We start from the raw sequence: 69,484 nt of genomic DNA, 5'->3' as shown, positions 1-69,484 counted from the left end.
GTCTCTCGGGGCTCAAAGAAGCCACAGCTACAGAACTGGAAGTCTAATTCTGTGTGTGTCCTTGGGAAGTGCTTTCCCGTAAGGTCAAACAATAGCAACTGCTCAGTCAACACCACGAATCGCGTTGCGGTACCAGCCTTTATCCCCTTTCAGAATTCTGTTCTAGAGAAAAAAAGGGCAAAATAATATTAGAATGTTGAGGGATTGCACAGTTCCATGGGAGAAGGTGCCCCCTGTGTTGCAATGCCTGTGTGTGCCTGCACGGGGGTGCGCACAAGGATATTGCCTTGGCCCTGCTGGGTCACAGTCATCACACCTGACAGAAAGGCTTCACAGCTCCCCAGTACCCAAAGGTTTTGGGAAAACAGACAACAAAGGTGAGGAGCCAGACTCCACCGATGCCCTCGGTGAGGGGAAGGCCACAGCGGCACCCCGTGATTGCACCATCAAAGGCCAACATCAGGCGTCCCTGGGACTAGCCTTTAGCCGCAACACTGGAGGAAACCAGGCTTTGCTGGCTCCACGGCTTGTGCCGTGAGTTGCGGCTCCCGCAGCAGTGTCACTGCACTGGGGACCTGGGCTGTCCTGGGTAGATGAGCACGGCTTTGTACTCCTCCGCTCCCTCACCCCCACCTCCGGGGCAGGCTCGGCAGACACTTGCCCCGCTTCCCCACTGACCTGCTGAGACACTTTCCCTCTCAGCACCTCTGTTTCCTCTTCTTCAAAATGCCCACTATGACCTCTGTGAGACACTTGGATGTCCACAGATGAAGCGTGCTACGGCACGCCTGTGCGTTCTCTCTATTTTAAACTCTAGGTAACATAGGGCCGTGGGTTTTTTCTTTTGGTTATTCACCTTTACGAGTAAAAATGGAAATCAATGAGCCACTCTGAAAAACAAACAAAAAAAAAAACCAAAAAAAAAACCAAAAAGGAGAAAACTCTTTGGATCAGTTTTCTCTTTCGAAGATAATTATGGGAAGGAAAGCAGTTTGAAACAATGGACGGCAAAGTGTAATGCTTAAAACTACAGGGCAGGGCATACTTGTCCACCCCACGGTTCACTGCTGCAATATTCCTCTTCTCTTCCGTTTTCTAAGTCATGTACAAAACATGCTTCCAAAATCAATTCTTTGGCTCTGAACCGCTGCCCCGTGCAGCAGGACGCCTGTCAGAGCCAAGCGTCACTAACGGAGGATTCCTCAGGGGATCCGGATGGGAAAATGAGTGCAGACTGCAACAGGTCCGGAGCGAGAAGGCAGCAGCCCCCCCAGGCTCCGCCCACTTTCCATTGGGGGTGGAGCTTTGGTCTCTGTGTTGGTTGTTGGGGACGGATTGTTGGTCTTTGTGTTGGTTGTTGGGGACGGATTGTTGGTCTTTGTGTTGGTTGCTGGGGACAGAGCGTTGTTCTCTGTGTTGGTTGTTGGGGACGGAGTGTTGGTCAGTTGGAGCCAGCAGCCACCAGAGGCGGCAGGAGGGAGCTGTGCTGGCACGGAGTGGCGCTGGGACGAGGCAGGGTTTGGCCAAACAGCGCTGTCCTGGCACCAGCGCCCTATTTCCCATCCTCGCTATCGCCGGCTGGGCCACATCCTCTGTGCACGGCGAGGGTGCTGCTGTCCCGGGCAGGATGGGCCAGGCCAACTGCTGCAGTGGCTCCAGGTGGGCTCCCCCTGCGGCCTGGGGACACGCGGGCACGGCCGGACCCCGCAGCAGTGGCCTTTCTCATGCCCGCTCTTCTCTGCTCTGCAGGGAGGCTCTCAGCGACAACGAGGCAGCGCTGAGCGCGGACGTGCGGCTGACTCAGGGCCGCAAGAGGAGTGAGAGGCGCCTTCTCCTCCTCCCGGAGGAACTGGTGGTGGCCAAGTTGCAGTAAGACCCTCAGAGCCCACCTGCTTTTCCCCCAGCCCTTGCCTGGCGACCAGGACAGGGACACCCTGGCACCCACCCCGGGCCCCGGCACCTCGGTGCTGGAGGCACCGGTGCCCGTCCCAAGGGCAGGTGGGGGACAGGGCTCTGCCTGTGGGGACCCCAAGGAGGCCACCTCCACCTCACTGCCCACGTCTCCCCTCCGCAGACGTGGCACCACCCTGCGCCCACAGCTCCGCGTGGCCCTGCACGAGCTGTGGGTGCTCAGCAGCCCAGAAAGGGCAGCGGGACACCAAGAAGAGGAAGGCAGCCATGAGGGCAGGACCTCCCTCATCCTCGCCTGGCCCACTGGCTCCTGCGTTGCCGACTTTGGGTGAGTCGTGGTGCCACGTCCCATGGCCGGGCAGGAGAGGTTCCCAGCTGTGCCCACGCCACCCTGTGAGTGGCCTCTGCCCCCCGTGCAGAGCCTGGCCAGGGGACAGGCAGCACGCCGGCAGGGAGGGATGGGGGCATTGCCACCTCCTGCATCCCCTGGCCACCTTTTGGTCCCCAGAAGGGAAGGGCAAAAGCATCTGTGTGGGCAGGGTGGCAGGACAGAGGGAGCCAGGGCTTGGGCAGCACCTCTGCCCCGCCCCGCGGGGCTCCATCCTGCCCCTGTGCCCTTCCCCACGGGGTAGGGGTGTGCAGGCACCCACCTCTGCCCACGGGCTGGGGGCTGCGGGGCCTGACACTGTGTCTCCTCTCTTTCTGCAGCTCCTGGGCCCTGAAGGAGCAGTGGGTGGACACGCTGCTTGGGTAAGCCGGGGGGATGCTCCCAGCTGGCCGGGGGAACACAGCTCCCCAGCTCTCCAGACAAGGGAGAAGAGGCGGCCTGGGGCTCACCCAGCTCTTTCCCTGTGCCTTCCCGCTCCACAGGACACCAGAAGGGCACAAGAGACCTCGAGTCACCCATGTGCCGTCACTCAGACTCCTGGAGAAGGAGCTAAGCCGCCGCTGTGCCGTGAGTGTCTCTCTGCTCCGGGCTCTGTCCCCGAGCAGTGGTCCTCCAGCCGAGCAGCTGAGGCATCGCCGCTCATCTTCTTCCCCTCCTTCTCTCTTGCCCAGTGGAGGACGTTCAGCGCCAGGAGCCTGGAGAGGCTGGTGGAGCGGCAGGCAAGGGTGAGGATGGCTGCCTTTCACCCGCCTCTGGCTGTGCTGGGGTGCCAGGGATGTGGAGCGAGGCGGGGGAGCTTGTGCCGGGGGGAGGGAGAGAGCATCCCACGGTGCCTCTTGGGCAGTGGAGGGGGTCGGGGAGCCACTAGGAACACTGGCATGGCCTCGCCGGTGGCACTGGTGCTAAGCGCTGCCGCCTTCTTGCAGACTGATGCCAAGCAAGGGCCTCCCGCGGCCGAATCGAGCAACGGAGAGGGACTTTGCCGCTCACCAGGTGAGTTTTGGAACAAAAGGCCACCTCCTGCAAGCAGCTGATCTGTGTTCACTTGTCCCTGGAGCGTCACCGTGCAGGTTGGGCAGCCCGAGGGAGGACATCGCCTGGATGAGCAAGGACACTCACTGGGCAGCGGCTGCCGGATCTGGCTCTGGGGGGACACGAAGCCTCTGCTGCTGCCCTGGTGGCACGCCGGCTCTCGGGAGCTTCCCAGCCACTGAACCGGAGCCACGGCTGCAGCTGCTGGCTCCCTGCCCGTCCTGCCGCACTGCTCAGCACTGGGCGGCAGGCCGGGCAGGCTCCAGGACCGCTGGCCTGGCAGTCTCCACTGATGGGCTCTGGCTCTCTTTTGCTTTGCGGCAGGAGGGAGCAGCAGCAGCAGCAGCAGGAGGGGGCTGCCCTGGCCCTTAGCTCTGCGGCAGAGCGCGGCCGTTGCCCAGGCACCAGGGCAGGCGGGCTCCAGCTGTGGCAAGGCGCTCTTTGGGCAGCCCCTGGCAGCCCTCGGTGGGGAGGATGGCGCGCTGCCCCAGCCCATGCAGGTAAGCCAGCCTGCACAGGGCTTGCCCAGCCCTCCCTCCGCATTTTCCGTAGAGGTGGTGGGTGTCCCGGGGCTCCAGGGACAGGGGACTGGGCTCTGCACCCACAGCAAGGAGCCAGCCCTGGGGCAGTGCTCTGGCCACTGCTGCTGGAAAGCAGCTCCTCAGCCAAGCAACTGTCCTCCCACCTCACCTGCAGGAGCTGCTGTCTGCCCTTTGGCAGGAAGGACCATCAACAGTGGGGATATTTCGCCTGTCTGCCAGCGGGACAGCAGTTCGGGAGCTGCGGGAGGCTCTGGACCGTGGCAGAGATGTCGACCTGGCCAGCCAGCCTGCGCTGCTGCTCGCTGTCATCCTGAAGGTGAGTGCTCCTGAGCTGCAGCTGGAGGAGCTCCTGGCCGGCCTGGAGCATTCAAAGGCTCACCTGGAGCCCTTGGTCTTGCAGGACTTCCTGCGAAACATTCCTGGCAGGCTCCTTGTGAACAGCATGTACGAGGACTGGATGGGAGCCATGCAGAAGACCAGCAGGGAGGAGAAGATGGAAGAGCTGAAAGCGTAAGTGTGGGCAGCAGCCTGCCTGTTGAGCAAGCAGGAGCCCTGACCGCTGGCTGAGAGCACCTGCAAGGCTACGCAAGGTGACCACTGGCTCCCGCCCACCTTGGGCAAGGCTGAGGGATGGCTGTGGGCAACATGCGCCTTGTCTACCTTGTGCTCCTCTTCCCTCAGGGTGGCCGAGAAATTGCCTGTGGCCAATCTGCTCCTTCTGAAGCGGCTGCTGGCTCTCCTACAGCACATCAGCCGCAATGAAGCCAGTAGCAAGATGAGCTGCAGCAACCTGGCTGTCTGTGTTGGGCCCAGCCTGCTGGGCCCACTTGATGAGGGCCTCCTTTCGCTGGAGGCCATGCTGAAGGTCACTGAGAAGGTACTGGCGCTGTAGTGAGCTGCAGCCTTGGCGGTCCCTCTGAGGTGGGATCTCTGGATTCCTCCTCCGTTGGGCAGATGCTGCTGGGGTGGCTGCCTGCAAGAGCAGCCCCACAGCCACCGCCTTCTGCGCACAGGCAAGGCGCAGGAGTGGCAAAGGCTGCTTGGTCCATTTCCAGCAGCTGGCTTGACAACAGGGCTTTGATGTGTGCAGGTGAAGGTGCTGGTGCAGTTTCTGGTGGAGAACTGTGGCGAAATCTTTGGGGAGGAGACAAGTGGCCCCCCCTGCCCAGCAGCCGAGGAGTCGCTGGCCACCAGGCAGAGATCTGGAGGTAAGAGGCAGTGGGACTGAGGGGTGTCACAGGCTGGGATGCTTGGGATGACAGAACCGGCAGCATCCTTTCTGGCGGGGCTGGGCATCCTGTGTGGTCCTCTCAGACCCGCTTGTCTCATGGCCTCTGCCCCTGCCTCTTGGGGCACAAACACTTTGCTCAGCAAGGTGAGCTGAGGCCTGCAGGCCGGGCACGGGGGGGTAGAAACAGAAGCGCTGGAGGGCTGCCGGTGGGTTTTGCTGGAGCTGGGTTTTACCTCCAAGAAGTCACCTGGCTGCAAGGGCTTTTTCTTTCTAGAGCTGCATTTGGAAGAGCCAAGTGTTTGTGCAGACACAGAGGATACCGAGCACTGGGCAGAAGCCTTGCTGCAGACATGCCCCTCTCTGCTCAGTGTCCTCGAAAAAGCTGGGGGAGAGACAGTGGTGGAGCCTGCAACGGGAGAGGTATGTCAGCCCCGCAGCCACGGTGACAGCCTGTCTTCTGCTGTAGGAGGGCAGTCTCTGAGGAGGCCACGTCGCTGCTGTGCCTCTGCCCGGCAGCAGAGCCGGGCTGCGTGTGGCTTATGCCTCCAGCCCCCCCAGGCTGATACATAGGAAGGGGAAGTGGCAAGGTGGTTCTCAAATGCACTAGGCATCTGCTTGAGCAAACAAAAGACCCACAAAATAGCTACAAAAAGACAGAGGGGGTCAGAGGGGCTTTGCCGGGGCCCTACTTCATTGTCTCGATGTCAGAGCCTCAGCCGGTCTATTTTGCAGGGGCGCAGATGACTCTGCGCAATGTGGCCGATGCAAACCAGCGCCCAAGGGAGCTCCTCTGGACAGCTAAGAGGCAAAATGGCCAACAGTCGCTTCCCGCTCCAGGTTGTCCCGTGCCACCTCCCAACTGCAACATTTCTCTTGTAGGCACCTCCAGCTTTGCCTCCAACCACCATCAAGAGTGCAGCAGGCCCCCTGGGGTGTCCAGTCAAGCTGGCCAGCCTTTCAGAGGACAGAAGGTAAAATGGGCTCGCTTTGGGTCAAATCAGAGGGTACTCCGCTGGAGGGTGGCTTTCCCCCTAACTAATACCACTGCGGGATGGAAAGGTCTGCAGGCTCTCTCCAGAGCAAGGAAGGCAGAAGGCTAAGGAGAAGAGAGGCCTGGGGAGAGGACACTAAAAGCTGCACGGAAAAGAGGAGGACGACGATAGAAAAACTGTTGCGGGCTGGACCAGCCAAAAGACGCACGAAGGTGCGGAAGATCAGGAGGTCCAGGTGTGTACCAGGCGCTGCTGCCCATCTTTCTCAGCTCTCAGCACTGCTCTGCGTCAGTGCAACTCGCTGGCAAGGGTGGGCGAGGGATGGTGCTGGGCAGGGTTTGGAACGAGTTCCGTGGTGGCAGCTCAGGGGCTCCCCAGGGAGCCCTGCTGCGTGGCACAGGGGCACTACGCATCTCTGCTCCCACGCAGGTCTCTAGGGGCATTCCCCATGGGGACAAGGCGCCACAGACAACCCCTAGCCGATGGCAGCAACGGCTCTCTCTTCTGGGCCACAAAGGGTTCCTGCTGAATGCTGTTCCCCACAGAACGGGGAGCAGAGTCCTGCCTCTTCCTGCCCTCAGGGACTTAGCAGAGCTTTCTGACTCTCTCTTTGCAGGTGGAGATTCATTTCCAGCAGCTGAACCGCTCTGCCTGTTGGGCCTCCGCAACTGTTGTTTCCAATAAAATGTTCTTTTCTCTCTTCCGCCTGTGCCTGCCATGGGAGTTTCTGCTGTGGGGACCTCTTGTTTGGGCATGAATCCGCGGGGAGGAGTTTGGGACGGCCCCTTCTCCCAGCGCCCTGCCCAGTGGGCATTAGGGCTGCCTTGAGGTGCTTTAGGTGTGAAACCACGTCACAATATCACACAGAAGGCTGCCACCGGAAGGGACCCATGGAGATCATCTGGTCCAACATCTGCTCAAACAGGTTGCACAGCCGCAGCATGGCTGCTCTGCTACAGACAGAGCCGGGACCTTGGGTCCTGGTCCCGTTGACTCTGCTGCTTCCTACCATATGACTAGAGTGGGACAACCTCCCAAAGCCTGTCTACTTCTCAGAGGCAAATCCCCTTACAAAAAGCAGTCTGAGGTCTTCAACTAACTCATGGCCACACCACGCCACAGAACTCTAGACACTTGTGGAGCGGCTGTCTCCTAGTCCTCAGAGGGAAAGAGGACGAGAGCCACCAGAGCCACTTCCTCCCGAGCCACCAGAAGCTCTCCTGAAATGCCAGGGGGGTCCGTCAGAGCAGTGGTCTTCCATTTTTGGCCGGCAGACCGGGGGCATCCAAAGTCCGTTAAAGCTAAGAAAACCAGCCTCTTACCCGTGGGCTTCAATTTGCCATCAAGGAGGCCGAGCAGCTCCCCAAAGCCTTTTCAAGACTGGCAAATCAAGAAAGCTGGAAAATTGCTCCCTCGACATTCTGCACCAAAATTCTCATTTCACCTCCCTCTCTGGGGAACGAGATAGGACAGCACCATGAGCCAAGGCGCCGTGGCTGCAGGCAAAACCCCCAGCCTTCTCACTCAAGCTGCTCATCAGATGAATAACCTGGATGAGTCTCCCTTCATGGTGAGTCTCTCGGGGCTCAAAGAAGCCACAGCTACAGAACTGGAAGTCTAATTCTGTGTGTGTCCTTGGGAAGTGCTTTCCCGTAAGGTCAAACAATAGCAACTGCTGAGTCAACACCACGAATCGCGTTGCGGTACCAGCCTTTATCCCCTTTCAGAATTCTGTTCTAGAGAAAAAAAGGGCAAAATAATATTAGAATGTTGAGGGATTGCACAGTTCCATGGGAGAAGGTGCCCCCTGTGTTGCAATGCCTGTGTGTGCCTGCACGGGGGTGCGCACAAGGATATTGCCTTGGCCCTGCTGGGTCACAGTCATCACACCTGACAGAAAGGCTTCACAGCTCCCCAGTACCCAAAGGTTTTGGGAAAACAGACAACAAAGGTGAGGAGCCAGACTCCACCGATGCCCTCGGTGAGGGGAAGGCCACAGCGGCACCCCGTGATTGCACCATCAAAGGCCAACATCAGGCGTCCCTGGGACTAGCCTTTAGCCGCAACACCGGAGGAAACCAGGCTTTGCTGGCTCCACGGCTTGTGCCGTGAGTTGCGGCTCCCGCAGCAGTGTCACTGCACTGGGGACCTGGGCTGTCCTGGGTAGATGAGCACGGCTTTGTTCTCCTCCGCTCCCTCACCCCCACCTCCGGGGCAGGCTCGGCAGACACTTGCCCCGCTTCCCCACTGACCTGCTGAGACACTTTCCCTCTCAGCACCTCTGTTTCCTCTTCTTCAAAATGCCCACTATGACCTCTGTGAGACACTTGGATGTCCACAGATGAAGCGTGCTACGGCACGCCTGTGCGTTCTCTCTATTTTAAACTCTAGGTAACATAGGGCCGTGGGTTTTTTCTTTTGGTTATTCACCTTTACGAGTAAAAATGGAAATCAATGAGCCACTCTGAAAAACAAACAAAAAAAACCCCCCAAAAAAACCACAAAAAGGAGAAAACTCTTTGGATCAGCTTTCTCTTTCGAAGATAATTATGGGAAGGAAAGCAGTTTGAAACAATGGACGGCAAAGTGTAATGCTTAAAACTACAGGGCAGGGCATACTTGTCCACCCCACGGTTCACTGCTGCAATATTCCTCTTCTCTTCCGTTTTCTAAGTCATGTACAAAACATGCTTCCAAAATCAATTCTTTGGCTCCGAACCGCTGCCCCGTGCAGCAGGACGCCTGTCAGAGCCAAGCGTCACTAACGGAGGATTCCTCAGGGGATCCGGATGGGAAAATGAGTGCAGACTGCAACAGGTCCGGAGCGAGAAGGCAGCAGCCCCCCCAGGCTCCGCCCACTTTCCATTGGGGGTGGAGCTTTGGTCTCTGTGTTGGTTGTTATGGACGGATTGTTGGTCTTTGTGTTGGTTGCTGGGGACAGAGCGTTGTTCTCTGTGTTGGTTGTTGGGGACGGAGTGTTGGTCAGTTGGAGCCAGCAGCCACCAGAGGCGGCAGGAGGGAGCTGTGCTGGCACGGAGTGGCGCTGGGACGAGGCAGGGTTTGGCCAAACAGCGCTGTCCTGGCACCAGCGCCCTATTTCCCATCCTCGCTATCGCCGGCTGGGCCACATCCTCTGTGCACGGCGAGGGTGCTGCTGTCCCGGGCAGGATGGGCCAGGCCAACTGCTGCAGTGGCTCCAGGTGGGCTCCCCCTGCGGCCTGGGGACACGCGGGCACGGCCGGACCCCGCAGCAGTGGCCTTTCTCATGCCCGCTCTTCTCTGCTCTGCAGGGAGGCTCTCAGCGACGACGAGGCAGCGCTGAGCGCGGACGTGCGGCTGACCCAGGGCCGCAAGAGGAGTGAGAGGCGCCTTCTCCTCCTCCCGGAGGAACTGGTGGTGGCCAAGTTGCAGTAAGACCCTCAGAGCCCACCTGCTTTTCCCCCAGCCCTTGCCTGGCGACCAGGACAGGGACACCCTGGCACCCACCCCGGGCCCCGGCACCTCGGTGCTGGAGGCACCGGTGCCCGTCCCAAGGGCAGGTGGGGGACAGGGCTCTGCCTGTGGGGACCCCAAGGAGGCCACCTCCACCTCACTGCCCACGTCTCCCCTCTGCAGACGTGGCACCACCCTGCGCCCACAGCTCCGCGTGGCCCTGCACGAGCTGTGGGTGCTCAGCAGCCCAGAAAGGGCAGCGGGACACCAAGAAGAGGAAGGCAGCCATGAGGGCAGGACCTCCCTCATCCTCGCCTGGCCCACTGGCTCCTGCGTTGCCGACTTTGGGTGAGTCGTGGTGCCACGTCCCATGGCCGGGCAGGAGAGGTTCCCAGCTGTGCCCACGCCACCCTGTGAGTGGCCTCTGCCCCCCGTGCAGAGCCTGGCCAGGGGACAGGCAGCACGCCGGCAGGGAGGGATGGGGGCATTGCCACCTCCTGCATCCCCTGGCCACCTTTTGGTCCCCAGAAGGGAAGGGCAAAAGCATCTGTGTGGGCAGGGTGGCAGGACAGAGGGAGCCAGGGCTTGGGCAGCACCTCTGCCCCGCCCCGCGGGGCTCCATCCTGCCCCTGTGCCCTTCCCCACGGGGTAGGGGTGTGCAGGCACCCACCTCTGCCCATGGGCTGGGGGCTGCGGGGCCTGACACTGTGTCTCCTCTCTTTCTGCAGCTCCTGGGCCCTGAAGGAGCAGTGGGTGGACACGCTGCTTGGGTAAGCCGGGGGGATGCTCCCAGCTGGCCGGGGGATCACAGCTCCCCAGCTCTCCAGACAAGGGAGAAGAGGCGGCCTGGGGCTCACCCAGCTCTTTCCCTGTGCCTTCCCGCTCCACAGGACACCAGAAGGGCACAAGAGACCTCGAGTCACCCATGTGCCGTCACTCAGACTCCTGGAGAAGGAGCTAAGCCGCCGCTGTGCTGTGAGTGTCTCTCTGCTCCGGGCTCTGTCCCCGAGCAGTGGTCCTCCAGCCGAGCAGCTGAGGCATCGCCGCTCATCTTCTTCCCCTCCTTCTCTCTTGCCCAGTGGAGGACGTTCAGCGCCAGGAGCCTGGAGAGGCTGGTGGAGCGGCAGGCAAGGGTGAGGATGGCTGCCTTTCACCCGCCTCTGGCTGTGCCGGGGTGCCAGGGATGTGGAGCGAGGCGGGGGAGCTTGTGCTGGGGGGAGGGAGAGAGCATCCCACGGTGCCTCTTGGGCAGTGGAGGGGGTCGGGGAGCCACTAGGAACACTGGCATGGCCTCGCCGGTGGCACTGGTGCTAAGCGCTGCCGCCTTCTTGCAGACTGATGCCAAGCAAGGGCCTCCCGCGGCCGAATCGAGCAACGGAGAGGGACTTTGCCGCTCACCAGGTGAGTTTTGGAACAAAAGGCCACCTCCTGCAAGCAGCTGATCTGTGTTCACTTGTCCCTGGAGCGTCACCGTGCAGGTTGGGCAGCCCAAGGGAGGACATCGCCTGGATGAGCAAGGACACTCACTGGGCAGCGGCTGCCGGATCTGGCTCTGGGGGGACACGAAGCCTCTGCTGCTGCCCTGGTGGCACGCCGGCTCTCGGGAGCTTCCCAGCCACTGAACCGGAGCCACGGCTGCAGCTGCTGGCTCCCTGCCCGTCCTGCCGCACTGCTCAGCACTGGGCGGCAGGCCGGGCAGGCTCCGGGACCGCTGGCCTGGCAGTCTCCACTGATGGGCTCTGGCTCTCTTTTGCTTTGCAGCAGGAGGGAGCAGCAGCAGCAGCAGCAGGAGGGGGCTGCCCTGGCCCTTAGCTCTGCGGCAGAGCGCGGCCGTTGCCCAGGCACCAGGGCAGGCAGGCTCCAGCTGTGGCAAGGCGCTCTTTGGGCAGCCCCTGGCAGCCCTCGGTGGGGAGGATGGCGCGCTGCCCCAGCCCATGCAGGTAAGCCAGCCTGCACAGGGCTTGCCCAGCCCTCCCTCCGCATTTTCCGTAGAGGTGGTGGGTGTCCCGGGGCTCCAGGGACAGGGGACTGGGCTCTGCACCCACAGCAAGGAGCCAGCCCTGGGGCAGTGCTCTGGCCACCGCTGCTGGAAAGCAGCTCCTCAGCCAAGCAACTGTCCTCCCACCTCACCTGCAGGAGCTGCTGTCTGCCCTTTGGCAGGAAGGACCATCAACAGTGGGGATATTTCGCCTGTCTGCCAGCGGGACAGCAGTTCGGGAGCTGCGGGAGGCTCTGGACCGTGGCAGAGATGTCGACCTGGCCAGCCAGCCTGCGCTGCTGCTCGCTGTCATCCTGAAGGTGAGTGCTCCTGAGCTGCAGCTGGAGGAGCTCCTGGCCGGCCTGGAGCATTCAAAGGCTCACCTGGAGCCCTTGGTCTTGCAGGACTTCCTGCGAAACATTCCTGGCAGGCTCCTTGTGAACAGCATGTACGAGGACTGGATGGGAGCCATGCAGAAGACCAGCAGGGAGGAGAAGATGGAAGAGCTGAAAGCGTAAGTGTGGGCAGCAGCCTGCCTGTTGAGCAAGCAGGAGCCCTGACCGCTGGCTGAGAGCACCTGCAAGGCTACGCAACGTGACCACTGGCTCCCGCCCACCTTGGGCAAGGCTGAGGGATGGCTGTGGGCAGCATGCGCCTTGTCTACCTTGTGCTCCTCTTCCCTCAGGGTGGCCGAGAAATTGCCTGTGGCCAATCTGCTCCTTCTGAAGCGGCTGCTGGCTCTCCTACAGCACATCGGCCGCAATGAAGCCAGTAGCAAGATGAGCTGCAGCAACCTGGCTGTCTGTGTTGGGCCCAGCCTGCTGGGCCCACTTGATGAGGGCCTCCTTTCGCTGGAGGCCATGCTGAAGGTCACTGAGAAGGTACTGGCGCTGTAGTGAGCTGCAGCCTTGGCGGTCCCTCTGAGGTGGGATCTCTGGATTCCTCCTCCGTTGGGCAGATGCTGCTGGGGTGGCTGCCTGCAAGAGCAGCCCCACAGCCACCGCCTTCTGCGCACAGGCAAGGCGCAGGAGTGGCAAAGGCTGCTTGGTCCATTTCCAGCAGCTGGCTTGACAACAGGGCTTTGATGTGTGCAGGTGAAGGTGCTGGTGCAGTTTCTGGTGGAGAACTGTGGCGAAATCTTTGGGGAGGAGACAAGTGGCCCCCCCTGCCCAGCAGCCGAGGAGTCGCTGGCCACCAGGCAGAGATCTGGAGGTAAGAGGCAGTGGGACTGAGGGGTGTCACAGGCTGGGATGCTTGGGATGACAGAACCGGCAGCATCCTTTCTGGCGGGGCTGGGCATCCTGTGTGGTCCTCTCAGACCCGCTTGTCTCATGGCCTCTGCCCCTGCCTCTTGGGGCACAAACACTTTGCTCAGCAAGGTGAGCTGAGGCCTGCAGGCCGGGCACGGGGGGGTAGAAACAGAAGCGCTGGAGGGCTGCCGGTGGGTTTTGCTGGAGCTGGGTTTTACCTCCAAGAAGTCACCTGGCTGCAAGGGCTTTTTCTTTCTAGAGCTGCATTTGGAAGAGCCAAGTGTTTGTGCAGACACAGAGGATACCGAGCACTGGGCAGAAGCCTTGCTGCAGACATGCCCCTCTCTGCTCAGTGTCCTCGAAAAAGCTGGGGGAGAGACAGTGGTGGAGTCTGCAACGGGAGAGGTATGTCAGCCCCGCAGCCACGGTGACAGCCTGTCTTCTGCTGTAGGAGGGCAGTCTCTGAGGAGGCCACGTCGCTGCTGTGCCTCTGCCCGGCAGCAGAGCCGGGCTGCGTGTGGCTTATGCCTCCAGCCCCCCCAGGCTGATACATAGGAAGGGGAAGTGGCAAGGTGGTTCTCAAATGCACTAGGCATCTGCTTGAGCAAACAAAAGGCCCACAAAATAGCTACAAAAAGACAGAGGGGGTCAGAGGGGCTTTGCCGGGGCCCTACTTCATTGTCTCGATGTCAGAGCCTCAGCCGGTCTATTTTGCAGGGGCGCAGATGACTCTGCGCAATGTGGCCGATGCAAACCAGCCCAAGGGAGCTCCTCTGGACAGCTAAGGGGGCAGTCTGGCCAACAGTCGCTTCCCGCTCCAGGTTGTCCCTTGCCACCTCCCAACTGCAACATTTCTCTTGTAGGCACCTCCAGCTTTGCCTCCGACTGCGGCGAATGAAGAGACGGGACGCAGCTTGATGCAAGCAAGTTGTCCCTTTATTAGTGATTTTCTTACAATTATATACCTTTCTACCTCCTACATATTACACACTGATTGGTTAAATCTTAAGCGTAAAAAACACTGATTGGTTGATATTTAAGGCACACCGTTAGAACAATAGGAACTTACTAGTTTATCTTGACCTAGCAATAATTTCTATTCCAAGGTTAGGGAGTTTCTTTCTACACGGCTTTCTTGATTACATATCGGCGCCATCCGTTCCCTTATCTGGCTACTTGTTTCTCTGTCCGTCTGGTTGCCTCCTCAGCTGTGACGGCTCAGGGGTCTGCAGTTAGCTTGTTCCTTTGTTCCCAGGGCTTGTGCCCTACAAGTTCTAACAAGTCTCTATTCATCAGGCTATCAGTACTTGGACTCTTGTCCTTGAGGACTTGTCCTACATCCAACCACCATCAACAGTGGGGATATTTCGCCTGTCTGCCAGCGGGACAGCAGTTCGGGAGCTGTGGGAGGCTCTGGACCGTGGCAGAGATGTCGACCTGGCCAGCCAGCCTGCGCTGCTGCTCGCTGTCATCCTGAAGGTGAGTGCTCCTGAGCTGCAGCTGGAGGAGCTCCTGGCCGGCCTGGAGCATTCAAAGGCTCACCTGGAGCCCTTGGTCTTGCAGGACTTCCTGCGAAACATTCCTGGCAGGCTCCTTGTGAACAGCATGTACGAGGACTGGATGGGAGCCATGCAGAAGACCAGCAGGGAGGAGAAGATGGAAGAGCTGAAAGCGTAAGTGTGGGCAGCAGCCTGCCTGTTGAGCAAGCAGGAGCCCTGACCGCTGGCTGAGAGCACCTGCAAGGCTACGCAAGGTGACCACTGGCTCCCGCCCACCTTGGGCAAGGCTGAGGGATGGCTGTGGGCAGCATGCGCCTTGTCTACCTTGTGCTCCTCTTCCCTCAGGGTGGCCGAGAAATTGCCTGTGGCCAATCTGCTCCTTCTGAAGCGGCTGCTGGCTCTCCTACAGCACATCGGCCGCAATGAAGCCAGTAGCAAGATGAGCTGCAGCAACCTGGCTGTCTGTGTTGGGCCCAGCCTGCTGGGCCCACTTGATGAGGGCCTCCTTTCGCTGGAGGCCATGCTGAAGGTCACTGAGAAGGTACTGGCGCTGTAGTGAGCTGCAGCCTTGGCGGTCCCTCTGAGGTGGGATCTCTGGATTCCTCCTCCGTTGGGCAGATGCTGCTGGGGTGGCTGCCTGCAAGAGCAGCCCCACAGCCACCGCCTTCTGCGCACAGGCAAGGCGCAGGAGTGGCAAAGGCTGCTTGGTCCATTTCCAGCAGCTGGCTTGACAACAGGGCTTTGATGCGTGCAGGTGAAGGTGCTGGTGCAGTTTCTGGTGGAGAACTGTGGCGAAATCTTTGGGGAGGAGACAAGTGGCCCCCCCTGCCCAGCAGCCGAGGAGTCGCTGGCCACCAGGCAGAGATCTGGAGGTAAGAGGCAGTGGGACTGAGGGGTGTCACAGGCTGGGATGCTTGGGATGACAGAACCGGCAGCATCCTTTCTGGCGGGGCTGGGCATCCTGTGTGGTCCTCTCAGACCCGCTTGTCTCATGGCCTCTGCCCCTGCCTCTTGGGGCACAAACACTTTGCTCAGCAAGGTGAGCTGAGGCCTGCAGGCCGGGCACGGGGGGGTAGAAACAGAAGCGCTGGAGGGCTGCCGGTGGGTTTTGCTGGAGCTGGGTTTTACCTCCAAGAAGTCACCTGGCTGCAAGGGCTTTTTCTTTCTAGAGCTGCATTTGGAAGAGCCAAGTGTTTGTGCAGACACAGAGGATACCGAGCACTGGGCAGAAGCCTTGCTGCAGACATGCCCCTCTCTGCTCAGTGTCCTCGAAAAAGCTGGGGGAGAGACAGTGGTGGAGTCTGCAACGGGAGAGGTATGTCAGCCCCGCAGCCACGGTGACAGCCTGTCTTCTGCTGTAGGAGGGCAGTCTCTGAGGAGGCCACGTCGCTGCTGTGCCTCTGCCCGGCAGCAGAGCCGGGCTGCGTGTGGCTTATGCCTCCAGCCCCCCCAGGCTGATACATAGGAAGGGGAAGTGGCAAGGTGGTTCTCAAATGCACTAGGCATCTGCTTGAGCAAACAAAAGGCCCACAAAATAGCTACAAAAAGACAGAGGGGGTCAGAGGGGCTTTGCCGGGGCCCTACTTCATTGTCTCGATGTCAGAGCCTCAGCCGGTCTATTTTGCAGGGGCGCAGATGACTCTGCGCAATGTGGCCGATGCAAACCAGCCCAAGGGAGCTCCTCTGGACAGCTAAGGGGGCAGTCTGGCCAACAGTCGCTTCCCGCTCCAGGTTGTCCCTTGCCACCTCCCAACTGCAACATTTCTCTTGTAGGCACCTCCAGCTTTGCCTCCAACTGCGGCGAATGAAGAGACGGGACGCAGCTTGATGCAAGCAAGTTGTCCCTTTATTAGTGATTTTCTTACAATTATATACCTTTCTACCTCCTACATATTACACACTGATTGGTTAAATCTTAAGCGTAAAAAACACTGATTGGTTGATATTTAAGGCACACCGTTAGAACAATAGGAACTTACTAGTTTATCTTGACCTAGCAATAATTTCTATTCCAAGGTTAGGGAGTTTCTTTCTACGCGGCTTTCTTGATTACATATCGGCGCCATCCGTTCCCTTATCTGGCTACTTGTTTCTCTGTCCGTCTGGTTGCCTCCTCAGCTGTGACGGCTCAGGGGTCTGCAGTTAGCTTGTTCCTTTGTTCCCAGGGCTTGTGCCCTACAAGTTCTAACAAGTCTCTATTCATCAGGCTATCAGTACTTGGACTCTTGTCCTTGAGGACTTGTCCTACATCCAACCACCATCAACAGTGGGGATATTTCGCCTGTCTGCCAGCGGGACAGCAGTTCGGGAGCTGTGGGAGGCTCTGGACCGTGGCAGAGATGTCGACCTGGCCAGCCAGCCTGCGCTGCTGCTCGCTGTCATCCTGAAGGTGAGTGCTCCTGAGCTGCAGCTGGAGGAGCTCCTGGCCGGCCTGGAGCATTCAAAGGCTCACCTGGAGCCCTTGGTCTTGCAGGACTTCCTGCGAAACATTCCTGGCAGGCTCCTTGTGAACAGCATGTACGAGGACTGGATGGGAGCCATGCAGAAGACCAGCAGGGAGGAGAAGATGGAAGAGCTGAAAGCGTAAGTGTGGGCAGCAGCCTGCCTGTTGAGCAAGCAGGAGCCCTGACCGCTGGCTGAGAGCACCTGCAAGGCTACGCAACGTGACCACTGGCTCCCGCCCACCTTGGGCAAGGCTGAGGGATGGCTGTGGGCAGCATGCGCCTTGTCTACCTTGTGCTCCTCTTCCCTCAGGGTGGCCGAGAAGTTGCCTGTGGCCAATCTGCTCCTTCTGAAGCGGCTGCTGGCTCTCCTACAGCACATCGGCCGCAATGAAGCCAGTAGCAAGATGAGCTGCAGCAACCTGGCTGTCTGTGTTGGGCCCAGCCTGCTGGGCCCACTTGATGAGGGCCTCCTTTCGCTGGAGGCCATGCTGAAGGTCACTGAGAAGGTACTGGCGCTGTAGTGAGCTGCAGCCTTGGCGGTCCCTCTGAGGTGGGATCTCTGGATTCCTCCTCCGTTGGGCAGATGCTGCTGGGGTGGCTGCCTGCAAGAGCAGCCCCACAGCCACCGCCTTCTGCGCACAGGCAAGGCGCAGGAGTGGCAAAGGCTGCTTGGTCCATTTCCAGCAGCTGGCTTGACAACAGGGCTTTGATGCGTGCAGGTGAAGGTGCTGGTGCAGTTTCTGGTGGAGAACTGTGGCGAAATCTTTGGGGAGGAGACAAGTGGCCCCCCCTGCCCAGCAGCCGAGGAGTCGCTGGCCACCAGGCAGAGATCTGGAGGTAAGAGGCAGTGGGACTGAGGGGTGTCACAGGCTGGGATGCTTGGGATGACAGAACCGGCAGCATCCTTTCTGGCGGGGCTGGGCATCCTGTGTGGTCCTCTCAGACCCGCTTGTCTCATGGCCTCTGCCCCTGCCTCTTGGGGCACAAACACTTTGCTCAGCAAGGTGAGCTGAGGCCTGCAGGCCGGGCACGGGGGGGTAGAAACAGAAGCGCTGGAGGGCTGCCGGTGGGTTTTGCTGGAGCTGGGTTTTACCTCCAAGAAGTCACCTGGCTGCAAGGGCTTTTTCTTTCTAGAGCTGCATTTGGAAGAGCCAAGTGTTTGTGCAGACACAGAGGATACCGAGCACTGGGCAGAAGCCTTGCAGCAGACATGCCCCTCTCTGCTCAGTGTCCTCGAAAAAGCTGGGGGAGAGACAGTGGTGGAGTCTGCAACGGGAGAGGTATGTCAGCCCCGCAGCAACGGTGACAGCCTGTCTTCTGCTGTAGGAGGGCAGTCTCTGAGGAGGCCACGTCGCTGCTGTGCCTCTGCCCGGCAGCAGAGCCGGGCTGCGTGTGGCTTATGCCTCCAGCCCCCCCAGGCTGATACATAGGAAGGGGAAGTGGCAAGGTGGTTCTCAAATGCACTAGGCATCTGCTTGAGCAAACAAAAGGCCCACAAAATAGCTACAAAAAGACAGAGGGGGTCAGAGGGGCTTTGCCGGGGCCCTACTTCATTGTCTCGATGTCAGAGCCTCAGCCGGTCTATTTTGCAGGGGCGCAGATGACTCTGCACAATGTGGCCGATGCAAACCAGCCCAAGGGAGCTCCTCTGGACAGCTAAGGGGGCAGTCTGGCCAACAGTCGCTTCCCGCTCCAGGTTGTCCCGTGCCACCTCCCAACTGCAACATTTCTCTTGTAGGCACCTCCAGCTTTGCCTCCAACCACCATCAAGAGTGCAGCAGGCCCCCTGGGGTGTCCAGTCAAGCTGGCCAGCCTTTCAGAGGACAGAAGGTAAAATGGGCTCGCTTTGGGTCAAATCAGAGGGTACTCCGCTGGAGGGTGGCTTTCCCCCTAACTAATACCACTGTGGGATGGAAAGGTCTGCAGGCTCTCTCCAGAGCAAGGAAGGCAGAAGGCTAAGGAGAAGAGAGGCCTGGGGAGAGGACACTAAAAGCTGCACGGAAAAGAGGAGGACGAAGATAGAAAAACTGTTGCGGGCTGGACCAGCCAAAAGACGCACGAAGGTGCGGAAGATCAGGAGGTCCAGGTGTGTACCAGGCACTGCTGCCCATCTTTCTCAGCTCTCAGCACTGCTCTGCGTCAGTGCAACTCGCTGGCAAGGGTGGGTGAGGGATGGTGCTGGGCAGGGTTTGGAACGAGCTCCGTGGTGGCAGCCCAGGGGCTCCCCAGGGAGCCCTGCTGCGTGGCACAGGGGCACTACGCATCTCTGCTCCCACGCAGGTCTCTAGGGGCATTCCCCATGGGGACAAGGCGCCACAGACAACCCCTAGCCGATGGCAGCAACGGCTCTCTCTTCTGGGCCACAAAGGGCTCCTGCTGAATGCTGTTCCCCACAGAACGGGGAGCAGAGTCCTGCCTCTTCCTGCCCTCAGGGACTTAGCAGAGCTTTCTGACTCTCTCTTTGCAGGTGGAGATTCATTTCCAGCAGCTGAACCGCTCTGCCTGTTGGGCCTCCGCAACTGTTGTTTCCAATAAAATGTTCTTTTCTCTCTTCCGCCTGTGCCTGCCATGGGAGTTTCTGCTGTGGGGACCTCTTGTTTGGGCATGAATCCGCGGGGAGGAGTTTGGGACGGCCCCTTCTCCCAGCGCCCTGCCCAGTGGGCATTAGGGCTGCCTTGAGGTGCTTTAGGTGTGAAACCACGTCACAATATCACACAGAAGGCTGCCACCGGAAGGGACCCATGGAGATCATCTGGTCCAACATCTGCTCAAACAGGTTGCACAGCCGCAGCATGGCTGCTCTGCTACAGACAGAGCCGGGACCTTGGGTCCTGGTCCCGTTGACTCTGCTGCTTCCTACCATATGACTAGAGTGGGACAACCTCCCAAAGCCTGTCTACTTCTCAGAGGCAAATCCCCTTACAAAAAGCAGTCTGAGGTCTTCAACTAACTCATGGCCACTCCACGCCACAGAACTCTAGACACGTGTGGAGCGGCTGTCTCCTAGTCCTCAGAGGGAAAGAGGACGAGAGCCACCAGAGCCACTTCCTCCCGAGCCACCAGAAGCTCTTCTGAAATGCCAGGGGGGTCCGTCAGAGCAGTGGTCTTCCATTTTTGGCCGGCAGACCGGGGGCATCCAAAGTCCGTTAAAGCTAAGAAAACCAGCCTCTTACCCGTGGGCTTCAATTTGCCATCAAGGAGGCCGAGCAGCTCCCCAAAGCCTTTTCAAGACTGGCAAATCAAGAAAGCTGGAAAATTGCTCCCTCAACATTCTGCACCAAAATTCTCATTTCACCTCCCTCTCTGGGGAACGAGATAGGACAGCACCATGAGCCAAGGCGCCGTGGCTGCAGGCAAAACCCCCAGCCTTCTCACTCAAGCTGCTCATCAGATGAATAACCTGGATGAGTCTCCCTTCATGGTGAGTCTCTCGGGGCTCAAAGAAGCCACAGCTACAGAACTGGAAGTCTAATTCTGTGTGTGTCCTTGGGAAGTGCTTTCCCGTAAGGTCAAACAATAACAACTGCCGAGTCAACACCACGAATCGCGTTGCGGTACCAGCCTTTATCCCCTTTCAGAATTCTGTTCTAGAGAAAAAAAGGGCAAAATAATATTAGAATGTTGAGGGATTGCACAGTTCCATGGGAGAAGGTGCCCCCTGTGTTGCAATGCCTGTGTGTGCCTGCACGGGGGTGCGCACAAGGATATTGCCTTGGCCCTGCTGGGTCACAGTCATCACACCTGACAGAAAGGCTTCACAGCTCCCCAGTGCCCAAAGGTTTTGGGAAAACAGACAACAAAGGTGAGGAGCCAGACTCCACCGATGCCCTCGGTGAGGGGAAGGCCACAGCGGCACCCCATGATTGCACCATCAAAGGCCAACATCAGGCGTCCCTGGGACTAGCCTTTAGCCGCAACACCGGAGGAAACCAGGCTTTGCTGGCTCCACGGCTTGTGCCGTGAGTTGCGGCTCCCGCAGCAGTGTCACTGCACTGGGGACCTGGGCTGTCCTGGGTAGATGAGCACGGCTTTGTTCTCCTCCGCTCCCTCACCCCCACCTCCGGGGCAGGCTCGGCAGACACTTGCCCCGCTTCCCCACTGACCTGCTGAGACACTTTCCCTCTCAGCACCTCTGTTTCCTCTTCTTCAAAATGCCCACTATGACCTCTGTGAGACACTTGGATGTCCACAGATGAAGCGTGCTACGGCACGCCTGTGCGTTCTCTCTATTTTAAACTCTAGGTAACATAGGGCCGTGGGTTTTTTCTTTTGGTTATTCACCTTTACGAGTAAAAATGGAAATCAATGAGCCACTCTGAAAAACAAACAAAAAAAACCCCCCAAAAAAACCACAAAAAGGAGAAAACTCTTTGGATCAGCTTTCTCTTTCGAAGATAATTATGGGAAGGAAAGCAGTTTGAAACAATGGACGGCAAAGTGTAATGCTTAAAACTACAGGGCAGGGCATACTTGTCCACCCCACGGTTCACTGCTGCAATATTCCTCTTCTCTTCCGTTTTCTAAGTCATGTACAAAACATGCTTCCAAAATCAATTCTTTGGCTCCGAACCGCTGCCCCGTGCAGCAGGACGCCTGTCAGAGCCAAGCGTCACTAACGGAGGATTCCTCAGGGGATCCGGATGGGAAAATGAGTGCAGACTGCAACAGGTCCGGAGCGAGAAGGCAGCAGCCCCCCCAGGCTCCGCCCACTTTCCATTGGGGGTGGAGCTTTGGTCTCTGTGTTGGTTGTTATGGACGGATTTTGGTCTTTGTGTTGGTTGCTGGGGACAGAGCGTTGTTCTCTGTGTTGGTTGTTGGGGACGGAGTGTTGGTCAGTTGGAGCCAGCAGCCACCAGAGGCGGCAGGAGGGAGCTGTGCTGGCACGGAGTGGCGCTGGGACGAGGCAGGGTTTGGCCAAACAGCGCTGTCCTGGCACCAGCGCCCTATTTCCCATCCTCGCTATCGCCGGCTGGGCCACATCCTCTGTGCACGGCGAGGGTGCTGCTGTCCCGGGCAGGATGGGCCAGGCCAACTGCTGCAGTGGCTCCAGGTGGGCTCCCCCTGCGGCCTGGGGACATGCGGGCACGGCCGGACCCCACAGCAGTGGCTTTCTCATGCCCGCTCTTCTCTGCTCTGCAGGGAGGCTCTCAGCGACGACGAGGCAGCGCTGAGCGCGGACGTGCGGCTGACTCAGGGCCGCAAGAGGAGTGAGAGGCGCCTTCTCCTCCTCCCGGAGGAACTGGTGGTGGCCAAGTTGCAGTAAGACCCTCAGAGCCCACCTGCTTTTCCCCCAGCCCTTGCCTGGCGACCAGGACAGGGACACCCTGGCACCCACCCCGGGCCCCGGCACCTCGGTGCTGGAGGCACCGGTGCCCGTCCCAAGGGCAGGTGGGGGACAGGGCTCTGCCTGTGGGGATCCCAAGGAGGCCACCTCCACCTCACTGCCCACGTCTCCCCTCCGCAGACGTGGCACCACCCTGCGCCCACAGCTCCGCGTGGCCCTGCACGAGCTGTGGGTGCTCAGCAGCCCAGAAAGGGCAGCGGGACACCAAGAAGAGGAAGGCAGCCATGAGGGCAGGACCTCCCTCATCCTCGCCTGGCCCACTGGCTCCTGCGTTGCCGACTTTGGGTGAGTCGTGGTGCCACGTCCCATGGCCGGGCAGGAGAGGTTCCCAGCTGTGCCCACGCCACCCTGTGAGTGGCCTCTGCCCCCCGTGCAGAGCCTGGCCAGGGGACAGGCAGCACGCCGGCAGGGAGGGATGGGGGCATTGCCACCTCCTGCATCCCCTGGCCACCTTTTGGTCCCCAGAAGGGAAGGGCAAAAGCATCTGTGTGGGCAGGGTGGCAGGACAGAGGGAGCCAGGGCTTGGGCAGCACCTCTGCCCCGCCCCGCGGGGCTCCATCCTGCCCCTGTGCCCTTCCCCACGGGGTAGGGGTGTGCAGGCACCCACCTCTGCCCACGGGCTGGGGGCTGCGGGGCCTGACACTGTGTCTCCTCTCTTTCTGCAGCTCCTGGGCCCTGAAGGAGCAGTGGGTGGACACGTTGCTTGGGTAAGCCGGGGGGATGCTCCCAGCTGGCCGGGGGAACACAGCTCCCCAGCTCTCCAGACAAGGGAGAAGAGGCGGCCTGGGGCTCACCCAGCTCTTTCCCTGTGCCTTCCCGCTCCACAGGACACCAGAAGGGCACAAGAGACCTCGAGTCACCCATGTGCCGTCACTCAGACTCCTGGAGAAGGAGCTAAGCCGCCGCTGTGCCGTGAGTGTCTCTCTGCTCCGGGCTCTGTCCCCGAGCAGTGGTCCTCCAGCCGAGCAGCTGAGGCATCGCCGCTCACCTTCTTCCCCTCCTTCTCTCTTGCCCAGTGGAGGACGTTCAGCGCCAGGAGCCTGGAGAGGCTGGTGGAGCGGCAGGCAAGGGTGAGGATGGCTGCCTTTCACCCGCCTCTGGCTGTGCCGGGGTGCCAGGGATGTGGAGCGAGGCGGGGGAGCTTGTGCTGGGGGGAGGGAGAGAGCATCCCACGGTGCCTCTTGGGCAGTGGAGGGGGTCGGGGAGCCACTAGGAACACTGGCATGGCCTCGCCGGTGGCACTGGTGCTAAGCGCTGCCGCCTTCTTGCAGACTGATGCCAAGCAAGGGCCTCCTGCGGCCGAATCGAGCAAGGGAGAGGGACTTTGCCGCTCACCAGGTGAGTTTTGGAACAAAAGGCCACCTCCTGCAAGCAGCTGATCTGTGTTCACTTGTCCCTGGAGCGTCACCGTGCAGGTTGGGCAGCCCGAGGGAGGACATCGCCTGGATGAGCAAGGACACCCACTGGGCAGCGGCTGCTGGATCTGGCTCTGGGGGGACACGAAGCCTCTGCTGCTGCCCTGGTGGCACGCCGGCTCTCGGGAGCTTCCCAGCCACTGAACCGGAGCCACGGCTGCAGCTGCTGGCTCCCTGCCCGTCCTGCCGCACTGCTCAGCACTGGGCGGCAGGCCGGGCAGGCTCCGGGACCGCTGGCCTGGCAGTCTCCACTGATGGGCTCTGGCTCTCTTTTGCTTTGCAGCAGGACTGAGCAGCAGCAGCAGCAGCAGCAGCAGGAGGGGGCTGCCCTGGCCCTTAGCTCTGCGGCAGAGCGCGGCCGTTGCCCAGGCACCAGGGCAGGCGGGCTCCAGCTGTGGCAAGGCGCTCTTTGGGCAGCCCCTGGCAGCCCTCGGTGGGGAGGATGGCGCGCTGCCCCAGCCCATGCAGGTAAGCCAGCCTGCACAGGGCTTGCCCAGCCCTCCCTCCGCATTTTCCGTAGAGGTGGTGGGTGTCCCGCGGCTAACGGGCAAAATGGCTAACTGTCACGTCCCGCTCCAGGTTGTCCCTTGCCACCTCCCAACTGCAACATTTCCCTTGTAGGCACCTCCAGCTTTGCCTCCAACCACCATCAAGAGTGCAGCAGGCCCCCTGGGGTGTCCAGTCAAGCTGGCCAGCCTTTCAGAGGACAGAAGGTAAAATGGGCTCCCTTTGGGTCAAATCAGAGGGTACTCCGCTGGAGGGTGGCTTTCCCCCTAACTAATACCACTGTGGGATGGAAAGGTCTGCAGGCTCTCTCCAGAGCAAGGAAGGCAGAAGGCTAAGGAGAAGAGAGGCCTGGGGAGAGGACACTAAAAGCTGCACGGAAAAGAGGAGGACGACGATAGAAAAACTGTTGCGGGCTGGACCAGCCAAAAGACGCACGAAGGTGCAGAAGATCAGGAGGTCCAGGTGTGTACCAGGCGCTGCTGCCCATCTTTCTCAGCTCTCAGCACTGCTCTGCGTCAGTGCAACTCGCTGGCAAGGGTGGGTGAGGGATGGTGCTGGGCAGGGTTTGGAACGAGCTCCGTGGTGGCAGCCCAGGGGCTCCCCAGGGAGCCCTGCTGCGTGGCACAGGGGCACTACGCATCTCTGCTCCCACGCAGGTCTCTAGGGGCATTCCCCATGGGGACAAGGCGCCACAGACAACCCCTAGCCGATGGCAGCAACGGCTCTCTCTTCTGGGCCACAAAGGGTTCCTGCTGAATGCTGTTCCCCACAGAACGGGGAGCAGAGTCCTGCCTCTTCCTGCCCTCAGGGACTTAGCAGAGCTTTCTGACTCTCTCTTTGCAGGTGGAGATTCATTTCCAGCAGCTGAACCGCTCTGCCTGTTGGGCCTCCGCAACTGTTGTTTCCAATAAAATGTTCTTTTCTCTCTTCCGCCTGTGCCTGCCATGGGAGTTTCTGCTGTGGGGACCTCTTGTTTGGGTATGAATCCGCGGGGAGGAGTTTGGGACGGCCCCTTCTCCCAGCGCCCTGCCCAGTGGGCATTAGGGCTGCCTTGAGGTGCTTTAGGTGTGAAACCACATGACAATATCACACAGAAGGCTGCCACCGGAAGGGACCCATGGAGATCATCTGGTCCAACATCTGCTCAAACAGGTTGCACAGCCGCAGCATGGCTGCTCTGCTACAGACAGAGCCGGGACCTTGGGTCCTGGTCCTGTTGACTCTGCTGCTTCCTACCATATGACTAGAGTGGGACAACCTCCCAAAGCCTGTCTACTTCTCAGAGGCAAATCCCCTTACAAAAAGCAGTCTGAGGTCTTCAACTAACTCATGGCCACTCCACGCCACAGAACTCTAGACACGTGTGGAGCGGCTGTCTCCTAGTCCTCAGAGGGAAAGAGGACGAGAGCCACCAGAGCCACTTCCTCCCGAGCCACCAGAAGCTCTTCTGAAATGCCAGGGGGGTCCGTCAGAGCAGTGGTCTTCCATTTTTGGCCGGCAGACCGGGGGCATCCAAAGTCCGTTAAAGCTAAGAAAACCAGCCTCTTACCCGTGGGCTTCAATTTGCCATCAAGGAGGCCGAGCAGCTCCCCAAAGCCTTTTCAAGACTGGCAAATCAAGAAAGCTGGAAAATTGCTCCCTCAACATTCTGCACCAAAATTCTCATTTCACCTCCCTCTCTGGGGAACGAGATAGGACAGCACCATGAGCCAAGGCGCCGTGGCTGCAGGCATAACCCCCAGCCTTCTCACTCAAGCTGCTCATCAGATGAATAACCTGGATGAGTCTCCCTTCATGGTGAGTCTCTCGGGGCTCAAAGAAGCCACAGCTACAGAACTGGAAGTCTAATTCTGTGTGTGTCCTTGGGAAGTGCTTTCCCGTAAGGTCAAACAATAGCAACTGCTCAGTCAACACCACGAATCGCGTTGCGGTACCAGCCTTTATCCCCTTTCAGAATTCTGTTCTAGAGAAAAAAAGGGCAAAATAATATTAGAATGTTGAGGGATTGCACAGTTCCATGGGAGAAGGTGCCCCCTGTGTTGCAATGCCTGTGTGTGCCTGCACGGGGGTGCGCACAAGGATATTGCCTTGGCCCTGCTGGGTCACAGTCATCACACCTGACAGAAAGGCTTCACAGCTCCCCAGTGCCCAAAGGTTTTGGGAAAACAGACAACAAAGGTGAGGAGCCAGACTCCACCGATGCCCTCGGTGAGGGGAAGGCCACAGCGGCACCCCGTGATTGCACCATCAAAGGCCAACATCAGGCGTCCCTGGGACTAGCCTTTAGCCGCAACACCGGAGGAAACCAGGCTTTGCTGGCTCCACGGCTTGTGCCGTGAGTTGCGGCTCCCGCAGCAGTGTCACTGCACTGGGGACCTGGGCTGTCCTGGGTAGATGAGCACGGCTTTGTTCTCCTCCGCTCCCTCACCCCCACCTCCGGGGCAGGCTCGGCAGACACTTGCCCCGCTTCCCCACTGACCTGCTGAGACACTTTCCCTCTCAGCACCTCTGTTTCCTCTTCTTCAAAATGCCCACTATGACCTCTGTGAGACACTTGGATGTCCACAGATGAAGCGTGCTACGGCACGCCTGTGCGTTCTCTCTATTTTAAACTCTAGGTAACATAGGGCCGTGGGTTTTTTCTTTTGGTTATTCACCTTTACGAGTAAAAATGGAAATCAATGAGCCACTCTGAAAAACAAACAAAAAAAACCCCCCAAAAAAACCACAAAAAGGAGAAAACTCTTTGGATCAGCTTTCTCTTTCGAAGATAATTATGGGAAGGAAAGCAGTTTGAAACAATGGACGGCAAAGTGTAATGCTTAAAACTACAGGGCAGGGCATACTTGTCCACCCCACGGTTCACTGCTGCAATATTCCTCTTCTCTTCCGTTTTCTAAGTCATGTACAAAACATGCTTCCAAAATCAATTCTTTGGCTCCGAACCGCTGCCCCGTGCAGCAGGACGCCTGTCAGAGCCAAGCGTCACTAACGGAGGATTCCTCAGGGGATCTGCATGGGAAAATGAGTTCAGACTGCAACAGGTCCGGAGCGAGAAGGCAGCAGCCCCCCCAGGCTCCGCCCACTTTCCATTGGGGGTGGAGCTTTGGTCTCTGTGTTGGTTGTTGGGGACGGATTGTTGGTCTTTGTGTTGGTTGCTGGGGACAGAGCGTTGTTCTCTGTGTTGGTTGTTGGGGACGGAGTGTTGGTCAGTTGGAGCCAGCAGCCACCAGAGGCGGCAGGAGGGAGCTGTGCTGGCACGGAGTGGCGCTGGGACGAGGCAGGGTTTGGCCAAACAGCGCTGTCCTGGCACCAGCGCCCTATTTCCCATCCTCGCTATCGCCGGCTGGGCCACATCCTCTGTGCACGGCGAGGGTGCTGCTGTCCCGGGCAGGATGGGCCAGGCCAACTGCTGCAGTGGCTCCAGGTGGGCTCCCCCTGCGGCCTGGGGACATGCGGGCACGGCCGGACCCCACAGCAGTGGCTTTCTCATGCCCGCTCTTCTCTGCTCTGCAGGGAGGCTCTCAGCGACAACGAGGCAGCGCTGAGCGCGGACGTGCGGCTGACTCAGGGCCGCAAGAGGAGTGAGAGGCGCCTTCTCCTCCTCCCGGAGGAACTGGTGGTGGCCAAGTTGCAGTAAGACCCTCAGAGCCCACCTGCTTTTCCCCCAGCCCTTGCCTGGCGACCAGGACAGGGACACCCTGGCACCCACCCCGGGCCCCGGCACCTCGGTGCTGGAGGCACCGGTGCCCGTCCCAAGGGCAGGTGGGGGACAGGGCTCTGCCTGTGGGGATCCCAAGGAGGCCACCTCCACCTCACTGCCCACGTCTCCCCTCCGCAGACGTGGCACCACCCTGCGCCCACAGCTCCGCGTGGCCCTGCACGAGCTGTGGGTGCTCAGCAGCCCAGAAAGGGCAGCGGGACACCAAGAAGAGGAAGGCAGCCATGAGGGCAGGACCTCCCTCATCCTCGCCTGGCCCACTGGCTCCTGCGTTGCCGACTTTGGGTGAGTCGTGGTGCCACGTCCCATGGCTGGGCAGGAGAGGTTCCCAGCTGTGCCCACGCCACCCTGTGAGTGGCCTCTGCCCCCCGTGCAGAGCCTGGCCAGGGGACAGGCAGCACGCCGGCAGGGAGGGATGGGGGCATTGCCACCTCCTGCATCCCCTGGCCACCTTTTGGTCCCCAGAAGGGAAGGGCAAAAGCATCTGTGTGGGCAGGGTGGCAGGACAGAGGGAGCCAGGGCTTGGGCAGCACCTCTGCCCCGCCCCGCGGGGCTCCATCCTGCCCCTGTGCCCTTCCCCACGGGGTAGGGGTGTGCAGGCACCCACCTCTGCCCACGGGCTGGGGGCTGCGGGGCCTGACACTGTGTCTCCTCTCTTTCTGCAGCTCCTGGGCCCTGAAGGAGCAGTGGGTGGACACGCTGCTTGGGTAAGCCGGGGGGATGCTCCCAGCTGGCCGGGGGAACACAGCTCCCCAGCTCTCCAGACAAGGGAGAAGAGGCGGCCTGGGGCTCACCCAGCTCTTTCCCTGTGCCTTCCCGCTCCACAGGACACCAGAAGGGCACAAGAGACCTCGAGTCACCCATGTGCCGTCACTCAGACTCCTGGAGAAGGAGCTAAGCCGCCGCTGTGCCGTGAGTGTCTCTCTGCTCCGGGCTCTGTCCCCGAGCAGTGGTCCTCCAGCCGAGCAGCTGAGGCATCGCCGCTCATCTTCTTCCCCTCCTTCTCTCTTGCCCAGTGGAGGACGTTCAGCGCCAGGAGCCTGGAGAGGCTGGTGGAGCGGCAGGCAAGGGTGAGGATGGCTGCCTTTCACCCGCCTCTGGCTGTGCCGGGGTGCCAGGGATGTGGAGCGAGGCGGGGGAGTTTGTGCCGGGGGGAGGGAGAGAGCATCCCACGGTGCCTCTTGGGCAGTGGAGGGGGTCGGGGAGCCACTAGGAACACTGGCATGGCCTCGCCGGTGGCACTGGTGCTAAGCGCTGCCGCCTTCTTGCAGACTGATGCCAAGCAAGGGCCTCCCGCGGCCGAATCGAGCAAGGGAGAGGGACTTTGCCGCTCACCAGGTGAGTTTTGGAACAAAAGGCCACCTCCTGCAAGCAGCTGATCTGTGTTCACTTGTCCCTGGAGCGTCACCGTGCAGGTTGGGCAGCCCGAGGGAGGACATCGCCTGGATGAGCAAGGACACCCACTGGGCAGCGGCTGCCGGATCTGGCTCTGGGGGGACACGAAGCCTCTGCTGCTGCCCTGGTGGCACGCCGGCTCTCGGGAGCTTCCCAGCCACTGAACCGGAGCCACGGCTGCAGCTGCTGGCTCCCTGCCCATCCTGCCGCACTGCTCAGCACTGGGCGGCAGGCCGGGCAGGCTCCGGGACCGCTGGCCTGGCAGTCTCCACTGATGGGCTCTGGCTCTCTTTTGCTTTGCAGCAGGACTGAGCAGCAGCAGCAGCAGCAGCAGCAGGAGGGGGCTGCCCTGGCCCTTAGCTCTGCGGCAGAGCGCGGCCGTTGCCCAGGCACCAGGGCAGGCGGGCTCCAGCTGTGGCAAGGCGCTCTTTGGGCAGCCCCTGGCAGCCCTCGGTGGGGAGGATGGCGCGCTGCCCCAGCCCATGCAGGTAAGCCAGCCTGCACAGGGCTTGCCCAGCCCTCCCTCCGCATTTTCCGTAGAGGTGGTGGGTGTCCCGCGGCTAACGGGCAAAATGGCTAACTGTCACGTCCCGCTCCAGGTTGTCCCTTGCCACCTCCCAACTGCAACATTTCCCTTGTAGGCACCTCCAGCTTTGCCTCCAACCACCATCAAGAGTGCAGCAGGCCCCCTGGGGTGTCCAGTCAAGCTGGCCAGCCTTTCAGAGGACAGAAGGTAAAATGGGCTCCCTTTGGGTCAAATCAGAGGGTACTCCGCTGGAGGGTGGCTTTCCCCCTAACTAATACCACTGTGGGATGGAAAGGTCTGCAGGCTCTCTCCAGAGCAAGGAAGGCAGAAGGCTAAGGAGAAGAGAGGCCTGGGGAGAGGACACTAAAAGCTGCACGGAAAAGAGGAGGACGACGATAGAAAAACTGTTGCGGGCTGGACCAGCCAAAAGACGCACGAAGGTGCAGAAGATCAGGAGGTCCAGGTGTGTACCAGGCGCTGCTGCCCATCTTTCTCAGCTCTCAGCACTGCTCTGCGTCAGTGCAACTCGCTGGCAAGGATGGGCGAGGGATGGTGCTGGGCAGGGTTTGGAACGAGCTCCGTGGTAGCAGCCCAGGGGCTCCCCAGGGAGCCCTGCTGCGTGGCACAGGGGCACTACGCATCTCTGCTCCCACGCAGGTCTCTAGGGGCATTCCCCATGGGGACAAGGCGCCACAGACAACCCCTAGCCGATGGCAGCAACGGCTCTCTCTTCTGGGCCACAAAGGGCTCCTGCTGAATGCTGTTCCCCACAGAACGGGGAGCAGAGTCCTGCCTCTTCCTGCCCTCAGGGACTTAGCAGAGCTTTCTGACTCTCTCTTTGCAGGTGGAGATTCATTTCCAGCAGCTGAACCGCTCTGCCTGTTGGGCCTCCGCAACTGTTGTTTCCAATAAAATGTTCTTTTCTCTCTTCCGCCTGTGCCTGCCATGGGAGTTTCTGCTGTGGGGACCTCTTGTTTGGGCATGAATCCGCGGGGAGGAGTTTGGGACGGCCCCTTCTCCCAGCACCCTGCCCAGTGGGCATTAGGGCTGCCTTGAGGTGCTTTAGGTGTGAAACCACATGACAATATCACACAGAAGGCTGCTACCGGAAGGGACCCATGGAGATCATCTGGTCCAACATCTGCTCAAACAGGTTGCACAGCCGCAGCATGGCTGCTCTGCTACAGACAGAGCCGGGACCTTGGGTCCTGGTCCTGTTGACTCTGCTGCTTCCTACCATATGACTAGAGTGGGACAACCTCCCAAAGCCTGTCTACTTCTCAGAGGCAAATCCCCTTACAAAAAGCAGTCTGAGGTCTTCAACTAACTCATGGCCACTCCACGCCACAGAACTCTAGACACGTGTGGAGCGGCTGTCTCCTAGTCCTCAGAGGGAAAGAGGACGAGAGCCACCAGAGCCACTTCCTCCCGAGCCACCAGAAGCTCTTCTGAAATGCCAGGGGGGTCCGTCAGAGCAGTGGTCTTCCATTTTTGGCCGGCAGACCGGGGGCATCCAAAGTCCGTTAAAGCTAAGAAAACCAGCCTCTTACCCGTGGGCTTCAATTTGCCATCAAGGAGGCCGAGCAGCTCCCCAAAGCCTTTTCAAGACTGGCAAATCAAGAAAGCTGGAAAATTGCTCCCTCAACATTCTGCACCAAAATTCTCATTTCACCTCCCTCTCTGGGGAACGAGATAGGACAGCACCATGAGCCAAGGCGCCGTGGCTGCAGGCATAACCCCCAGCCTTCTCACTCAAGCTGCTCATCAGATGAATAACCTGGATGAGTCTCCCTTCATGGTGAGTCTCTCGGGGCTCAAAGAAGCCACAGCTACAGAACTGGAAGTCTAATTCTGTGTGTGTCCTTGGGAAGTGCTTTCCCGTAAGGTCAAACAATAGCAACTGCTCAGTCAACACCACGAATCGCGTTGCGGTACCAGCCTTTATCCCCTTTCAGAATTCTGTTCTAGAGAAAAAAAGGGCAAAATAATATTAGAATGTTGAGGGATTGCACAGTTCCATGGGAGAAGGTGCCCCCTGTGTTGCAATGCCTGTGTGTGCCTGCACGGGGGTGCGCACAAGGATATTGCCTTGGCCCTGCTGGGTCACAGTCATCACACCTGACAGAAAGGCTTCACAGCTCCCCAGTGCCCAAAGGTTTTGGGAAAACAGACAACAAAGGTGAGGAGCCAGACTCCACCGATGCCCTCGGTGAGGGGAAGGCCACAGCGGCACCCCGTGATTGCACCATCAAAGGCCAACATCAGGCGTCCCTGGGACTAGCCTTTAGCCGCAACACCGGAGGAAACCAGGCTTTGCTGGCTCCACGGCTTGTGCCGTGAGTTGCGGCTCCCGCAGCAGTGTCACTGCACTGGGGACCTGGGCTGTCCTGGGTAGATGAGCACGGCTTTGTTCTCCTCCGCTCCCTCACCCCCACCTCCGGGGCAGGCTCGGCAGACACTTGCCCCGCTTCCCCACTGACCTGCTGAGACACTTTCCCTCTCAGCACCTCTGTTTCCTCTTCTTCAAAATGCCCACTATGACCTCTGTGAGACACTTGGATGTCCACAGATGAAGCGTGCTACGGCACGCCTGTGCGTTCTCTCTATTTTAAACTCTAGGTAACATAGGGCCGTGGGTTTTTTCTTTTGGTTATTCACCTTTACGAGTAAAAATGGAAATCAATGAGCCACTCTGAAAAACAAACAAAAAAAACCCCCCAAAAAAACCACAAAAAGGAGAAAACTCTTTGGATCAGCTTTCTCTTTCGAAGATAATTATGGGAAGGAAAGCAGTTTGAAACAATGGACGGCAAAGTGTAATGCTTAAAACTACAGGGCAGGGCATACTTGTCCACCCCACGGTTCACTGCTGCAATATTCCTCTTCTCTTCCGTTTTCTAAGTCATGTACAAAACATGCTTCCAAAATCAATTCTTTGGCTCCGAACCGCTGCCCCGTGCAGCAGGACGCCTGTCAGAGCCAAGCGTCACTAACGGAGGATTCCTCAGGGGATCCGGATGGGAAAATGAGTGCAGACTGCAACAGGTCCGGAGCGAGAAGGCAGCAGCCCCCCCAGGCTCCGCCCACTTTCCATTGGGGGTGGAGCTTTGGTCTCTGTGTTGGTTGTTATGGACGGATTGTTGGTCTTTGTGTTGGTTGCTGGGGACAGAGCGTTGTTCTCTGTGTTGGTTGTTGGGGACGGAGTGTTGGTCAGTTGGAGCCAGCAGCCACCAGAGGCGGCAGGAGGGAGCTGTGCTGGCACGGAGTGGCGCTGGGACGAGGCAGGGTTTGGCCAAACAGCGCTGTCCTGGCACCAGCGCCCTATTTCCCATCCTCGCTATCGCCGGCTGGGCCACATCCTCTGTGCACGGCGAGGGTGCTGCTGTCCCAGGCAGGATGGGCCAGGCCAACTGCTGCAGTGGCTCCAGGTGGGCTCCCCCTGCGGCCTGGGGACACGCGGGCACGGCCGGACCCCGCAGCAGTGGCCTTCTCATGCCCGCTCTTCTCTGCTCTGCAGGGAGGCTCTCAGCGACAACGAGGCAGCGCTGAGCGCGGACGTGCGGCTGACTCAGGGCCGCAAGAGGAGTGAGAGGCGCCTTCTCCTCCTCCCGGAGGAACTGGTGGTGGCCAAGTTGCAGTAAGACCCTCAGAGCCCACCTGCTTTTCCCCCAGCCCTTGCCTGGCGACCAGGACAGGGACACCCTGGCACCCACCCCGGGCCCCGGCACCTCGGTGCTGGAGGCACCGGTGCCCGTCCCAAGGGCAGGTGGGGGACAGGGCTCTGCCTGTGGGGACCCCAAGGAGGCCACCTCCACCTCACTGCCCACGTCTCCCCTCTGCAGACGTGGCACCACCCTGCGCCCACAGCTCCGCGTGGCCCTGCACGAGCTGTGGGTGCTCAGCAGCCCAGAAAGGGCAGCGGGACACCAAGAAGAGGAAGGCAGCCATGAGGGCAGGACCTCCCTCATCCTCGCCTGGCCCACTGGCTCCTGCGTTGCCGACTTTGGGTGAGTCGTGGTGCCACGTCCCATGGCCGGGCAGGAGAGGTTCCCAGCTGTGCCCACGCCACCCTGTGAGTGGCCTCTGCCCCCCGTGCAGAGCCTGGCCAGGGGACAGGCAGCACGCCGGCAGGGAGGGATGGGGGCATTGCCACCTCCTGCATCCCCTGGCCACCTTTTGGTCCCCAGAAGGGAAGGGCAAAAGCATCTGTGTGGGCAGGGTGGCAGGACAGAGGGAGCCAGGGCTTGGGCAGCACCTCTGCCCCGCCCCGCGGGGCTCCATCCTGCCCCTGTGCCCTTCCCCACGGGGTAGGGGTGTGCAGGCACCCACCTCTGCCCACGGGCTGGGGGCTGCGGGGCCTGACACTGTGTCTCCTCTCTTTCTGCAGCTCCTGGGCCCTGAAGGAGCAGTGGGTGGACACGCTGCTTGGGTAAGCCGGGGGGATGCTCCCAGCTGGCCGGGGGAACACAGCTCCCCAGCTCTCCAGACAAGGGAGAAGAGGCGGCCTGGGGCTCACCCAGCTCTTTCCCTGTGCCTTCCCGCTCCACAGGACACCAGAAGGGCACAAGAGACCTCGAGTCACGCATGTGCCGTCACTCAGACTCCTGGAGAAGGAGCTAAGCCGCCGCTGTGCCGTGAGTGTCTCTCTGCTCCGGGCTCTGTCCCCGAGCAGTGGTCCTCCAGCCGAGCAGCTGAGGCATCGCCGCTCATCTTCTTCCCCTCCTTCTCTCTTGCCCAGTGGAGGACGTTCAGCGCCAGGAGCCTGGAGAGGCTGGTGGAGCGGCAGGCAAGGGTGAGGATGGCTGCCTTTCACCCGCCTCTGGCTGTGCCGGGGTGCCAGGGATGTGGAGCGAGGCGGGGGAGCTTGTGCTGGGGGGAGGGAGAGAGCATCCCACGGTGCCTCTTGGGCAGTGGAGGGGGTCGGGGAGCCACTAGGAACACTGGCATGGCCTCGCCGGTGGCACTGGTGCTAAGCGCTGCCGCCTTCTTGCAGACTGATGCCAAGCAAGGGCCTCCCGCGGCCGAATCGAGCAAGGGAGAGGGACTTTGCCGCTCACCAGGTGAGTTTTGGAACAAAAGGCCACCTCCTGCAAGCAGCTGATCTGTGTTCACTTGTCCCTGGAGCGTCACCGTGCAGGTTGGGCAGCCCGAGGGAGGACATCGCCTGGATGAGCAAGGACACCCACTGGGCAGCGGCTGCCGGATCTGGCTCTGGGGGGACACGAAGCCTCTGCTGCTGCCCTGGTGGCACGCCCGCTCTCGGGAGCTTCCCAGCCACTGAACCGGAGCCACGGCTGCAGCTGCTGGCTCCCTGCCCATCCTGCCGCACTGCTCAGCACTGGGCGGCAGGCCGGGCAGGCTCCGGGACCGCTGGCCTGGCAGTCTCCACTGATGGGCTCTGGCTCTCTTTTGCTTTGCAGCAGGACTGAGCAGCAGCAGCAGCAGCAGCAGCAGGAGGGGGCTGCCCTGGCCCTTAGCTCTGCGGCAGAGCGCGGCCGTTGCCCAGGCACCAGGGCAGGCGGGCTCCAGCTGTGGCAAGGCGCTCTTTGGGCAGCCCCTGGCAGCCCTCGGTGGGGAGGATGGTGCGCTGCCCCAGCCCATGCAGGTAAGCCAGCCTGCACAGGGCTTGCCCAGCCCTCCCTCCGCATTTTCCGTAGAGGTGGTGGGTGTCCCGCGGCTAACGGGCAAAATGGCTAACTGTCACGTCCCGCTCCAGGTTGTCCCTTGCCACCTCCCAACTGCAACATTTCCCTTGTAGGCACCTCCAGCTTTGCCTCCAACCACCATCAAGAGTGCAGCAGGCCCCCTGGGGTGTCCAGTCAAGCTGGCCAGCCTTTCAGAGGACAGAAGGTAAAATGGGCTCCCTTTGGGTCAAATCAGAGGGTACTCCGCTGGAGGGTGGCTTTCCCCCTAACTAATACCACTGTGGGATGGAAAGGTCTGCAGGCTCTCTCCAGAGCAAGGAAGGCAGAAGGCTAAGGAGAAGAGAGGCCTGGGGAGAGGACACTAAAAGCTGCACGGAAAAGAGGAGGACGACGATAGAAAAACTGTTGCGGGCTGGACCAGCCAAAAGACGCACGAAGGTGCAGAAGATCAGGAGGTCCAGGTGTGTACCAGGCGCTGCTGCCCATCTTTCTCAGCTCTCAGCACTGCTCTGCGTCAGTGCAACTCGCTGGCAAGGGTGGGTGAGGGATGGTGCTGGGCAGGGTTTGGAACGAGCTCCGTGGTGGCAGCCCAGGGGCTCCCCAGGGAGCCCTGCTGCGTGGCACAGGGGCACTACGCATCTCTGCTCCCACGCAGGTCTCTAGGGGCATTCCCCATGGGGACAAGGCGCCACAGACAACCCCTAGCCGATGGCAGCAACGGCTCTCTCTTCTGGGCCACAAAGGGTTCCTGCTGAATGCTGTTCCCCACAGAACGGGGAGCAGAGTCCTGCCTCTTCCTGCCCTCAGGGACTTAGCAGAGCTTTCTGACTCTCTCTTTGCAGGTGGAGATTCATTTCCAGCAGCTGAACCGCTCTGCCTGTTGGGCCTCCGCAACTGTTGTTTCCAATAAAATGTTCTTTTCTCTCTTCCGCCTGTGCCTGCCATGGGAGTTTCTGCTGTGGGGACCTCTTGTTTGGGTATGAATCCGCGGGGAGGAGTTTGGGACGGCCCCTTCTCCCAGCGCCCTGCCCAGTGGGCATTAGGGCTGCCTTGAGGTGCTTTAGGTGTGAAACCACATGACAATATCACACAGAAGGCTGCTACCGGAAGGGACCCATGGAGATCATCTGGTCCAACATCTGCTCAAACAGGTTGCACAGCCGCAGCATGGCTGCTCTGCTACAGACAGAGCCGGGACCTTGGGTCCTGGTCCTGTTGACTCTGCTGCTTCCTACCATATGACTAGAGTGGGACAACCTCCCAAAGCCTGTCTACTTCTCAGAGGCAAATCCCCTTACAAAAAGCAGTCTGAGGTCTTCAACTAACTCATGGCCACTCCACGCCACAGAACTCTAGACACGTGTGGAGCGGCTGTCTCCTAGTCCTCAGAGGGAAAGAGGACGAGAGCCACCAGAGCCACTTCCTCCCGAGCCACCAGAAGCTCTTCTGAAATGCCAGGGGGGTCCGTCAGAGCAGTGGTCTTCCATTTTTGGCCGGCAGACCGGGGGCATCCAAAGTCCGTTAAAGCTAAGAAAACCAGCCTCTTACCCGTGGGCTTCAATTTGCCATCAAGGAGGCCGAGCAGCTCCCCAAAGCCTTTTCAAGACTGGCAAATCAAGAAAGCTGGAAAATTGCTCCCTCAACATTCTGCACCAAAATTCTCATTTCACCTCCCTCTCTGGGGAACGAGATAGGACAGCACCATGAGCCAAGGCGCCGTGGCTGCAGGCATAACCCCCAGCCTTCTCACTCAAGCTGCTCATCAGATGAATAACCTGGATGAGTCTCCCTTCATGGTGAGTCTCTCGGGGCTCAAAGAAGCCACAGCTACAGAACTGGAAGTCTAATTCTGTGTGTGTCCTTGGGAAGTGCTTTCCCGTAAGGTCAAACAATAGCAACTGCTCAGTCAACACCACGAATCGCGTTGCGGTACCAGCCTTTATCCCCTTTCAGAATTCTGTTCTAGAGAAAAAAAGGGCAAAATAATATTAGAATGTTGAGGGATTGCACAGTTCCATGGGAGAAGGTGCCCCCTGTGTTGCAATGCCTGTGTGTGCCTGCACGGGGGTGCGCACAAGGATATTGCCTTGGCCCTGCTGGGTCACAGTCATCACACCTGACAGAAAGGCTTCACAGCTCCCCAGTGCCCAAAGGTTTTGGGAAAACAGACAACAAAGGTGAGGAGCCAGACTCCACCGATGCCCTCGGTGAGGGGAAGGCCACAGCGGCACCCCGTGATTGCACCATCAAAGGCCAACATCAGGCGTCCCTGGGACTAGCCTTTAGCCGCAACACCGGAGGAAACCAGGCTTTGCTGGCTCCACGGCTTGTGCCGTGAGTTGCGGCTCCCGCAGCAGTGTCACTGCACTGGGGACCTGGGCTGTCCTGGGTAGATGAGCACGGCTTTGTTCTCCTCCGCTCCCTCACCCCCACCTCCGGGGCAGGCTCGGCAGACACTTGCCCCGCTTCCCCACTGACCTGCTGAGACACTTTCCCTCTCAGCACCTCTGTTTCCTCTTCTTCAAAATGCCCACTATGACCTCTGTGAGACACTTGGATGTCCACAGATGAAGCGTGCTACGGCACGCCTGTGCGTTCTCTCTATTTTAAACTCTAGGTAACATAGGGCCGTGGGTTTTTTCTTTTGGTTATTCACCTTTACGAGTAAAAATGGAAATCAATGAGCCACTCTGAAAAACAAACAAAAAAAACCCCCCAAAAAAACCACAAAAAGGAGAAAACTCTTTGGATCAGCTTTCTCTTTCGAAGATAATTATGGGAAGGAAAGCAGTTTGAAACAATGGACGGCAAAGTGTAATGCTTAAAACTACAGGGCAGGGCATACTTGTCCACCCCACGGTTCACTGCTGCAATATTCCTCTTCTCTTCCGTTTTCTAAGTCATGTACAAAACATGCTTCCAAAATCAATTCTTTGGCTCCGAACCGCTGCCCCGTGCAGCAGGACGCCTGTCAGAGCCAAGCGTCACTAACGGAGGATTCCTCAGGGGATCTGCATGGGAAAATGAGTTCAGACTGCAACAGGTCCGGAGCGAGAAGGCAGCAGCCCCCCCAGGCTCCGCCCACTTTCCATTGGGGGTGGAGCTTTGGTCTCTGTGTTGGTTGTTGGGGACGGATTGTTGGTCTTTGTGTTGGTTGCTGGGGACAGAGCGTTGTTCTCTGTGTTGGTTGTTGGGGACGGAGTGTTGGTCAGTTGGAGCCAGCAGCCACCAGAGGCGGCAGGAGGGAGCTGTGCTGGCACGGAGTGGCGCTGGGACGAGGCAGGGTTTGGCCAAACAGCGCTGTCCTGGCACCAGCGCCCTATTTCCCATCCTCGCTATCGCCGGCTGGGCCACATCCTCTGTGCACGGCGAGGGTGCTGCTGTCCCGGGCAGGATGGGCCAGGCCAACTGCTGCAGTGGCTCCAGGTGGGCTCCCCCTGCGGCCTGGGGACATGCGGGCACGGCCGGACCCCACAGCAGTGGCTTTCTCATGCCCGCTCTTCTCTGCTCTGCAGGGAGGCTCTCAGCGACAACGAGGCAGCGCTGAGCGCGGACGTGCGGCTGACTCAGGGCCGCAAGAGGAGTGAGAGGCGCCTTCTCCTCCTCCCGGAGGAACTGGTGGTGGCCAAGTTGCAGTAAGACCCTCAGAGCCCACCTGCTTTTCCCCCAGCCCTTGCCTGGCGACCAGGACAGGGACACCCTGGCACCCACCCCGGGCCCCGGCACCTCGGTGCTGGAGGCACCGGTGCCCGTCCCAAGGGCAGGTGGGGGACAGGGCTCTGCCTGTGGGGATCCCAAGGAGGCCACCTCCACCTCACTGCCCACGTCTCCCCTCCGCAGACGTGGCACCACCCTGCGCCCACAGCTCCGCGTGGCCCTGCACGAGCTGTGGGTGCTCAGCAGCCCAGAAAGGGCAGCGGGACACCAAGAAGAGGAAGGCAGCCATGAGGGCAGGACCTCCCTCATCCTCGCCTGGCCCACTGGCTCCTGCGTTGCCGACTTTGGGTGAGTCGTGGTGCCACGTCCCATGGCCGGGCAGGAGAGGTTCCCAGCTGTGCCCACGCCACCCTGTGAGTGGCCTCTGCCCCCCGTGCAGAGCCTGGCCAGGGGACAGGCAGCACGCCGGCAGGGAGGGATGGGGGCATTGCCACCTCCTGCATCCCCTGGCCACCTTTTGGTCCCCAGAAGGGAAGGGCAAAAGCATCTGTGTGGGCAGGGTGGCAGGACAGAGGGAGCCAGGGCTTGGGCAGCACCTCTGCCCCGCCCCGCGGGGCTCCATCCTGCCCCTGTGCCCTTCCCCACGGGGTAGGGGTGTGCAGGCACCCACCTCTGCCCATGGGCTGGGGGCTGCGGGGCCTGACACTGTGTCTCCTCTCTTTCTGCAGCTCCTGGGCCCTGAAGGAGCAGTGGGTGGACACGCTGCTTGGGTAAGCCGGGGGGATGCTCCCAGCTGGCCGGGGGAACACAGCTCCCCAGCTCTCCAGACAAGGGAGAAGAGGCGGCCTGGGGCTCACCCAGCTCTTTCCCTGTGCCTTCCCGCTCCACAGGACACCAGAAGGGCACAAGAGACCTCGAGTCACCCATGTGCCGTCACTCAGACTCCTGGAGAAGGAGCTAAGCCGCCGCTGTGCCGTGAGTGTCTCTCTGCTCCGGGCTCTGTCCCCGAGCAGTGGTCCTCCAGCCGAGCAGCTGAGGCATCGCCGCTCATCTTCTTCCCCTCCTTCTCTCTTGCCCAGTGGAGGACGTTCAGCGCCAGGAGCCTGGAGAGGCTGGTGGAGCGGCAGGCAAGGGTGAGGATGGCTGCCTTTCACCCGCCTCTGGCTGTGCCGGGGTGCCAGGGATGTGGAGCGAGGCGGGGGAGTTTGTGCCGGGGGGAGGGAGAGAGCATCCCACGGTGCCTCTTGGGCAGTGGAGGGGGTCGGGGAGCCACTAGGAACACTGGCATGGCCTCGCCGGTGGCACTGGTGCTAAGCGCTGCCGCCTTCTTGCAGACTGATGCCAAGCAAGGGCCTCCCGCGGCCGAATCGAGCAAGGGAGAGGGACTTTGCCGCTCACCAGGTGAGTTTTGGAACAAAAGGCCACCTCCTGCAAGCAGCTGATCTGTGTTCACTTGTCCCTGGAGCGTCACCGTGCAGGTTGGGCAGCCCGAGGGAGGACATCGCCTGGATGAGCAAGGACACCCACTGGGCAGCGGCTGCCGGATCTGGCTCTGGGGGGACACGAAGCCTCTGCTGCTGCCCTGGTGGCACGCCGGCTCTCGGGAGCTTCCCAGCCACTGAACCGGAGCCACGGCTGCAGCTGCTGGCTCCCTGCCCATCCTGCCGCACTGCTCAGCACTGGGCGGCAGGCCGGGCAGGCTCCGGGACCGCTGGCCTGGCAGTCTCCACTGATGGGCTCTGGCTCTCTTTTGCTTTGCAGCAGGACTGAGCAGCAGCAGCAGCAGCAGCAGCAGGAGGGGGCTGCCCTGGCCCTTAGCTCTGCGGCAGAGCGCGGCCGTTGCCCAGGCACCAGGGCAGGCGGGCTCCAGCTGTGGCAAGGCGCTCTTTGGGCAGCCCCTGGCAGCCCTCGGTGGGGAGGATGGCGCGCTGCCCCAGCCCATGCAGGTAAGCCAGCCTGCACAGGGCTTGCCCAGCCCTCCCTCCGCATTTTCCGTAGAGGTGGTGGGTGTCCCGCGGCTAACGGGCAAAATGGCTAACTGTCACGTCCCGCTCCAGGTTGTCCCTTGCCACCTCCCAACTGCAACATTTCCCTTGTAGGCACCTCCAGCTTTGCCTCCAACCACCATCAAGAGTGCAGCAGGCCCCCTGGGGTGTCCAGTCAAGCTGGCCAGCCTTTCAGAGGACAGAAGGTAAAATGGGCTCCCTTTGGGTCAAATCAGAGGGTACTCCGCTGGAGGGTGGCTTTCCCCCTAACTAATACCACTGTGGGATGGAAAGGTCTGCAGGCTCTCTCCAGAGCAAGGAAGGCAGAAGGCTAAGGAGAAGAGAGGCCTGGGGAGAGGACACTAAAAGCTGCACGGAAAAGAGGAGGACGACGATAGAAAAACTGTTGCGGGCTGGACCAGCCAAAAGACGCACGAAGGTGCAGAAGATCAGGAGGTCCAGGTGTGTACCAGGCGCTGCTGCCCATCTTTCTCAGCTCTCAGCACTGCTCTGCGTCAGTGCAACTCGCTGGCAAGGGTGGGCGAGGGATGGTGCTGGGCAGGGTTTGGAACGAGTTCCGTGGTGGCAGCCCAGGGGCTCCCCAGGGAGCCCTGCTGCGTGGCACAGGGGCACTACGCATCTCTGCTCCCACGCAGGTCTCTAGGGGCATTCCCCATGGGGACAAGGCGCCACAGACAACCCCTAGCCGATGGCAGCAACGGCTCTCTCTTCTGGGCCACAAAGGGCTCCTGCTGAATGCTGTTCCCCACAGAACGGGGAGCAGAGTCCTGCCTCTTCCTGCCCTCAGGGACTTAGCAGAGCTTTCTGACTCTCTCTTTGCAGGTGGAGATTCATTTCCAGCAGCTGAACCGCTCTGCCTGTTGGGCCTCCGCAACTGTTGTTTCCAATAAAATGTTCTTTTCTCTCTTCCGCCTGTGCCTGCCATGGGAGTTTCTGCTGTGGGGACCTCTTGTTTGGGTATGAATCCGCGGGGAGGAGTTTGGGACGGCCCCTTCTCCCAGCGCCCTGCCCAGTGGGCATTAGGGCTGCCTTGAGGTGCTTTAGGTGTGAAACCACATGACAATATCACACAGAAGGCTGCTACCGGAAGGGACCCATGGAGATCATCTGGTCCAACATCTGCTCAAACAGGTTGCACAGCCGCAGCATGGCTGCTCTGCTACAGACAGAGCCGGGACCTTGGGTCCTGGTCCTGTTGACTCTGCTGCTTCCTACCATATGACTAGAGTGGGACAACCTCCCAAAGCCTGTCTACTTCTCAGAGGCAAATCCCCTTACAAAAAGCAGTCTGAGGTCTTCAACTAACTCATGGCCACTCCACGCCACAGAACTCTAGACACGTGTGGAGCGGCTGTCTCCTAGTCCTCAGAGGGAAAGAGGACGAGAGCCACCAGAGCCACTTCCTCCCGAGCCACCAGAAGCTCTTCTGAAATGCCAGGGGGGTCCGTCAGAGCAGTGGTCTTCCATTTTTGGCCGGCAGACCGGGGGCATCCAAAGTCCGTTAAAGCTAAGAAAACCAGCCTCTTACCCGTGGGCTTCAATTTGCCATCAAGGAGGCCGAGCAGCTCCCCAAAGCCTTTTCAAGACTGGCAAATCAAGAAAGCTGGAAAATTGCTCCCTCAACATTCTGCACCAAAATTCTCATTTCACCTCCCTCTCTGGGGAACGAGATAGGACAGCACCATGAGCCAAGGCGCCGTGGCTGCAGGCATAACCCCCAGCCTTCTCACTCAAGCTGCTCATCAGATGAATAACCTGGATGAGTCTCCCTTCATGGTGAGTCTCTCGGGGCTCAAAGAAGCCACAGCTACAGAACTGGAAGTCTAATTCTGTGTGTGTCCTTGGGAAGTGCTTTCCCGTAAGGTCAAACAATAGCAACTGCTCAGTCAACACCACGAATCGCGTTGCGGTACCAGCCTTTATCCCCTTTCAGAATTCTGTTCTAGAGAAAAAAAGGGCAAAATAATATTAGAATGTTGAGGGATTGCACAGTTCCATGGGAGAAGGTGCCCCCTGTGTTGCAATGCCTGTGTGTGCCTGCACGGGGGTGCGCACAAGGATATTGCCTTGGCCCTGCTGGGTCACAGTCATCACACCTGACAGAAAGGCTTCACAGCTCCCCAGTGCCCAAAGGTTTTGGGAAAACAGACAACAAAGGTGAGGAGCCAGACTCCACCGATGCCCTCGGTGAGGGGAAGGCCACAGCGGCACCCCGTGATTGCACCATCAAAGGCCAACATCAGGCGTCCCTGGGACTAGCCTTTAGCCGCAACACCGGAGGAAACCAGGCTTTGCTGGCTCCACGGCTTGTGCCGTGAGTTGCGGCTCCCGCAGCAGTGTCACTGCACTGGGGACCTGGGCTGTCCTGGGTAGATGAGCACGGCTTTGTTCTCCTCCGCTCCCTCACCCCCACCTCCGGGGCAGGCTCGGCAGACACTTGCCCCGCTTCCCCACTGACCTGCTGAGACACTTTCCCTCTCAGCACCTCTGTTTCCTCTTCTTCAAAATGCCCACTATGACCTCTGTGAGACACTTGGATGTCCACAGATGAAGCGTGCTACGGCACGCCTGTGCGTTCTCTCTATTTTAAACTCTAGGTAACATAGGGCCGTGGGTTTTTTCTTTTGGTTATTCACCTTTACGAGTAAAAATGGAAATCAATGAGCCACTCTGAAAAACAAACAAAAAAAACCCCCCAAAAAAACCACAAAAAGGAGAAAACTCTTTGGATCAGCTTTCTCTTTCGAAGATAATTATGGGAAGGAAAGCAGTTTGAAACAATGGACGGCAAAGTGTAATGCTTAAAACTACAGGGCAGGGCATACTTGTCCACCCCACGGTTCACTGCTGCAATATTCCTCTTCTCTTCCGTTTTCTAAGTCATGTACAAAACATGCTTCCAAAATCAATTCTTTGGCTCCGAACCGCTGCCCCGTGCAGCAGGACGCCTGTCAGAGCCAAGCGTCACTAACGGAGGATTCCTCAGGGGATCTGCATGGGAAAATGAGTTCAGACTGCAACAGGTCCGGAGCGAGAAGGCAGCAGCCCCCCCAGGCTCCGCCCACTTTCCATTGGGGGTGGAGCTTTGGTCTCTGTGTTGGTTGTTGGGGACGGATTGTTGGTCTTTGTGTTGGTTGCTGGGGACAGAGCGTTGTTCTCTGTGTTGGTTGTTGGGGACGGAGTGTTGGTCAGTTGGAGCCAGCAGCCACCAGAGGCGGCAGGAGGGAGCTGTGCTGGCACGGAGTGGCGCTGGGACGAGGCAGGGTTTGGCCAAACAGCGCTGTCCTGGCACCAGCGCCCTATTTCCCATCCTCGCTATCGCCGGCTGGGCCACATCCTCTGTGCACGGCGAGGGTGCTGCTGTCCCGGGCAGGATGGGCCAGGCCAACTGCTGCAGTGGCTCCAGGTGGGCTCCCCCTGCGGCCTGGGGACATGCGGGCACGGCCGGACCCCACAGCAGTGGCTTTCTCATGCCCGCTCTTCTCTGCTCTGCAGGGAGGCTCTCAGCGACAACGAGGCAGCGCTGAGCGCGGACGTGCGGCTGACTCAGGGCCGCAAGAGGAGTGAGAGGCGCCTTCTCCTCCTCCCGGAGGAACTGGTGGTGGCCAAGTTGCAGTAAGACCCTCAGAGCCCACCTGCTTTTCCCCCAGCCCTTGCCTGGCGACCAGGACAGGGACACCCTGGCACCCACCCCGGGCCCCGGCACCTCGGTGCTGGAGGCACCGGTGCCCGTCCCAAGGGCAGGTGGGGGACAGGGCTCTGCCTGTGGGGATCCCAAGGAGGCCACCTCCACCTCACTGCCCACGTCTCCCCTCTGCAGACGTGGCACCACCCTGCGCCCACAGCTCCGCGTGGCCCTGCACGAGCTGTGGGTGCTCAGCAGCCCAGAAAGGGCAGCGGGACACCAAGAAGAGGAAGGCAGCCATGAGGGCAGGACCTCCCTCATCCTCGCCTGGCCCACTGGCTCCTGCGTTGCCGACTTTGGGTGAGTCGTGGTGCCACGTCCCATGGCCGGGCAGGAGAGGTTCCCAGCTGTGCCCACGCCACCCTGTGAGTGGCCTCTGCCCCCCGTGCAGAGCCTGGCCAGGGGACAGGCAGCACGCCGGCAGGGAGGGATGGGGGCATTGCCACCTCCTGCATCCCCTGGCCACCTTTTGGTCCCCAGAAGGGAAGGGCAAAAGCATCTGTGTGGGCAGGGTGGCAGGACAGAGGGAGCCAGGGCTTGGGCAGCACCTCTGCCCCGCCCCGCGGGGCTCCATCCTGCCCCTGTGCCCTTCCCCACGGGGTAGGGGTGTGCAGGCACCCACCTCTGCCCACGGGCTGGGGGCTGCGGGGCCTGACACTGTGTCTCCTCTCTTTCTGCAGCTCCTGGGCCCTGAAGGAGCAGTGGGTGGACACGCTGCTTGGGTAAGCCGGGGGGATGCTCCCAGCTGGCCGGGGGAACACAGCTCCCCAGCTCTCCAGACAAGGGAGAAGAGGCGGCCTGGGGCTCACCCAGCTCTTTCCCTGTGCCTTCCCGCTCCACAGGACACCAGAAGGGCACAAGAGACCTCGAGTCACCCATGTGCCGTCACTCAGACTCCTGGAGAAGGAGCTAAGCCGCCGCTGTGCCGTGAGTGTCTCTCTGCTCCGGGCTCTGTCCCCGAGCAGTGGTCCTCCAGCCGAGCAGCTGAGGCATCGCCGCTCATCTTCTTCCCCTCCTTCTCTCTTGCCCAGTGGAGGACGTTCAGCGCCAGGAGCCTGGAGAGGCTGGTGGAGCGGCAGGCAAGGGTGAGGATGGCTGCCTTTCACCCGCCTCTGGCTGTGCCGGGGTGCCAGGGATGTGGAGCGAGGCGGGGGAGTTTGTGCCGGGGGGAGGGAGAGAGCATCCCACGGTGCCTCTTGGGCAGTGGAGGGGGTCGGGGAGCCACTAGGAACACTGGCATGGCCTCGCCGGTGGCACTGGTGCTAAGCGCTGCCGCCTTCTTGCAGACTGATGCCAAGCAAGGGCCTCCCGCGGCCGAATCGAGCAAGGGAGAGGGACTTTGCCGCTCACCAGGTGAGTTTTGGAACAAAAGGCCACCTCCTGCAAGCAGCTGATCTGTGTTCACTTGTCCCTGGAGCGTCACCGTGCAGGTTGGGCAGCCCGAGGGAGGACATCGCCTGGATGAGCAAGGACACCCACTGGGCAGCGGCTGCCGGATCTGGCTCTGGGGGGACACGAAGCCTCTGCTGCTGCCCTGGTGGCACGCCGGCTCTCGGGAGCTTCCCAGCCACTGAACCGGAGCCACGGCTGCAGCTGCTGGCTCCCTGCCCGTCCTGCCGCACTGCTCAGCACTGGGCGGCAGGCCGGGCAGGCTCCGGGACCGCTGGCCTGGCAGTCTCCACTGATGGGCTCTGGCTCTCTTTTGCTTTGCAGCAGGACTGAGCAGCAGCAGCAGCAGCAGCAGCAGGAGGGGGCTGCCCTGGCCCTTAGCTCTGCGGCAGAGCGCGGCCGTTGCCCAGGCACCAGGGCAGGCGGGCTCCAGCTGTGGCAAGGCGCTCTTTGGGCAGCCCCTGGCAGCCCTCGGTGGGGAGGATGGCGCGCTGCCCCAGCCCATGCAGGTAAGCCAGCCTGCACAGGGCTTGCCCAGCCCTCCCTCCGCATTTTCCGTAGAGGTGGTGGGTGTCCCGCGGCTAACGGGCAAAATGGCTAACTGTCACGTCCCGCTCCAGGTTGTCCCTTGCCACCTCCCAACTGCAACATTTCCCTTGTAGGCACCTCCAGCTTTGCCTCCAACCACCATCAAGAGTGCAGCAGGCCCCCTGGGGTGTCCAGTCAAGCTGGCCAGCCTTTCAGAGGACAGAAGGTAAAATGGGCTCGCTTTGGGTCAAATCAGAGGGTACTCCGCTGGAGGGTGGCTTTCCCCCTAACTAATACCACTGTGGGATGGAAAGGTCTGCAGGCTCTCTCCAGAGCAAGGAAGGCAGAAGGCTAAGGAGAAGAGAGGCCTGGGGAGAGGACACTAAAAGCTGCACGGAAAAGAGGAGGACGACGATAGAAAAACTGTTGCGGGCTGGACCAGCCAAAAGACGCACGAAGGTGCAGAAGATCAGGAGGTCCAGGTGTGTACCAGGCGCTGCTGCCCATCTTTCTCAGCTCTCAGCACTGCTCTGCGTCAGTGCAACTCGCTGGCAAGGATGGGCGAGGGATGGTGCTGGGCAGGGTTTGGAACGAGCTCCGTGGTAGCAGCCCAGGGGCTCCCCAGGGAGCCCTGCTGCGTGGCACAGGGGCACTACGCATCTCTGCTCCCACGCAGGTCTCTAGGGGCATTCCCCATGGGGACAAGGCGCCACAGACAACCCCTAGCCGATGGCAGCAACGGCTCTCTCTTCTGGGCCACAAAGGGCTCCTGCTGAATGCTGTTCCCCACAGAACGGGGAGCAGAGTCCTGCCTCTTCCTGCCCTCAGGGACTTAGCAGAGCTTTCTGACTCTCTCTTTGCAGGTGGAGATTCATTTCCAGCAGCTGAACCGCTCTGCCTGTTGGGCCTCCGCAACTGTTGTTTCCAATAAAATGTTCTTTTCTCTCTTCCGCCTGTGCCTGCCATGGGAGTTTCTGCTGTGGGGACCTCTTGTTTGGGCATGAATCCGCGGGGAGGAGTTTGGGACGGCCCCTTCTCCCAGCGCCCTGCCCAGTGGGCATTAGGGCTGCCTTGAGGTGCTTTAGGTGTGAAACCACATCACAATATCACACAGAAGGCTGCCACCGGAAGGGACCCATGGAGATCATCTGGTCCAACATCTGCTCAAACAGGTTGCACAGCCGCAGCATGGCTGCTCTGCTACAGACAGAGCCGGGACCTTGGGTCCTGGTCCCGTTGACTCTGCTGCTTCCTACCATATGACTAGAGTGGGACAACCTCCCAAAGCCTGTCTACTTCTCAGAGGCAAATCCCCTTACAAAAAGCAGTCTGAGGTCTTCAACTAACTCATGGCCACTCCACGCCACAGAACTCTAGACACGTGTGGAGCGGCTGTCTCCTAGTCCTCAGAGGGAAAGAGGACGAGAGCCACCAGAGCCACTTCCTCCCGAGCCACCAGAAGCTCTTCTGAAATGCCAGGGGGGTCCATCAGAGCAGTGGTCTTCCATTTTTGGCCGGCAGACCGGGGGCATCCAAAGTCCGTTAAAGCTAAGAAAACCAGCCTCTTACCCGTGGGCTTCAATTTGCCATCAAGGAGGCCGAGCAGCTCCCCAAAGCCTTTTCAAGACTGGCAAATCAAGAAAGCTGGAAAATTGCTCCCTCAACATTCTGCACCAAAATTCTCATTTCACCTCCCTCTCTGGGGAACGAGATAGGACAGCACCATGAGCCAAGGCGCCGTGGCTGCAGGCATAACCCCCAGCCTTCTCACTCAAGCTGCTCATCAGATGAATAACCTGGATGAGTCTCCCTTCATGGTGAGTCTCTCGGGGCTCAAAGAAGCCACAGCTACAGAACTGGAAGTCTAATTCTGTGTGTGTCCTTGGGAAGTGCTTTCCCGTAAGGTCAAACAATAGCAACTGCTCAGTCAACACCACGAATCGCGTTGCGGTACCAGCCTTTATCCCCTTTCAGAATTCTGTTCTAGAGAAAAAAAGGGCAAAATAATATTAGAATGTTGAGGGATTGCACAGTTCCATGGGAGAAGGTGCCCCCTGTGTTGCAATGCCTGTGTGTGCCTGCACGGGGGTGCGCACAAGGATATTGCCTTGGCCCTGCTGGGTCACAGTCATCACACCTGACAGAAAGGCTTCACAGCTCCCCAGTACCCAAAGGTTTTGGGAAAACAGACAACAAAGGTGAGGAGCCAGACTCCACCGATGCCCTCGGTGAGGGGAAGGCCACAGCGGCACCCCGTGATTGCACCATCAAAGGCCAACATCAGGCGTCCCTGGGACTAGCCTTTAGCCGCAACACCGGAGGAAACCAGGCTTTGCTGGCTCCACGGCTTGTGCCGTGAGTTGCGGCTCCCGCAGCAGTGTCACTGCACTGGGGACCTGGGCTGTCCTGGGTAGATGAGCACGGCTTTGTTCTCCTCCGCTCCCTCACCCCCACCTCCGGGGCAGGCTCGGCAGACACTTGCCCCGCTTCCCCACTGACCTGCTGAGACACTTTCCCTCTCAGCACCTCTGTTTCCTCTTCTTCAAAATGCCCACTATGACCTCTGTGAGACACTTGGATGTCCACAGATGAAGCGTGCTACGGCACGCCTGTGCGTTCTCTCTATTTTAAACTCTAGGTAACATAGGGCCGTGGGTTTTTTCTTTTGGTTATTCACCTTTACGAGTAAAAATGGAAATCAATGAGCCACTCTGAAAAACAAACAAAAAAAACCCCCCAAAAAAACCACAAAAAGGAGAAAACTCTTTGGATCAGCTTTCTCTTTCGAAGATAATTATGGGAAGGAAAGCAGTTTGAAACAATGGACGGCAAAGTGTAATGCTTAAAACTACAGGGCAGGGCATACTTGTCCACCCCACGGTTCACTGCTGCAATATTCCTCTTCTCTTCCGTTTTCTAAGTCATGTACAAAACATGCTTCCAAAATCAATTCTTTGGCTCCGAACCGCTGCCCCGTGCAGCAGGACGCCTGTCAGAGCCAAGCGTCACTAACGGAGGATTCCTCAGGGGATCTGCATGGGAAAATGAGTTCAGACTGCAACAGGTCCGGAGCGAGAAGGCAGCAGCCCCCCCAGGCTCCGCCCACTTTCCATTGGGGGTGGAGCTTTGGTCTCTGTGTTGGTTGTTATGGACGGATTGTTGGTCTTTGTGTTGGTTGCTGGGGACAGAGCGTTGTTCTCTGTGTTGGTTGTTGGGGACGGAGTGTTGGTCAGTTGGAGCCAGCAGCCACCAGAGGCGGCAGGAGGGAGCTGTGCTGGCACGGAGTGGCGCTGGGACGAGGCAGGGTTTGGCCAAACAGCGCTGTCCTGGCACCAGCGCCCTATTTCCCATCCTCGCTATCGCCGGCTGGGCCACATCCTCTGTGCACGGCGAGGGTGCTGCTGTCCCGGGCAGGATGGGCCAGGCCAACTGCTGCAGTGGCTCCAGGTGGGCTCCCCCTGCGGCCTGGGGACACGCGGGCACGGCCGGACCCCACAGCAGTGGCCTTTCTCATGCCCGCTCTTCTCTGCTCTGCAGGGAGGCTCTCAGCGACGATGAGGCAGCGCTGAGCGCGGACGTGCGGCTGACCCAGGGCCGCAAGAGGAGTGAGAGGCGCCTTCTCCTCCTCCCGGAGGAACTGGTGGTGGCCAAGTTGCAGTAAGACCCTCAGAGCCCACCTGCTTTTCCCCCAGCCCTTGCCTGGCGACCAGGACAGGGACACCCTGGCACCCACCCCGGGCCCCGGCACCTCGGTGCTGGAGGCACCGGTGCCCGTCCCAAGGGCAGGTGGGGGACAGGGCTCTGCCTGTGGGGACCCCAAGGAGGCCACCTCCACCTCACTGCCCACGTCTCCCCTCCGCAGACGTGGCACCACCCTGCGCCCACAGCTCCGCGTGGCCCTGCACGAGCTGTGGGTGCTCAGCAGCCCAGAAAGGGCAGCGGGACACCAAGAAGAGGAAGGCAGCCATGAGGGCAGGACCTCCCTCATCCTCGCCTGGCCCACTGGCTCCTGCGTTGCCGACTTTGGGTGAGTCATGGTGCCACGTCCCATGGCCGGGCAGGAGAGGTTCCCAGCTGTGCCCACGCCACCCTGTGAGTGGCCTCTGCCCCCCGTGCAGAGCCTGGCCAGGGGACAGGCAGCACGCCGGCAGGGAGGGATGGGGGCATTGCCACCTCCTGCATCCCCTGGCCACCTTTTGGTCCCCAGAAGGGAAGGGCAAAAGCATCTGTGTGGGCAGGGTGGCAGGACAGAGGGAGCCAGGGCTTGGGCAGCACCTCTGCCCCGCCCCGCGGGGCTCCATCCTGCCCCTGTGCCCTTCCCCACGGGGTAGGGGTGTGCAGGCACCCACCTCTGCCCACGGGCTGGGGGCTGCGGGGCCTGACACTGTGTCTCCTCTCTTTCTGCAGCTCCTGGGCCCTGAAGGAGCAGTGGGTGGACACGCTGCTTGGGTAAGCCGGGGGGATGCTCCCAGCTGGCCGGGGGAACACAGCTCCCCAGCTCTCCAGACAAGGGAGAAGAGGCGGCCTGGGGCTCACCCAGCTCTTTCCCTGTGCCTTCCCGCTCCACAGGACACCAGAAGGGCACAAGAGACCTCGAGTCACCCATGTGCCGTCACTCAGACTCCTGGAGAAGGAGCTAAGCCGCCGCTGTGCCGTGAGTGTCTCTCTGCTCCGGGCTCTGTCCCCGAGCAGTGGTCCTCCAGCCGAGCAGCTGAGGCATCGCCGCTCATCTTCTTCCCCTCCTTCTCTCTTGCCCAGTGGAGGACGTTCAGCGCCAGGAGCCTGGAGAGGCTGGTGGAGCGGCAGGCAAGGGTGAGGATGGCTGCCTTTCACCCGCCTCTGGCTGTGCTGGGGTGCCAGGGATGTGGAGCGAGGCGGGGGAGCTTGTGCCGGGGGGAGGGAGAGAGCATCCCACGGTGCCTCTTGGGCAGTGGAGGGGGTCGGGGAGCCACTAGGAACACTGGCATGGCCTCGCCGGTGGCACTGGTGCTAAGCGCTGCCGCCTTCTTGCAGACTGATGCCAAGCAAGGGCCTCCCGCGGCCGAATCGAGCAACGGAGAGGGACTTTGCCGCTCACCAGGTGAGTTTTGGAACAAAAGGCCACCTCCTGCAAGCAGCTGATCTGTGTTCACTTGTCCCTGGAGCGTCACCGTGCAGGTTGGGCAGCCCGAGGGAGGACATCGCCTGGATGAGCAAGGACACCCACTGGGCAGCGGCTGCCGGATCTGGCTCTGGGGGGACACGAAGCCTCTGCTGCTGCCCTGGTGGCACGCCGGCTCTCGGGAGCTTCCCAGCCACTGAACCGGAGCCACGGCTGCAGCTGCTGGCTCCCTGCCCGTCCTGCCGCACTGCTCAGCACTGGGCGGCAGGCCGGGCAGGCTCCGGGACCGCTGGCCTGGCAGTCTCCACTGATGGGCTCTGGCTCTCTTTTGCTTTGCAGCAGGAGGGAGCAGCAGCAGCAGCAGCAGCAGCAGGAGGGGGCTGCCCTGGCCCTTAGCTCTGCGGCAGAGCGCGGCCGTTGCCCAGGCACCAGGGCAGGCGGGCTCCAGCTGTGGCAAGGCGCTCTTTGGGCAGCCCCTGGCAGCCCTCGGTGGGGAGGATGGCGCGCTGCCCCAGCCCATGCAGGTAAGCCAGCCTGCACAGGGCTTGCCCAGCCCTCCCTCCGCATTTTCCGTAGAGGTGGTGGGTGTCCCGCGGCTAACGGGCAAAATGGCTAACTGTCACATCCCGCTCCAGGTTGTCCCTTGCCACCTCCCAACTGCAACATTTCCCTTGTAGGCACCTCCAGCTTTGCCTCCAACCACCATCAAGAGTGCAGCAGGCCCCCTGGGGTGTCCAGTCAAGCTGGCCAGCCTTTCAGAGGACAGAAGGTAAAATGGGCTCGCTTTGGGTCAAATCAGAGGGTACTCCGCTGGAGGGTGGCTTTCCCCCTAACTAATACCACTGTGGGATGGAAAGGTCTGCAGGCTCTCTCCAGAGCAAGGAAGGCAGAAGGCTAAGGAGAAGAGAGGCCTGGGGAGAGGACACTAAAAGCTGCACGGAAAAGAGGAGGACGACGATAGAAAAACTGTTGCGGGCTGGGCCAGCCAAAAGACGCACGAAGGTGCAGAAGATCAGGAGGTCCAGGTGTGTACCAGGCGCTGCTGCCCATCTTTCTCAGCTCTCAGCACTGCTCTGCGTCAGTGCAACTCGCTGGCAAGGGTGGGCGAGGGATGGTGCTGGGCAGGGTTTGGAACGAGCTCCGTGGTGGCAGCCCAGGGGCTCCCCAGGGAGCCCTGCTGCGTGGCACAGGGGCACTACGCATCTCTGCTCCCACGCAGGTCTCTAGGGGCATTCCCCATGGGGACAAGGCGCCACAGACAACCCCTAGCCGATGGCAGCAACGGCTCTCTCTTCTGGGCCACAAAGGGTTCCTGCTGAATGCTGTTCCCCACAGAACGGGGAGCAGAGTCCTGCCTCTTCCTGCCCTCAGGGACTTAGCAGAGCTTTCTGACTCTCTCTTTGCAGGTGGAGATTCATTTCCAGCAGCTGAACCGCTCTGCCTGTTGGGCCTCCGCAACTGTTGTTTCCAATAAAATGTTCTTTTCTCTCTTCCGCCTGTGCCTGCCATGGGAGTTTCTGCTGTGGGGACCTCTTGTTTGGGCATGAATCCGCGGGGAGGAGTTTGGGACGGCCCCTTCTCCCAGCGCCCTGCCCAGTGGGCATTAGGGCTGCCTTGAGGTGCTTTAGGTGCGAAACCACGTCACAATATCACACAGAAGGCTGCCACCGGAAGGGACCCATGGAGATCATCTGGTCCAACATCTGCTCAAACAGGTTGCACAGCCGCAGCATGGCTGCTCTGCTACAGACAGAGCCGGGACCTTGGGTCCTGGTCCCGTTGACTCTGCTGCTTCCTACCATATGACTAGAGTGGGACAACCTCCCAAAGCCTGTCTACTTCTCAGAGGCAAATCCCCTTACAAAAAGCAGTCTGAGGTCTTCAACTAACTCATGGCCACTCCACGCCACAGAACTCTAGACACGTGTGGAGCGGCTGTCTCCTAGTCCTCAGAGGGAAAGAGGACGAGAGCCACCAGAGCCACTTCCTCCCGAGCCACCAGAAGCTCTTCTGAAATGCCAGGGGGGTCCATCAGAGCAGTGGTCTTCCATTTTTGGCCGGCAGACCGGGGGCATCCAAAGTCCGTTAAAGCTAAGAAAACCAGCCTCTTACCCGTGGGCTTCAATTTGCCATCAAGGAGGCCGAGCAGCTCCCCAAAGCCTTTTCAAGACTGGCAAATCAAGAAAGCTGGAAAATTGCTCCCTCAACATTCTGCACCAAAATTCTCATTTCACCTCCCTCTCTGGGGAACGAGATAGGACAGCACCATGAGCCAAGGCGCCGTGGCTGCAGGCATAACCCCCAGCCTTCTCACTCAAGCTGCTCATCAGATGAATAACCTGGATGAGTCTCCCTTCATGGTGAGTCTCTCGGGGCTCAAAGAAGCCACAGCTACAGAACTGGAAGTCTAATTCTGTGTGTGTCCTTGGGAAGTGCTTTCCCGTAAGGTCAAACAATAGCAACTGCTCAGTCAACACCACGAATCGCGTTGCGGTACCAGCCTTTATCCCCTTTCAGAATTCTGTTCTAGAGAAAAAAAGGGCAAAATAATATTAGAATGTTGAGGGATTGCACAGTTCCATGGGAGAAGGTGCCCCCTGTGTTGCAATGCCTGTGTGTGCCTGCACGGGGGTGCGCACAAGGATATTGCCTTGGCCCTGCTGGGTCACAGTCATCACACCTGACAGAAAGGCTTCACAGCTCCCCAGTACCCAAAGGTTTTGGGAAAACAGACAACAAAGGTGAGGAGCCAGACTCCACCGATGCCCTCGGTGAGGGGAAGGCCACAGCGGCACCCCGTGATTGCACCATCAAAGGCCAACATCAGGCGTCCCTGGGACTAGCCTTTAGCCGCAACACCGGAGGAAACCAGGCTTTGCTGGCTCCACGGCTTGTGCCGTGAGTTGCGGCTCCCGCAGCAGTGTCACTGCACTGGGGACCTGGGCTGTCCTGGGTAGATGAGCACGGCTTTGTTCTCCTCCGCTCCCTCACCCCCACCTCCGGGGCAGGCTCGGCAGACACTTGCCCCGCTTCCCCACTGACCTGCTGAGACACTTTCCCTCTCAGCACCTCTGTTTCCTCTTCTTCAAAATGCCCACTATGACCTCTGTGAGACACTTGGATGTCCACAGATGAAGCGTGCTACGGCACGCCTGTGCGTTCTCTCTATTTTAAACTCTAGGTAACATAGGGCCGTGGGTTTTTTCTTTTGGTTATTCACCTTTACGAGTAAAAATGGAAATCAATGAGCCACTCTGAAAAACAAACAAAAAAAACCCCCCAAAAAAACCACAAAAAGGAGAAAACTCTTTGGATCAGCTTTCTCTTTCGAAGATAATTATGGGAAGGAAAGCAGTTTGAAACAATGGACGGCAAAGTGTAATGCTTAAAACTACAGGGCAGGGCATACTTGTCCACCCCACGGTTCACTGCTGCAATATTCCTCTTCTCTTCCGTTTTCTAAGTCATGTACAAAACATGCTTCCAAAATCAATTCTTTGGCTCCGAACCGCTGCCCCGTGCAGCAGGACGCCTGTCAGAGCCAAGCGTCACTAACGGAGGATTCCTCAGGGGATCTGCATGGGAAAATGAGTTCAGACTGCAACAGGTCCGGAGCGAGAAGGCAGCAGCCCCCCCAGGCTCCGCCCACTTTCCATTGGGGGTGGAGCTTTGGTCTCTGTGTTGGTTGTTATGGACGGATTGTTGGTCTTTGTGTTGGTTGCTGGGGACAGAGCGTTGTTCTCTGTGTTGGTTGTTGGGGACGGAGTGTTGGTCAGTTGGAGCCAGCAGCCACCAGAGGCGGCAGGAGGGAGCTGTGCTGGCACGGAGTGGCGCTGGGACGAGGCAGGGTTTGGCCAAACAGCGCTGTCCTGGCACCAGCGCCCTATTTCCCATCCTCGCTATCGCCGGCTGGGCCACATCCTCTGTGCACGGCGAGGGTGCTGCTGTCCCGGGCAGGATGGGCCAGGCCAACTGCTGCAGTGGCTCCAGGTGGGCTCCCCCTGCGGCCTGGGGACACGCGGGCACGGCCGGACCCCACAGCAGTGGCCTTTCTCATGCCCGCTCTTCTCTGCTCTGCAGGGAGGCTCTCAGCGACGATGAGGCAGCGCTGAGCGCGGACGTGCGGCTGACCCAGGGCCGCAAGAGGAGTGAGAGGCGCCTTCTCCTCCTCCCGGAGGAACTGGTGGTGGCCAAGTTGCAGTAAGACCCTCAGAGCCCACCTGCTTTTCCCCCAGCCCTTGCCTGGCGACCAGGACAGGGACACCCTGGCACCCACCCCGGGCCCCGGCACCTCGGTGCTGGAGGCACCGGTGCCCGTCCCAAGGGCAGGTGGGGGACAGGGCTCTGCCTGTGGGGACCCCAAGGAGGCCACCTCCACCTCACTGCCCACGTCTCCCCTCCGCAGACGTGGCACCACCCTGCGCCCACAGCTCCGCGTGGCCCTGCACGAGCTGTGGGTGCTCAGCAGCCCAGAAAGGGCAGCGGGACACCAAGAAGAGGAAGGCAGCCATGAGGGCAGGACCTCCCTCATCCTCGCCTGGCCCACTGGCTCCTGCGTTGCCGACTTTGGGTGAGTCGTGGTGCCACGTCCCATGGCCGGGCAGGAGAGGTTCCCAGCTGTGCCCACGCCACCCTGTGAGTGGCCTCTGCCCCCCGTGCAGAGCCTGGCCAGGGGACAGGCAGCACGCCGGCAGGGAGGGATGGGGGCATTGCCACCTCCTGCATCCCCTGGCCACCTTTTGGTCCCCAGAAGGGAAGGGCAAAAGCATCTGTGTGGGCAGGGTGGCAGGACAGAGGGAGCCAGGGCTTGGGCAGCACCTCTGCCCCGCCCCGCGGGGCTCCATCCTGCCCCTGTGCCCTTCCCCACGGGGTAGGGGTGTGCAGGCACCCACCTCTGCCCACGGGCTGGGGGCTGCGGGGCCTGACACTGTGTCTCCTCTCTTTCTGCAGCTCCTGGGCCCTGAAGGAGCAGTGGGTGGACACGCTGCTTGGGTAAGCCGGGGGGATGCTCCCAGCTGGCCGGGGGAACACAGCTCCCCAGCTCTCCAGACAAGGGAGAAGAGGCGGCCTGGGGCTCACCCAGCTCTTTCCCTGTGCCTTCCCGCTCCACAGGACACCAGAAGGGCACAAGAGACCTCGAGTCACCCATGTGCCGTCACTCAGACTCCTGGAGAAGGAGCTAAGCCGCCGCTGTGCCGTGAGTGTCTCTCTGCTCCGGGCTCTGTCCCCGAGCAGTGGTCCTCCAGCCGAGCAGCTGAGGCATCGCCGCTCATCTTCTTCCCCTCCTTCTCTCTTGCCCAGTGGAGGACGTTCAGCGCCAGGAGCCTGGAGAGGCTGGTGGAGCGGCAGGCAAGGGTGAGGATGGCTGCCTTTCACCCGCCTCTGGCTGTGCTGGGGTGCCAGGGATGTGGAGCGAGGCGGGGGAGCTTGTGCCGGGGGGAGGGAGAGAGCATCCCACGGTGCCTCTTGGGCAGTGGAGGGGGTCGGGGAGCCACTAGGAACACTGGCATGGCCTCGCCGGTGGCACTGGTGCTAAGCGCTGCCGCCTTCTTGCAGACTGATGCCAAGCAAGGGCCTCCCGCGGCCGAATCGAGCAACGGAGAGGGACTTTGCCGCTCACCAGGTGAGTTTTGGAACAAAAGGCCACCTCCTGCAAGCAGCTGATCTGTGTTCACTTGTCCCTGGAGCGTCACCGTGCAGGTTGGGCAGCCCGAGGGAGGACATCGCCTGGATGAGCAAGGACACCCACTGGGCAGCGGCTGCCGGATCTGGCTCTGGGGGGACACGAAGCCTCTGCTGCTGCCCTGGTGGCACGCCGGCTCTCGGGAGCTTCCCAGCCACTGAACCGGAGCCACGGCTGCAGCTGCTGGCTCCCTGCCCGTCCTGCCGCACTGCTCAGCACTGGGCGGCAGGCCGGGCAGGCTCCGGGACCGCTGGCCTGGCAGTCTCCACTGATGGGCTCTGGCTCTCTTTTGCTTTGCAGCAGGAGGGAGCAGCAGCAGCAGCAGCAGCAGCAGGAGGGGGCTGCCCTGGCCCTTAGCTCTGCGGCAGAGCGCGGCCGTTGCCCAGGCACCAGGGCAGGCGGGCTCCAGCTGTGGCAAGGCGCTCTTTGGGCAGCCCCTGGCAGCCCTCGGTGGGGAGGATGGCGCGCTGCCCCAGCCCATGCAGGTAAGCCAGCCTGCACAGGGCTTGCCCAGCCCTCCCTCCGCATTTTCCGTAGAGGTGGTGGGTGTCCCGCGGCTAACGGGCAAAATGGCTAACTGTCACATCCCGCTCCAGGTTGTCCCTTGCCACCTCCCAACTGCAACATTTCCCTTGTAGGCACCTCCAGCTTTGCCTCCAACCACCATCAAGAGTGCAGCAGGCCCCCTGGGGTGTCCAGTCAAGCTGGCCAGCCTTTCAGAGGACAGAAGGTAAAATGGGCTCGCTTTGGGTCAAATCAGAGGGTACTCCGCTGGAGGGTGGCTTTCCCCCTAACTAATACCACTGTGGGATGGAAAGGTCTGCAGGCTCTCTCCAGAGCAAGGAAGGCAGAAGGCTAAGGAGAAGAGAGGCCTGGGGAGAGGACACTAAAAGCTGCACGGAAAAGAGGAGGACGACGATAGAAAAACTGTTGCGGGCTGGGCCAGCCAAAAGACGCACGAAGGTGCAGAAGATCAGGAGGTCCAGGTGTGTACCAGGCGCTGCTGCCCATCTTTCTCAGCTCTCAGCACTGCTCTGCGTCAGTGCAACTCGCTGGCAAGGGTGGGCGAGGGATGGTGCTGGGCAGGGTTTGGAACGAGCTCCGTGGTGGCAGCCCAGGGGCTCCCCAGGGAGCCCTGCTGCGTGGCACAGGGGCACTACGCATCTCTGCTCCCACGCAGGTCTCTAGGGGCATTCCCCATGGGGACAAGGCGCCACAGACAACCCCTAGCCGATGGCAGCAACGGCTCTCTCTTCTGGGCCACAAAGGGTTCCTGCTGAATGCTGTTCCCCACAGAACGGGGAGCAGAGTCCTGCCTCTTCCTGCCCTCAGGGACTTAGCAGAGCTTTCTGACTCTCTCTTTGCAGGTGGAGATTCATTTCCAGCAGCTGAACCGCTCTGCCTGTTGGGCCTCCGCAACTGTTGTTTCCAATAAAATGTTCTTTTCTCTCTTCCGCCTGTGCCTGCCATGGGAGTTTCTGCTGTGGGGACCTCTTGTTTGGGCATGAATCCGCGGGGAGGAGTTTGGGACGGCCCCTTCTCCCAGCGCCCTGCCCAGTGGGCATTAGGGCTGCCTTGAGGTGCTTTAGGTGCGAAACCACGTCACAATATCACACAGAAGGCTGCCACCGGAAGGGACCCATGGAGATCATCTGGTCCAACATCTGCTCAAACAGGTTGCACAGCCGCAGCATGGCTGCTCTGCTACAGACAGAGCCGGGACCTTGGGTCCTGGTCCCGTTGACTCTGCTGCTTCCTACCATATGACTAGAGTGGGACAACCTCCCAAAGCCTGTCTACTTCTCAGAGGCAAATCCCCTTACAAAAAGCAGTCTGAGGTCTTCAACTAACTCATGGCCACACCACGCCACAGAACTCTAGACACTTGTGGAGCGGCTGTCTCCTAGTCCTCAGAGGGAAAGAGGACGAGAGCCACCAGAGCCACTTCCTCCCGAGCCACCAGAAGCTCTTCTGAAATGCCAGGGGGGTCCGTCAGAGCAGTGGTCTTCCATTTTTGGCCGGCAGACCGGGGGCATCCAAAGTCCGTTAAAGCTAAGAAAACCAGCCTCTTACCCGTGGGCTTCAATTTGCCATCAAGGAGGCTGAGCAGCTCCCCAAAGCCTTTTCAAGACTGGCAAATCAAGGAAGCTGGAAAATTGCTCCCTCAACATTCTGCACCAAAATTCTCATTTCACCTCCCTCTCTGGGGAACGAGATAGGACAGCACCATGAGCCAAGGCGCCGTGGCTGCAGGCATAACCCCCAGCCTTCTCACTCAAGCTGCTCATCAGATGAATAACCTGGATGAGTCTCCCTTCATGGTGAGTCTCTCGGGGCTCAAAGAAGCCACAGCTACAGAACTGGAAGTCTAATTCTGTGTGTGTCCTTGGGAAGTGCTTTCCCGTAAGGTCAAACAATAGCAACTGCTCAGTCAACACCACGAATCGCGTTGCGGTACCAGCCTTTATCCCCTTTCAGAATTCTGTTCTAGAGAAAAAAAGGGCAAAATAATATTAGAATGTTGAGGGATTGCACAGTTCCATGGGAGAAGGTGCCCCCTGTGTTGCAATGCCTGTGTGTGCCTGCACGGGGGTGCGCACAAGGATATTGCCTTGGCCCTGCTGGGTCACAGTCATCACACCTGACAGAAAGGCTTCACAGCTCCCCAGTGCCCAAAGGTTTTGGGAAAACAGACAACAAAGGTGAGGAGCCAGACTCCACCGATGCCCTCGGTGAGGGGAAGGCCACAGCGGCACCCCGTGATTGCACCATCAAAGGCCAACATCAGGCGTCCCTGGGACTAGCCTTTAGCCGCAACACCGGAGGAAACCAGGCTTTGCTGGCTCCACGGCTTGTGCCGTGAGTTGCGGCTCCCGCAGCAGTGTCACTGCACTGGGGACCTGGGCTGTCCTGGGTAGATGAGCACGGCTTTGTTCTCCTCCGCTCCCTCACCCCCACCTCCGGGGCAGGCTCGGCAGACACTTGCCCCGCTTCCCCACTGACCTGCTGAGACACTTTCCCTCTCAGCACCTCTGTTTCCTCTTCTTCAAAATGCCCACTATGACCTCTGTGAGACACTTGGATGTCCACAGATGAAGCGTGCTACGGCACGCCTGTGCGTTCTCTCTATTTTAAACTCTAGGTAACATAGGGCCGTGGGTTTTTTCTTTTGGTTATTCACCTTTACGAGTAAAAATGGAAATCAATGAGCCACTCTGAAAAACAAACAAAAAAAACCCCCCAAAAAAACCACAAAAAGGAGAAAACTCTTTGGATCAGCTTTCTCTTTCGAAGATAATTATGGGAAGGAAAGCAGTTTGAAACAATGGACGGCAAAGTGTAATGCTTAAAACTACAGGGCAGGGCATACTTGTCCACCCCACGGTTCACTGCTGCAATATTCCTCTTCTCTTCCGTTTTCTAAGTCATGTACAAAACATGCTTCCAAAATCAATTCTTTGGCTCCGAACCGCTGCCCCGTGCAGCAGGACGCCTGTCAGAGCCAAGCGTCACTAACGGAGGATTCCTCAGGGGATCTGCATGGGAAAATGAGTTCAGACTGCAACAGGTCCGGAGCGAGAAGGCAGCAGCCCCCCCAGGCTCCGCCCACTTTCCATTGGGGGTGGAGCTTTGGTCTCTGTGTTGGTTGTTGGGGACGGATTGTTGGTCTTTGTGTTGGTTGCTGGGGACAGAGCGTTGTTCTCTGTGTTGGTTGTTGGGGACGGAGTGTTGGTCAGTTGGAGCCAGCAGCCACCAGAGGCGGCAGGAGGGAGCTGTGCTGGCACGGAGTGGCGCTGGGACGAGGCAGGGTTTGGCCAAACAGCGCTGTCCTGGCACCAGCGCCCTATTTCCCATCCTCGCTATCGCCAGCTGGGCCACATCCTCTGTGCACGGCGAGGGTGCTGCTGTCCCGGGCAGGATGGGCCAGGCCAACTGCTGCAGTGGCTCCAGGTGGGCTCCCCCTGCGGCCTGGGGACACGCGGGCACGGCCGGACCCCACAGCAGTGGCCTTTCTCATGCCCGCTCTTCTCTGCTCTGCAGGGAGGCTCTCAGCGACGACGAGGCAGCGCTGAGCGCGGACGTGCGGCTGACCCAGGGCCGCAAGAGGAGTGAGAGGCGCCTTCTCCTCCTCCCGGAGGAACTGGTGGTGGCCAAGTTGCAGTAAGACCCTCAGAGCCCACCTGCTTTTCCCCCAGCCCTTGCCTGGCGACCAGGACAGGGACACCCTGGCACCCACCCCGGGCCCCGGCACCTCGGTGCTGGAGGCACCGGTGCCCGTCCCAAGGGCAGGTGGGGGACAGGGCTCTGCCTGTGGGGATCCCAAGGAGGCCACCTCCACCTCACTGCCCACGTCTCCCCTCCGCAGACGTGGCACCACCCTGCGCCCACAGCTCCGCGTGGCCCTGCACGAGCTGTGGGTGCTCAGCAGCCCAGAAAGGGCAGCGGGACACCAAGAAGAGGAAGGCAGCCATGAGGGCAGGACCTCCCTCATCCTCGCCTGGCCCACTGGCTCCTGCGTTGCCGACTTTGGGTGAGTCGTGGTGCCACGTCCCATGGCCGGGCAGGAGAGGTTCCCAGCTGTGCCCACGCCACCCTGTGAGTGGCCTCTGCCCCCCGTGCAGAGCCTGGCCAGGGGACAGGCAGCACGCCGGCAGGGAGGGATGGGGGCATTGCCACCTCCTGCATCCCCTGGCCACCTTTTGGTCCCCAGAAGGGAAGGGCAAAAGCATCTGTGTGGGCAGGGTGGCAGGACAGAGGGAGCCAGGGCTTGGGCAGCACCTCTGCCCCGCCCCGCGGGGCTCCATCCTGCCCCTGTGCCCTTCCCCACGGGGTAGGGGTGTGCAGGCACCCACCTCTGCCCACGGGCTGGGGGCTGCGGGGCCTGACACTGTGTCTCCTCTCTTTCTGCAGCTCCTGGGCCCTGAAGGAGCAGTGGGTGGACACGCTGCTTGGGTAAGCCGGGGGGATGCTCCCAGCTGGCCGGGGGAACACAGCTCCCCAGCTCTCCAGACAAGGGAGAAGAGGCGGCCTGGGGCTCACCCAGCTCTTTCCCTGTGCCTTCCCGCTCCACAGGACACCAGAAGGGCACAAGAGACCTCGAGTCACCCATGTGCCGTCACTCAGACTCCTGGAGAAGGAGCTAAGCCGCCGCTGTGCCGTGAGTGTCTCTCTGCTCCGGGCTCTGTCCCCGAGCAGTGGTCCTCCAGCCGAGCAGCTGAGGCATCGCCGCTCATCTTCTTCCCCTCCTTCTCTCTTGCCCAGTGGAGGACGTTCAGCGCCAGGAGCCTGGAGAGGCTGGTGGAGCGGCAGGCAAGGGTGAGGATGGCTGCCTTTCACCCGCCTCTGGCTGTGCCGGGGTGCCAGGGATGTGGAGCGAGGCGGGGGAGTTTGTGCCGGGGGGAGGGAGAGAGCATCCCACGGTGCCTCTTGGGCAGTGGAGGGGGTCGGGGAGCCACTAGGAACACTGGCATGGCCTCGCCGGTGGCACTGGTGCTAAGCGCTGCCGCCTTCTTGCAGACTGATGCCAAGCAAGGGCCTCCCGCGGCCGAATCGAGCAAGGGAGAGGGACTTTGCCGCTCACCAGGTGAGTTTTGGAACAAAAGGCCACCTCCTGCAAGCAGCTGATCTGTGTTCACTTGTCCCTGGAGCGTCACCGTGCAGGTTGGGCAGCCCGAGGGAGGACATCGCCTGGATGAGCAAGGACACCCACTGGGCAGCGGCTGCCGGATCTGGCTCTGGGGGGACACGAAGCCTCTGCTGCTGCCCTGGTGGCATGCCGGCTCTCGGGAGCTTCCCAGCCACTGAACCGGAGCCACGGCTGCAGCTGCTGGCTCCCTGCCCATCCTGCCGCACTGCTCAGCACTGGGCGGCAGGCCGGGCAGGCTCCGGGACCGCTGGCCTGGCAGTCTCCACTGATGGGCTCTGGCTCTCTTTTGCTTTGCAGCAGGACTGAGCAGCAGCAGCAGCAGCAGCAGCAGGAGGGGGCTGCCCTGGCCCTTAGCTCTGCGGCAGAGCGCGGCCGTTGCCCACGCACCAGGGCAGGCGGGCTCCAGCTGTGGCAAGGCGCTCTTTGGGCAGCCCCTGGCAGCCCTCGGTGGGGAGGATGGCGCGCTGCCCCAGCCCATGCAGGTAAGCCAGCCTGCACAGGGCTTGCCCAGCCCTCCCTCCGCATTTTCCGTAGAGGTGGTGGGTGTCCCGGGGCTCCAGGGACAGGGGACTGGGCTCTGCACCCACAGCAAGGAGCCAGCCCTGGGGCAGTGCTCTGGCCACCGCTGCTGGAAAGCAGCTCCTCAGCCAAGCAACTGTCCTCCCACCTCACCTGCAGGAGCTGCTGTCTGCCCTTTGGCAGGAAGGACCATCAACAGTGGGGATATTTCGCCTGTCTGCCAGCGGGACAGCAGTTCGGGAGCTGCGGGAGGCTCTGGACCGTGGCAGAGATGTCGACCTGGCCAGCCAGCCTGCGCTGCTGCTCGCTGTCATCCTGAAGGTGAGTGCTCCTGAGCTGCAGCTGGAGGAGCTCCTGGCCGGCCTGGAGCATTCAAAGGCTCACCTGGAGCCCTTGGTCTTGCAGGACTTCCTGCGAAACATTCCTGGCAGGCTCCTTGTGAACAGCATGTACGAGGACTGGATGGGAGCCATGCAGAAGACCAGCAGGGAGGAGAAGATGGAAGAGCTGAAAGCGTAAGTGTGGGCAGCAGCCTGCCTGTTGAGCAAGCAGGAGCCCTGACCGCTGGCTGAGAGCACCTGCAAGGCTTCGCAACGTGACCACTGGCTCCCGCCCACCTTGGGCAAGGCTGAGGGATGGCTGTGGGCAGCATGCGCCTTGTCTACCTTGTGCTCCTCTTCCCTCAGGGTGGCCGAGAAGTTGCCTGTGGCCAATCTGCTCCTTCTGAAGCGGCTGCTGGCTCTCCTACAGCACATCGGCCGCAATGAAGCCAGTAGCAAGATGAGCTGCAGCAACCTGGCTGTCTGTGTTGGGCCCAGCCTGCTGGGCCCACTTGATGAGGGCCTCCTTTCGCTGGAGGCCATGCTGAAGGTCACTGAGAAGGTACTGGCGCTGTAGTGAGCTGCAGCCTTGGCGGTCCCTCTGAGGTGGGATCTCTGGATTCCTCCTCCGTTGGGCAGATGCTGCTGGGGTGGCTGCCTGCAAGAGCAGCCCCACAGCCACCGCCTTCTGCGCACAGGCAAGGCGCAGGAGTGGCAAAGGCTGCTTGGTCCATTTCCAGCAGCTGGCTTGACAACAGGGCTTTGATGTGTGCAGGTGAAGGTGCTGGTGCAGTTTCTGGTGGAGAACTGTGGCGAAATCTTTGGGGAGGAGACAAGTGGCCCCCCCTGCCCAGCAGCCGAGGAGTCGCTGGCCACCAGGCAGAGATCTGGAGGTAAGAGGCAGTGGGACTGAGGGGTGTCACAGGCTGGGATGCTTGGGATGACAGAACCGGCAGCATCCTTTCTGGCGGGGCTGGGCATCCTGTGTGGTCCTCTCAGACCCGCTTGTCTCATGGCCTCTGCCCCTGCCTCTTGGGGCACAAACACTTTGCTCAGCAAGGTGAGCTGAGGCCTGCAGGCTGGGCACGGGGGGGTAGAAACAGAAGCGCTGGAGGGCTGCCGGTGGGTTTTGCTGGAGCTGGGTTTTACCTCCAAGAAGTCACCTGGCTGCAAGGGCTTTTTCTTTCTAGAGCTGCATTTGGAAGAGCCAAGTGTTTGTGCAGACACAGAGGATACCGAGCACTGGGCAGAAGCCTTGCAGCAGACATGCCCCTCTCTGCTCAGTGTCCTCGAAAAAGCTGGGGGAGAGACAGTGGTGGAGTCTGCAACGGGAGAGGTATGTCAGCCCCGCAGCCACGGTGACAGCCTGTCTTCTGCTGTAGGAGGGCAGTCTCTGAGGAGGCCACGTCGCTGCTGTGCCTCTGCCCGGCAGCAGAGCCGGGCTGCGTGTGGCTTATGCCTCCAGCCCCCCCAGGCTGATACATAGGAAGGGGAAGTGGCAAGGTGGTTCTCAAATGCACTAGGCATCTGCTTGAGCAAACAAAAGGCCCACAAAATAGCTACAAAAAGACAGAGGGGGTCAGAGGGGCTTTGCCGGGGCCCTACTTCATTGTCTCGATGTCAGAGCCTCAGCCGGTCTATTTTGCAGGGGCGCAGATGACTCTGCGCAATGTGGCCGATGCAAACCAGCCCAAGGGAGCTCCTCTGGACAGCTAAGGGGGCAGTCTGGCCAACAGTCGCTTCCCGCTCCAGGTTGTCCCGTGCCACCTCCCAACTGCAACATTTCTCTTGTAGGCACCTCCAGCTTTGCCTCCAACTGCGGCGAATGAAGAGACGGGACGCAGCTTGATGCAAGCAAGTTGTCCCTTTATTAGTGATTTTCTTACAATTATATACCTTTCTACCTCCTACATATTACACACTGATTGGTTAAATCTTAAGCGTAAAAAACACTGATTGGTTGATATTTAAGGCACACCGTTAGAACAATAGGAACTTACTAGTTTATCTTGACCTAGCAATAATTTCTATTCCAAGGTTAGGGAGTTTCTTTCTACGCGGCTTTCTTGATTACATATCGGCGCCATCCGTTCCCTTATCTGGCTACTTGTTTCTCTGTCCGTCTGGTTGCCTCCTCAGCTGTGACGGCTCAGGGGTCTGCAGTTAGCTTGTTCCTTTGTTCCCAGGGCTTGTGCCCTACAAGTTCTAACAAGTCTCTATTCATCAGGCTATCAGTACTTGGACTCTTGTCCTTGAGGACTTGTCCTACATCCAACCACCATCAACAGTGGGGATATTTCGCCTGTCTGCCAGCGGGACAGCAGTTCGGGAGCTGTGGGAGGCTCTGGACCGTGGCAGAGATGTCGACCTGGCCAGCCAGCCTGCGCTGCTGCTCGCTGTCATCCTGAAGGTGAGTGCTCCTGAGCTGCAGCTGGAGGAGCTCCTGGCCGGCCTGGAGCATTCAAAGGCTCACCTGGAGCCCTTGGTCTTGCAGGACTTCCTGCGAAACATTCCTGGCAGGCTCCTTGTGAACAGCATGTACGAGGACTGGATGGGAGCCATGCAGAAGACCAGCAGGGAGGAGAAGATGGAAGAGCTGAAAGCGTAAGTGTGGGCAGCAGCCTGCCTGTTGAGCAAGCAGGAGCCCTGACCGCTGGCTGAGAGCACCTGCAAGGCTACGCAACGTGACCACTGGCTCCCGCCCACCTTGGGCAAGGCTGAGGGATGGCTGTGGGCAGCATGCGCCTTGTCTACCTTGTGCTCCTCTTCCCTCAGGGTGGCCGAGAAATTGCCTGTGGCCAATCTGCTCCTTCTGAAGCGGCTGCTGGCTCTCCTACAGCACATCGGCCGCAATGAAGCCAGTAGCAAGATGAGCTGCAGCAACCTGGCTGTCTGTGTTGGGCCCAGCCTGCTGGGCCCACTTGATGAGGGCCTCCTTTCGCTGGAGGCCATGCTGAAGGTCACTGAGAAGGTACTGGCGCTGTAGTGAGCTGCAGCCTTGGCGGTCCCTCTGAGGTGGGATCTCTGGATTCCTCCTCCGTTGGGCAGATGCTGCTGGGGTGGCTGCCTGCAAGAGCAGCCCCACAGCCACCGCCTTCTGCGCACAGGCAAGGCGCAGGAGTGGCAAAGGCTGCTTGGTCCATTTCCAGCAGCTGGCTTGACAACAGGGCTTTGATGTGTGCAGGTGAAGGTGCTGGTGCAGTTTCTGGTGGAGAACTGTGGCGAAATCTTTGGGGAGGAGACAAGTGGCCCCCCCTGCCCAGCAGCCGAGGAGTCGCTGGCCACCAGGCAGAGATCTGGAGGTAAGAGGCAGTGGGACTGAGGGGTGTCACAGGCTGGGATGCTTGGGATGACAGAACCGGCAGCATCCTTTCTGGCGGGGCTGGGCATCCTGTGTGGTCCTCTCAGACCCGCTTGTCTCATGGCCTCTGCCCCTGCCTCTTGGGGCACAAACACTTTGCTCAGCAAGGTGAGCTGAGGCCTGCAGGCCAGGCACGGGGGGGTAGAAACAGAAGCGCTGGAGGGCTGCCGGTGGGTTTTGCTGGAGCTGGGTTTTACCTCCAAGAAGTCACCTGGCTGCAAGGGCTTTTTCTTTCTAGAGCTGCATTTGGAAGAGCCAAGTGTTTGTGCAGACACAGAGGATACCGAGCACTGGGCAGAAGCCTTGCTGCAGACATGCCCCTCTCTGCTCAGTGTCCTCGAAAAAGCTGGGGGAGAGACAGTGGTGGAGTCTGCAACGGGAGAGGTATGTCAGCCCCGCAGCCACGGTGACAGCCTGTCTTCTGCTGTAGGAGGGCAGTCTCTGAGGAGGCCACGTCGCTGCTGTGCCTCTGCCCGGCAGCAGAGCCGGGCTGCGTGTGGCTTATGCCTCCAGCCCCCCCAGGCTGATACATAGGAAGGGGAAGTGGCAAGGTGGTTCTCAAATGCACTAGGCATCTGCTTGAGCAAACAAAAGGCCCACAAAATAGCTACAAAAAGACAGAGGGGGTCAGAGGGGCTTTGCCGGGGCCCTACTTCATTGTCTCGATGTCAGAGCCTCAGCCGGTCTATTTTGCAGGGGCGCAGATGACTCTGCGCAATGTGGCCGATGCAAACCAGCCCAAGGGAGCTCCTCTGGACAGCTAAGGGGGCAGTCTGGCCAACAGTCGCTTCCCGCTCCAGGTTGTCCCGTGCCACCTCCCAACTGCAACATTTCTCTTGTAGGCACCTCCAGCTTTGCCTCCAACTGCGGCGAATGAAGAGACGGGACGCAGCTTGATGCAAGCAAGTTGTCCCTTTATTAGTGATTTTCTTACAATTATATACCTTTCTACCTCCTACATATTACACACTGATTGGTTAAATCTTAAGCGTAAAAAACACTGATTGGTTGATATTTAAGGCACACCGTTAGAACAATAGGAACTTACTAGTTTATCTTGACCTAGCAATAATTTCTATTCCAAGGTTAGGGAGTTTCTTTCTACGCGGCTTTCTTGATTACATATCGGCGCCATCCGTTCCCTTATCTGGCTACTTGTTTCTCTGTCCGTCTGGTTGCCTCCTCAGCTGTGACGGCTCAGGGGTCTGCAGTTAGCTTGTTCCTTTGTTCCCAGGGCTTGTGCCCTACAAGTTCTAACAAGTCTCTATTCATCAGGCTATCAGTACTTGGACTCTTGTCCTTGAGGACTTGTCCTACATCCAACCACCATCAACAGTGGGGATATTTCGCCTGTCTGCCAGCGGGACAGCAGTTCGGGAGCTGCGGGAGGCTCTGGACCGTGGCAGAGATGTCGACCTGGCCAGCCAGCCTGCGCTGCTGCTCGCTGTCATCCTGAAGGTGAGTGCTCCTGAGCTGCAGCTGGAGGAGCTCCTGGCCGGCCTGGAGCATTCAAAGGCTCACCTGGAGCCCTTGGTCTTGCAGGACTTCCTGCGAAACATTCCTGGCAGGCTCCTTGTGAACAGCATGTACGAGGACTGGATGGGAGCCATGCAGAAGACCAGCAGGGAGGAGAAGATGGAAGAGCTGAAAGCGTAAGTGTGGGCAGCAGCCTGCCTGTTGAGCAAGCAGGAGCCCTGACCGCTGGCTGAGAGCACCTGCAAGGCTACGCAACGTGACCACTGGCTCCCGCCCACCTTGGGCAAGGCTGAGGGATGGCTGTGGGCAGCATGCGCCTTGTCTACCTTGTGCTCCTCTTCCCTCAGGGTGGCCGAGAAGTTGCCTGTGGCCAATCTGCTCCTTCTGAAGCGGCTGCTGGCTCTCCTACAGCACATCGGCCGCAATGAAGCCAGTAGCAAGATGAGCTGCAGCAACCTGGCTGTCTGTGTTGGGCCCAGCCTGCTGGGCCCACTTGATGAGGGCCTCCTTTCGCTGGAGGCCATGCTGAAGGTCACTGAGAAGGTACTGGCGCTGTAGTGAGCTGCAGCCTTGGCGGTCCCTCTGAGGTGGGATCTCTGGATTCCTCCTCCGTTGGGCAGATGCTGCTGGGGTGGCTGCCTGCAAGAGCAGCCCCACAGCCACCGCCTTCTGCGCACAGGCAAGGCGCAGGAGTGGCAAAGGCTGCTTGGTCCATTTCCAGCAGCTGGCTTGACAACAGGGCTTTGATGCGTGCAGGTGAAGGTGCTGGTGCAGTTTCTGGTGGAGAACTGTGGCGAAATCTTTGGGGAGGAGACAAGTGGCCCCCCCTGCCCAGCAGCCGAGGAGTCGCTGGCCACCAG

This window comes from Falco cherrug, chromosome 6 (assembly GCF_023634085.1).
Source record: "Falco cherrug isolate bFalChe1 chromosome 6, bFalChe1.pri, whole genome shotgun sequence".
NCBI classification, from domain to species: domain Eukaryota; kingdom Metazoa; phylum Chordata; class Aves; order Falconiformes; family Falconidae; genus Falco; species Falco cherrug.
This window is presented reverse-complemented; position numbering follows the sequence as displayed.